We start from the raw sequence: 72,089 nt of genomic DNA, 5'->3' as shown, positions 1-72,089 counted from the left end.
TTCAAACCGTTCGTCATTTGCACACTCCTACAAGAAGTTATGATCAAATTACCAAAGGCTGGATCTGCGATCAATTTCGCGACAGCAAAACGGTTCCGCGGACCGCATACACATCGCAAAGTGGAGTAGAGACGGGCAAATTTTAAAAAAACTATTATGCTGTCGTATAATCATTATGCTGTGCTGCAATTCTGATGCCCACAAAACGATTATGCTATAGCATAATTGCACCACATAATTGACTTCGAGGGTCATTTTTGGAAATGTTCATATCCGATCCAATTTTGATATAAGGCCTTAGGGGTCATTTTTAAGGTAAAATGTGATTTTTTAGAGAGAGAAGAAAGCTATCTTAGAGAGAGAGAGAGAGAGAGAGAAAGAGAGAACACCTAGCTATTTTGTTCATCAATTCTTGCCCAAGGCATGAGGATTTCACAAGATCTTCATCCAATGGATTGGGATTGCTAGAATTTCCAGAATGTTGTAGTAATATAAGAAAAGCTCAAAGCAAGGTATGTTGGCTAAACTTTCTCTCTTGGAATCGAACTTCATAATGTTCCCGTGAGTTTCAAAGTATGGGTTGCGTATTAAAATGTTGTGGCTTTGAATCGTATTTCAAATGAAAGCTAGTATGCCAAATTATGTGAGAAAATTTCAATATTCTTAAGACTCTTAATTGCTCATATGTGTACCTAAAGTCTTGATTAGAAATGTCTTATTGTCGATAACCTATAAAGATGGTTGGAAGTGAAATAAGTGAATTGGGGATATAACGTGTGGCCAACGTGCCAATAGTGAAAGTTATACTTATGGCCAATGATGCCAATGAAATGAAATAATGTGAGAAAGATTATGAAATGGGCTTTGACTCAACTATTCCAAAATTGACTTCGATAATATAATTGGCTAAAAGCTTATGAACTCAAGTGATGCCCATATGTGGCTGGTTTAGCTAGTGCTATGCTTTGTAAGTATTTTCCAATGTGTTTTGCGTTCTTACATATTCGTGAGTGGAAATTGTGTATGATTTTAACTTGTGCTTCGATTGCCAATCATTTTACTCCATTTATTGGAAAGAAATCTATTGTGTTTAAAGCCTTCATTACTAATGAACTTAAAGTTATGATTTCCGGAATATTCTACTTGTTAATAATTATGATGATGATCTATGAAAGGGAATAAATGAAAGTGTGGAATATGAAATACAGTCATTGCGCCATGAATAAAGAATCATATGTATAGCCAAGAGAGCCAATGAAATAATAATGTTGTAAGTGGTTGAAAGTACGGATTAAGTGATATGTGATGTGAAAGGTTATGAGATGTACGTATTTATACTTTTGTTTCCAATATGTTATGAAACCCTATGGACGGTCTATGAAATACATAGGTATATTGTGTTATGAAATCCTGTGGACGGTCTATGAAACGCATAGGAATATTGTGTTATGAAATCCTGTGGACGGTCTATAAAACGCATAGGTATATTGTGATATGAAATCCTGTGGACGGTCTATGAAACACATAGGTATATTGTGTTATGAAATCCTGTGGACGGTCTATGAAACACATAGGTATATTGTGTTATGAAATCCTGTGGACGGTCTACGAAATGCATAGGTATATTGTGTTATGAAATCCTGTGGACGGTCTATAAAATGCATAGGAATATTGTGTTATGAAATTCTGTGGACGGTCTATGAAACGCGTAGGTATATTGTGTTTTGAAATCCTGTGGATGGTTTATAAAACGCATAGGAATATTGTGTTATGAAATTCTGTGGACGGTCTATGAAACGCATAGGTATATTGTGTTATGAAATTCTGTGGACGGTCTATGAAACGCATAGGTGTATTGTGATATGAAATCCTATGGATGGTCTATGAAACGCATAGGTATATTATGTTATGAAATCTTGTGGACGGTGTATGAAATGCATAGGTGCATTGTGCATGAGAAGTATTGGTGTACGGTATGAATAAACAACATGGACGGTCTATGAAACGCATAAGTGTATAATATGATATGTGAACACTAAGGACGGTCTAATGAGACACATTATTAATGCAGATAATAGGTGCCCCTTTCGTTGTCCTTGTTTGTATAGGTTGTTTCAATTACATTATGTTATGTGTTCCACGTATAGATCATATGGGCATTCTATTTTGAAAGAGGATTTCTAGCTATGCATACTAGTGTTATTCGACAGTACTAACGTCCCTTTTGCCGGGGGCGCTGCATCTTTAATTGATGCAGGTGGTTTTACAGTAGGTGGCATTGATCAGTACACTCTTTTCAGCTGAATTGGTGAGCCCCACTTCATTTCGGGGTCATGTATCTTTTGTTTCTCATGTACTTTGTGGTTGAGGTATAGCCGGGGCCTTATTGCCGGCATTTCCATATTACTATTCAGTTGTACTTAGAGGCTCCGTAGATAGGTTGTGGGTGGTATTTGATGTTGGGAATTGGATTAGAACTGTTGGTATTTGGCAACATATTTTTCATTAAATCTATAAACTCGTACTATTTTGGAAATATTGAATGATGTTGTTAATGGAATGAAATGAGAGTTGTTAATAAAATATTTTTAGTGTTTGATTAATGGAGTGTATCTCCTTTTTATTCATGGATGAGTTTGGGTCGAAGAAAATCTAATAGGCTTGCTCGGCCGGGTTCACTCAGTTGAGCGCCGGTCGCGCTCCCCCAGCGTGGGGCGTGACAAACATGGTATCAGAGCCTAAGGTTTTAAAGTGTCCTAGGATATCTCGTAGCCGTGTCTAATAAAGTCCTTCTTATCGGTGTGTTGTCGACCACATCTATAATGGGGAGGCTACTTGGACATTTAGGAATTTCTCACTTCTTTGATACTCCTGATCATACAATAGAGCTCAAGATAGGAAGCTAATTTCCTCGTTATGTCTCATTCTCATATGAGTAACCTACGGGTTCGAGGCAACGAGAAGGAAATGAAAGAACCAGTTGCTATGGAAAATGTCCATGTTCCTATTAATGTCACCACGCCACTAGATCATGTGGTGAGAGAACGCAAGAAACGAAAGAGGGTTTTTTGCACCAATAAGCCAGAATGTTTGATATGAAATAATAGCCACTCGGGTTTATGTTAGATGATTCTTGAAACATGTTATGGTTGTGTAAAGAGGGGGTACAAGAAGAATAAATTCTTTTAGGTTGGATACACCCATCCAGGCTTGCCCGATATGCTGGCGAAAACATTTTGCGTCATGTTGTGAGTATGCTCAGAAGCATGTTAGGGGTGGTAGATTGGGCAATTCCAAAAGTCCATATAACGAGATGTTGCAGAGGTTGTTACTCCCGCCATGAAGTCTTGGAGGGAGACTAAGGGGAATGCTTATGATGTATGCAAAAAGGGTAAATATCATGTAAGTGGGGCGAGTCAGTTCAGCGGACCCTATGCTCATTGTGTGAAGTGTATGAGATGTCATTCGGGGGTATGTCACAATGGTACTAATGTATGTTTTGGATGTAGAGTAGAGGGGCATCAATTAAGGTACTGCCCTATCAATCTAAAGTCATCAAGTAAGTCACTCCTTAATACATCATTATGAACACCGCATTATTTTCCTTGTTGTATATGTACATCTATATTGAAGAGGCCTACATAAATATGGTCTTAACCAAAACGTTGAATCACAAAACATTGCATGTATCTACTCTTTGAACGAGACACATTATTCGTGAATCCACTCTATTACAAATTCTCTTATTTACAACCTCTTGAGGAATTGAGCTCTATAATTATGTCCTTGAATTGAGTTATAACTCTAGGATTAATACTTCCCAGTTGTTTTCCTAAATTCTCAACAAGGGACTATACCTGATGAATTTCGTACATAACCTTTTTATTCAAATGGATAACATCTGGTCATTTGTGCCTTTGCACGCACCGCCATGATATTTACCTATGTGTATCAAATCTAATGTAAAACAACCTATTATTAAGATCCTTCTTGAGTCACTATTTTTCTCTCCGGTGTATGTGGCTCCTATGGTTTGAACAATCACTTTGTTCCCTTTTGTATATTATCATGAATCCTTTTCACCGTCTAGTAACATGAGAGCATATTGATTTGAAAGATAAATTTGTCGTATCTCCAGTCCTCTCATATAGGACCAACTATTGGCAAAGGTTAAGTTGTGAGAATGATAATAATCTCACAAGTGTTCAACTTCTTTTTCATCCCCATGGGCTTGTGATATAGATTCCTTGTGTCAGTTGATGTTAGGACCATAATGTAATTTCATGCATTTTGAAACCCATATCACATTCGGGGTGCCAAAATATTCTCATTTCGAGTTGAACTGATTTTCCCAAGAGACGACTGGTGTCATGTACTTGGCTATTTCTCTTTGAGGCCTACTATTTCCAAACAAGGCACATATGGAATGAAACAATTATTGTTATCCTTTTCATGAATAATAGTCTTCCAAGAATAACTGGTGCTAATGTCTTTATCCTTCCGATTATGCCTCCCATATGTCACATGTCAAATAAGAAGCATTATCTCATGATCAAATATATTGGATAAGAAGTTTTATGGTCATATTCAAGCTAGCACATCTTAGAGTAATTGTTGGAGTTCGCCAAAGGTTTAGTTTGGGTGTTCGGCATAGGGATTTAGAGTTGAAGAAAGTGAACGGGTTATTCTCAAGATTTTCTCTATGAATATATTGGGTGAATTGTTAAGGAAGGTAAAGTATGTGTAGTGACATTAGGCCTTATGAAATCTTGAAAGAAATAGGCCAAACTATGAGTATGATATTTCCCTATTATTGTCCTCTGTGTACCCGGTGTTTGATGTGCCTATGTCCAAGAAGGTAACTGAAAATCCTTTGTATATAGTTCCGGTGGAGGTTATTGAAGGTGAAGTTAATGGATATTTGGATTATGAGGAGCAACTATTTTCTATCCTTGTTAGATAAGTCCAGATGTTAAGGTTGCCTCCATCAAGTGCTATGGCTAAGTCTGTGAGTCGAGCAGATCACCTCGTAGGCCAAAAGTGTTGAGGAAAGGAAATATTCTCACTTGTTTGTAGAGCCAAATGGTTGTCGTTCAAAAACGTACCTTCTATGCATTATGGTTTAAATGTGTACATTTCATGTCAAGATACCACTTTTGTTAATGTAATGCCCTAATATTGAGATCGGTGTTGTTGATATATACTGTGATGCGTCGTTGAGTAATGGATATATTGTTAGGATTAATTTCTGGGATTCTCTGACAGGTGGATAGGCCCAGTTACAGGGGAAACTCTGTCGAAAGTTTTAAGAATTTGTAAAGATAGCCAAATCTTAAGGTCCATAAGTAAGTTGAATTTTTGGAAAGAATGTATAAGACTGAGGTAGTCATAAGTGCATGTGTATAATGGTTGGATGTAAAATGATGGTAAATCTATTCTTAGAAGGGACTTGTAAAACATTCGAGGACGAATGTTCTTAAGTGGGGGAGAATGTAACACCCCGAAAAATTTTGAAGTACTTGAGCGCTAGTAAGAAAGTTGATGTGCGCTAATTATATTATTTTGTGTGCAGACAACGACTATTATATGAATGATATCAATTTATCATAATAATATATGTATAATGTGCATTAAGAATTGTTTATGGTCTAAGAAGAGCCCCAAGGCTAAGTCAAGTTAAAAATTTTATGATGGGATAAAGTTTCAAGTGAGTTCGCACAAGACCTAACTGCAAACGAGCATACCTCTCTTGATATGAAGACTTATATGGTGTATTACCTATAAAATGAAAGGTCTATGTGTCTAGTTTTTAACTCTTTAAACCGTTCATCATTTGGATGCTCCTACAAGATGTTATGACCAAATTACCAAAGGCTGGATCTGCGATCAATTTCGCGACCGCAAAACGGTTCCGCGGACCGCATACTCATCGCAAATTGGAGCAGAGATGGGCAAATTTTAAAAATAAATATTATGTTGTCGCATAATTGATTATGCTATAGCATAATTAATTATGCTGCAATTCTGCTGCCCACAAAACGATTATGCTATAGCATAATTGCACCACATAATTGACTTCGGGGGTCATTTTTGGAAATTTTCATATCCGATCCAATTTTGATATAAGGCTTTAGGGGGTCATTTTTTAAGGTAAAATGTGATTTGTTTAGAGAGATAAGAGATCTATCTTAGAGAGAGAAAGAGAAGACCTAGCTATTTTGTTCATCAATTCTTGCCCAAGGCTTGAGGATTTCACAAGATCTTCATCCAATGGATTGGGATTGCTAGAATTTCCGGAATGTTGTAGTAATTTAAGGAAAGCTCAAAGCAAGGTATGTTGGCTAAACTTTCTCTCTTGGAATAGAACTCCACAATGTTCCCGTGAGTTTCAAAGTGTGGGTTGCGTATTAAAATGTTGTGGCTTTGAATCGTATTTCAAATGAAAGCTGGTATGCCAAATTATGTGAGAAAATCTCAATATTCTTAAGACTCTTAATTGCTCATATGTGTACCTAAAGTCTTGATTGGAAATGTCTTATTGTTGATAACCTATAAAGATGGTTGGAAGTGAAATAAGTGAATTGGGGATATAACGTGTGGCCAACGTGCCAATAGTGAAAGTTATACTTGTGGCCAATGGTGCCAATGAAATGAAATAATGTGAGAAAGATTATGAAATGGGATTTGACTCAACTATTCCAAAATTGACTTCGATAATATAATTGGCTAAAAGCTTATGAACTCAAGTGATGCCTATATGTGACTGGTTTAGCTACGGTTATGCTTTGTAAGTATTTTTCCAATGTGTTTTGCGTTCTTACATATTCGTGAGTGGAAATTGTGTATGATTTTAACTTGTGCTTCGATTGCTAATCATTTTACTCCATTTATTGAAAACTAATCTATTGTGTTTAAAGCCTTCATTACTAATAAACTTAAAGTTATGATTTCCGAAATATTTTACTTGTTGATAATTATGATGATGATCTATGAATGGGAATAAATGAAAGTGTGGAATATGAAATACGGTCATTGCACCATGAATAAAGAATCATATGTATAGCCAAGAGATCCAATGAAATAATAATGTTGTAAGTGGTTGAAAGTACGGATTAAGTGATATGTGGTGTGAAAGGTTATGAGATGTACGTATTTGTACTTTTGTTTCCAATGTGTTATGAAACCCTATGGATGGTCTATGAAATGCATAGGTAGATTGTGTTATGAAATCCTGTGGACGGTCTATGAAACACATAGGAATATTGTGTTATGAAATCCTGTGGACGGTCTATGAAACTCATAGGTATATTGTGATATGAAATCCTGTGGACGGTCTATGAAACACATAGGTATATTGTGTTATGAAATCCTGTGGACTCTGTACAAAACGCATAGGTATATTGTGTTATGAAATCCTGTGGACGGTCTATGAAACACATAGGAATATTGTGTTATGAAATCCTGTGGACGGTCTATGAAACGCATAGGTATATTGTGTTATGAAATCCTGTGGGTGGTCTATGAAATGCATAGGTATATTATGATATGAGATCCTGTGAACGGTCTATGAAACGCATAGGTATATTATGTTATGAAATCCAGTGGACGGTCTATAAAACGCATAAGTGTATTGTGATATGAAATCCTATGGATGGTCTATGAAACACATAGGTATATTGTGTTATGAAATCTTACGGACGGTCTATGAAACGCATAGGTGCATTGTGCATGAGAAGTATAGGTGCACGGTATGAATAAACAACATGGACGGTCTATGAAATGCATAAGTGTATAATATGATATGTGAACACTAAGGACGGTCTAATGAGACACATTATTAATGCAGACAATAGGTGCCCCTTTCGTTGTCCTTGTTTGTACATGTTGTTTCAATTACATTATGTTATGTGTTCCACGTATAGATCATATGGGCATTCTATTTTGAAAGAGAATTTCTAGCTATACATACTAGTGCTATTCGACAGTACTAACGTCCCTTTTGACGGGGGTGCTGCATCTTTAATGGATGCAGGTGGTTTTACAGTAGGTGGCATTGATCAGTACACTCTTTTCAGCTGAATTGGTGAGCCCCACTTCATTTCAGGGTCATGTATCTTTTTTTCTCATGTACTTTGTGGTTGAGGTATAGCCGGGGCCTTGTTGCCGGCATTTCCATATTACTCTTCAGTTGTACTTAGAGGCTCCGTAGACAGGTTGTGGGTGGTATTTGATGTTGGGAATTGGATTAGAACTGTTGGTATTTGGCAACATGTTTTTCATTAAATCTATAAACTCGTACTATTTTAGAAATATTGAATGATGTTGTTAATGGAATGAAATGGTAGTTGTTAATAAAATATTTTCAGTGTTTGATTAATGGAGTGTATCTCCTTTTTATTCATGGATGAGCTTGGGTAGAAGGAAATCTAATAGGCTTTCTCGGCCGAGTTCACTCGGTTGAGCACCGGTCGTGCTCCCCGAGCTTGGGGTGTGACATTCGCATCAACCCAGCCGCGCTCGCGAAGGCCTAACGCCTGCCAGCCCATTCGTCCTCTTCCTTCTTCGCGTTCACGATGGGATCTCCATGTTCGCGAAGAGGAGCTAGGTCCTCCATTGTGCTCACGGGTCCTCCTTCGCATTCACGAAGAGCAAAACACTGGCACTCCAAAAATACTTCTTCGCGATAGCGAAGCTCACTAGCACCAGCAAAATCTGCCAACTTCTACATTGCTTCGGGTGGTCCGAAATCACCTGAGCCACCCAGGACCCAGTGCAATTATACCAACAAGTCCATAAACATAATTCGGACCTACTTGAAGTCTCGAAACACATAAAATAACATCAAAACCAAGAATCGCACCTCAAAACCAAATTAATCAACTTTTAAATTTCAAACTTCTTCCAACCAACTCAGAATGCGATGAATCATACTTAGACAACTCGGAATGACACCAAATTTCACACACAAGACAGAAATGACCAAATGAAACTACTCCCAAGTTCGTAATCCAAAACAGGATCTAATAACCCCAAAATCTACTTCAAGTCAAGCCTAAAAACTCTAAAAACTTCAAAATACCAACTTCTGACAATAATCGCTGAAACGTTCTTGGACCACCCGAAACATGATCTGAACACACACCCAAGTCCAAAATCACCATACGAACCTCAAATCACGATTCCAAGGTCATTTACTCAAAGTGTTGAATTAAGTCAAACTTGGCCACCTTAGGCCACTAGTACAGAACTAAGTGTTCTGAATTCAACCCAAACCCTTCAAAAAAAACCAACCGTCCCCGTAAGTCATAAAACATGAAAAGCGCATATGAGAAATCTTAAATAAGGGAACGGGTATCTAGAAAGCAAAATGACCAGTCGGGTCGTTAAATTCTCCATCTCTTAAATAAACGTTCGTCCTCGAACGGGTTCAGCATCATACCTGAAGTGCCGAATATGTGTGCATATCTGCTCTGTATGTCCTCCTCGGCCTCCTAAGTCGCCTCCTCGACTGGGAGCCTTTCTGAACCTTCACAACTAAAATCTCCTTAAACCTCAACTTATGAACCTGCCCGTCAACAATGGCAACTGGCTCCTCCTCATAACCCAAGATCTCATCCATATGAATGGTGTTGTAATCAAACACATGGGACCTGTCGGCATGGTACCTCTGAAGATAGATACGTGAAATACCGGATGAACTCTCGATAGGCTAGGAGGAAAAGCAAGCCTATATACAAGCTCACCAACTCACTCCAAAACCTCGAATGGACCGATGAACCTGTGACTAAACTTGACCCTCGTTCTGAACCTCATGATACAAAAGCATCTTCTCGCGCACCATACATGACAAATCACGTGCCTTATGATCCACGTAACTCTTCTGCCTAGACTGTGCTATGAGAAGCTTCTCCTGAGTAAACTTTACCTTATCCAAGGCATCCTTTACCAAATCAGTACCATATAACCTAGCCTCTCTAGCTCAAACCAATCGATGTGGGAACGACATCGTCAACCATACAAGGCCTCAAGTGGAGCCATCTCGATGCCGGACTGATAGTTGTTGTTATAAGAAAACTCGTCCAACAGTAAGAATCAATCATATTTCCCTCCGAAGTCAATCACACATGCTCTGAGCATATCCCCAGAATCTGAACTGTCCGCTCCAACTGGCCATCATTCTGCGGATGAAAGGCCATGTTGAGCTCTACTCAGGTACCCAACTCACTCTGTACTGCTCTCCAGAAATGCAAAGTGAAATGAGTACCTCGATTTGAAATAATAAAAATAGGCACGCCATGCAACCAGACGATCTCCTGGATATAAATCAGGCCAACCTCTCTAAAGTATATGTAGTCATCACCGGAATAAATTATGCAGACTTGGTCAGTCTGTCGACAATGACCCGCATGATATCAAATTTCCTCAACATATGCAGCAAACCAACCACGAAATCCATAGTGATGCTCTCCTATTTCCACTCTGGTATAACCATCTGCTGAAGTAATCCACCAGGACTCTGGTGCTCGTACTTAACCTACTGGCAATTCAAACATCTCATCACATACTCAACTATGCCCTTCTCCATCCGCCGCCACTAGTAATGGTGCCTCAGGTCACGATACTTGTTGTGGCACCTGGATGAATTGAATAACGCAAATTATGTGCCTCTTCTAGTATCGACTCCCTTAAGCCATCAATAATAGGAACACATATGCGACGCTAGAGTCGCAGAAAACCATCATATCTTATAGTAACCTCCTTGGCATCACCTCACATTACCGTCTCTAAGAACCATCAAGTGCAGATCATCAAATTATCGAGCCTTAATCCGCTCGAATAAAGAAGACTGAGGCACAAAACATGTAAGAACTCGACTGGGGTCTAAAATATCTAACCTCACAAGTCAGTTAGCTAAGGACTGAATGTCCAAAGCCAATGGCCTCTCCTCTGCTGGAATGAATGCCAAACTACCCATACTCTCGGCCTTTCCGCTCAAGGCGCCTGCGACCATATTACCCTTTCCCGGATGATAAAGAATGGTAATATTACAGTCCTTTAATAACTCAAGCCACCTGCACTGCCTTATATTAAGATCCTCTGCTTAAACAAATGCTGCAAACTGCAGTGATCGGTGTAAACCTCACACGAAACTCCATAAAGTTAATGCCTCCAAATCTTGAGAGCATGAACTATCGCAGCCAACTCTAAATCATACACAAGGCAATTCTTCTCATGGGGCTTCAACTGACGTGAAGCATATGCAATAACTCACCCCTCCTGCATCAATACACAACCCACCCCAACGTGTGGAGCGTCGCAATACACACTGTACATCCCTGAACCGAAAGGCAAAACCAACACTGGTGTTGTAGTCAATGTAGTCTTGAGCTTTTGAAAACTTGCCTCGCAATCATTAGACCATTTGAACTGAGCACCCTTCTGGGTCAATCTAGTCAAAGGAGTTGCAATAGATGAGAAGCCCTCCACAAACCAACGATAATAACCTGCTAGCCCCAAGAAACTCTTGATCTCGGTCGCTATGGTAGGCCGAGTCCAACTTTGGACTGCCTCGATATTCCTGGGATCCACTTTAATATCCTCACCTGACATAACATGCCCCAAAAAAGCCACAGAATCTAACCAAAACTCGCACTTGGAGAACTTAGCATATAACTTTTGTTCCTTCAAATTCTGAAGCACTATCTTCAAATGTTGCTCGTGCTCCTCCATGCTACACGAGTAGATCAATATGTCATCAATGAAGATAATAACAAATGAGTCAAGATACAGCTTGAACACCTGATTCATCAAATCCATAAATCTTGCTGAAGCATTAGTCAAGTCGAAGGAGATCACTAGAAACTCGTAGTGCACATATCTAGTCCAGAAAGCCGTCTTCAAAATATCTGAAGTACAAATCCTCAGCTGATGATACCTGGATCTCAAGTCGATCTTCGAGAACACTCTAGCACCCTGAAACCAGTTGAATAAATCATCAATGCACGGCAACAAATACTTATTCTTGATGGTGACCTTATTCAGCTGGCGATAATCAATGCACATCCGCACACTCCCATCCTTATTCTTCACAAATAATATCGGTGCGTCCCAAGATGACACACTCGACCATGAATCCCTTCTCGAGCAACTCTTGAAGTTGCTCCTTCAACTCTCTTAACTCCGCTAGAGCTATACGATAAGGCAGAATATGAGATAAGTTGGGGGCATGGTGCCGAGTCAATGCCAAAATCGATATCACGATCCGGTGGTATGCCTGGTAAATCAGCAGGAAATACATCAAAAAATTCCTGCACCACAAACACTAAATCTATCATGGGAGTCTCCACAGCAGTATCTCAAACAAAGTCCAGATAGGCTAAACAACCTTACTCGACCATATGTCGAGCCGTTAAGAAAGAAACAACTCGACTAGATGTACTAATAGATGAACCTCTCTACTCTAGACTAGGTAACTCTAGCATCTCCAAGGTAACAGTATTGGCATGGAAATCGAGAATGGCATGGTACGGAGACAACCAATCCATGCCCAGAATAACCTCAAAGTCAACTATATCGAGCAATAGAAGATCTGATCTAGTCTTATACCCAAATAAAGTTGCTACACAGGACTGGTAAACCCAATCCATAACAAAAAAATCACCCACTGGCATGGACACATATACAGGAATACCCAAAGACTCACGAGATACATGTAGATAAGGAGCAAAGAGAAAAAAGACATAGGAATAGGTAGACCCTAGATCAAATAGTACCGAAACATCTCTACGGCAGACAAAAATAATACATATGATCACGGCGTCTGAGGCTACCGCCATTAGTCTAGCTAAAAAGGCATAGAATCTAGCTAGAGCACCACCTGACTGGCCTCAAACTCTAGGACGACCACTACCCACCTGCCCTCCGCCTCTGGCTGGCCGAATGGGTAGTACGGCAGCTGGTTCTGTAATCGAGTTGATGGTCATGCTGCAGTGCCTTTCCCTGAAGTCTGGGAAAAACCTCTTCATGTGACCAAACTCCCCGCACTCGAAATAACCTCTCAGAGTGGAAAACTACTAACTCTGGGTCTGACCTTAATAACCTGAATACTCACTAGAGGAACCCTGAATAGCTGGAGGATGGTAAGTTCTTTCTCTGGAATGGTGCTGAAGTAGGGCCGTGTTGGAGCACCCCGAATAGGCTGTGGTACTGAATGCATGGGCCTGCTAGGATGGCCCCTCATGAACTGACCTATACCCCTAAACTGAACACCACTGAACCCACTAAAATGTCGAGGCCGTTTATCCCTCGACATGAACTCTCTGCTCTGGTTGTAGATACGTTCGATCCTTCGAGCTATCTCCATAACCTGGAAGTAAGGAGTCCCCATTTTTGCCTCTCGAGCCATAGAAATTTGAATCCCGTGGTGCAAGCCTGTAATAAACCTCCACACTCTCTTTGTATCTGTGGGGAGTATGATAGCTGCATGAAGAGACGACTCAGTGAATCTCGCCTCATCGTCAGTCACAGATATTTGACCCTGCTAGAGCCGCTCGAACTGATCGTAAATCCTCTCTCTGAGAAGCTGGAATATACTTCTCCAAGAAGAGGTGTGTGAACTGATCCCAAGTCAAGGGAGGTGAACTTGCAAACCTACTCAGGAGATAAGACTGCCACCATCTACGGGCCTTCCCCTCTAGTTGAAATTGGAAAGTCCACCTCGTTGGACGCCACTAGTCCTAAATTATGCAGTGTCACGACCCCAAAACCAACCGTCGTGATAGCGCCTATCGTGGAACTAGGCAAACCAACTACTCAACCATGATCACTTAGTAAAAACTTTGAAAATAAAACGGAAGCAGTAAATATTTAAGAAACCATTTAAAACCCAAAATAAAACCGCAGCACAATACAAATCCCTCCCAAAAATCGGGGTGTCACCGAGTACATGAGCATCTATGTCAGAATACAGTCTACTACAATGTCTAAGGAGTAAAAATTGAAGTACAGATAAAGATAATGAGGGAGAGTCAAGGCGTATGAACGCCATGCAGCTACCTCGATAGTCTCCGAGATCCTGTCTCCCCAATCAGCAGCCGCTGAAACCGGAAGTACCTGGATCTGCACACGAGGTACAGGGTGTAGCTTGAGTACAACCAACTCAGTAAGTAACAAGCCCTAACTGTGGGCTGAAAGTAGTGACGAACTCAACCGGCACAATTCAATACAGAAAATAAAAGTGCAGAAATGTAGACATGCTTTCAAGTTCGATAGATATCTTAAAACAGTAAAATGGATCAATCTGAATGATATGAAAAATATAACTCCTCTACTTATACTATGCCAATGCACATGCTGTATATGATGTACCATGCTGACAACCTCATGTGCTCACACTCTCAAATGCTCAATCACTCGGTACTGTATATGGCCCAAAACGGCCCAGGGAAGATCCTATAATGACCCAACCGGTCATTTTAAATTTTAGAATCTCGTTCCCCTAAATAAAACTCCTCGTATGTTCTTTTATTAAATTATGACTTGCGGAGATGGTCGTTTCGGGATTTGGAAGTGTTCGGGTTGAAATCGAAACACTTAGTTCTCTAATTTGGCTTAAAAAGCCCAAGTTGGACTTTGGTCAACATTTTTGAGAAAACGACCCCAGAATTGGGATTTGACGATTCCAATAGGTTCGTATGAAGATTTTGGACTTGGGCATATGTTCGAATCGGGTTTTGGACAACCCGGGAGCGTTTCGGAGCTTAATAGTAAAAATCAACTATTTGAAGGTTTAATGTTCTTTAAATTTGGTTTGGAGTAGGTTTTGGAGTAATTGAAGTCTGTTTGGAATTCCGAGCCTCAGAATAGATCCGTATGGTGATTTAAGACTTGCACACAAAATTTGGTGTCATTCCGAGTAGTTAAAGTATGTTTCGGCGCGTTCGGAGTAAGTTTGAAGAATTTGAAATTTCTAAGTTGAATCAATTTGGTTTGAGGTATGATTCTTAGTTTTGGTATTGTTTTACACATTCCGAGGGTTTGAGCGAGTCTGTTTTATAATTTCAAACTTTTTGGTATGTTCGGGCGTGACCCCGGGGGCCTCGGGGGTTAATCGGACGAGGCTCGGATCAATTTTGGAAATTGGAGCAACTGCTGAAGCTTCCAGCTTCTGCTGCAATCGCACCTGCAGTTAGGAAGTCGCAGGTGCGAGTAACGCAGGTGCGAAGGAGCAGGCGCAGAAGCGAAAATGGCACAGGTGCGAGGGCATTGGTCGCACCTGCGGACGCGCAGAAGCGGCCCACTTCACCGCAGGTGCGAAGCCAGGCCAAATGGAGAAATGCGCACCTGCGAGGCTTTCTCCGCAGGTGCGGAGCTGCAAGTGCGGCTAAGCGTCCGCAGGTGCAGAAATGACTGTTGGACAGAATGATAAAAAGGGGGCGAGGCTCAATCATTTTAGTCCGTTTTTCCTCCATTTTTGGGCGATTTTGGAGCTTTTTGAGAGGGGATTTCAACTAGCAACTTGAAGATAAATTAATTCTACACACTTTGAGTTAAATATATAGATTATGGGTAGATTATAACCTGTAAATCATGGAAATTAAGGGTTAGAGAAAAAACCTAGATTTTTATAAAAATGAGATTTTAACCACGAAAATGGTTATGGAATTGGATGGAAATTGTATATTTGAGTTCTTGAGATTATGGGTAACGATTTTCTCTGAAAATTTCCTGAATCCGGGCACATGGGCCCGGGGTGAATTTTAATAATTTATCATTTTTGGATAGGGTAATTTATTTAATAGTCTAATTTCGAATTTTTGAGCATGTATTAATTATTTTATATAACTTTTGGATAGTTTCAAATTTTTCGGCACCGAATTGATATTTTTCGCGACATTTTGATCGGGAAGTGGGCTTTGAGACAAGGTAAGTCTCTTGCCTAACCTTGTAAGAGAAAATTTACCCCATAGGTGACTCATATTAATAATTGCTGCTAATTGTGGGGGCTACGTACACACGAGGTGACGAGAGTCCGTGCGTAGCTACTATTTATGTTAATGTCTAGATAGTTTAGGACTCAAATCATGAATTACTTGTGATAATTGCTCCTTTTATTTAATTAAATTACTGGAATTATATTGCAAATTGTTTGAGGAAATAGTAAAAGATCGAAACTTCATATACTTGAAATTTTGTGTAAATTATTGAATTGTTAATAGAGATTGAACATCCTACGTGTTAATATTATAATAACTTTTCATTTCGGAGGTTCATAAGAAAATGTCCTCCTTTCTTGTGGAGCGGGCCGAACGCCTCGGCAGTATAGATGCATCTATGGATCGCGCCGCACGTCCCTCGGCAGTGTACACGACACTCCGGATCGGGTCGTACGACCTCGGCAGAAATCGTGCCTAATAATAATAATTACACGATACTTTGATATTTTAATTGCAGCTTGTGAAGCTAATTTATAAATTGGAAATTGTTGAATTTTAATGAATTAATTGTTTCTTCTCGTTAATAAAATTATTGTTGTTCACCTTAAAATCATGTTTAATTAATTATATTCTATTATGATATTATTGACCCTTAGTGAGTGTCAAAGTCGACATCTCGTCACTACTTCTTCGAGATTAGGCTTGATACTTACTGGGTACACGTTGTTTACGTACTCATACTACGCTTGCTGCACTTTTTGTGCAGGACCTGAGACAGGTACTATCGAACGACCTATTGGAGCACACCCACGTTATCCAGAGGATTAGTGGTGAGCTGCCTTTCTGAGCCGTTCTGCAGCAACTAGTGCCTCTTCTTGTATTTGTATTCTGTCTATTTTATTTATGACAGTATTTAGAATTTTGTATAATATACGAGATACTCATACACTTGTGATACCAGGTCTTGGCACACACTAGTAGAATTTTTGGATTTAATTATTTTACTTGAGTTTTAATTTATCTTATTTCTCACATTGTGTTTATTTTTGCAAGTACTCCGAGTTTTATTACTTGGATAATTTTTAAAGAAATGAATATATGTTTAAATCATTAGTTGGCTTGCTTATCTGGGATGTTGGGCGGCATCACGACCTATAGATGAATTTGGGTCGTGACAGATCCATCCCGGAATATATACATCACTGACCATCAGTCACCCAGTACCGAGTAGGGAAAATCCAGCCCGTGGAGAAGATCCATCTCCAGGGATAAAATGCTTCGGACAAGATCCATGTCTAGAGAAGATCCATCCCTCAATAATATCAACCGCGCTCACTGGGGGTGTGTGCAGACTCCGGAGGGGCTCCTTCAGCCCAAGCGCTATCATAAATCAGTATAACTGTTGCGGCGTGCAGCCCGATCCCATAAATGTCACTCATAATCAGGCCCTCGGCCTCACACAGTCATCAATCTCTCCAGTCTCTCTCTCACGAGCTCACAATGTCATGATACTAGCCCGAAAACAATGATAGGGTGTATCAATAATTAATAGCAGAGACTGAGATATGATATGAAATGAATGAATATGACTGAGTACGGAATATCAATGAAATCAGTAAGACAACAGCAAGAAACGACCACTATGGGTCCCAACGGTATCGGCATAAAGCCTAAACATGATATCTAGCATGAGTGACAGCTCAATTACTTTATCACATGCTGAAAACACGGATATCAACAAGATAAAACCATTATACGGTGACATGGAGTCAACCAGGTCACAATTCTCATGGTGCATGCCCGCACGCCCGTCACTTGGCATGTGCGTCACCTCAATACCAATCACATAACACATAATTCGAGGTTTCGAACCCTCAGAACCAAGTTTGAAAGTGTTACTTACCTCAATCCAGGCTAAACTCTACTCCAAAATGCCTTTGTCCCTCAAATCGGTCTCCAAACGTCCCGAATCTAGCCACAAGCAGTACAATACAATCAATATAGGCCAAAGGAATCAATTCCACAAGAAAAATACGAAATTATAGCAAAAATCCGAAATCATCCCAAACCCGCCCCCCCGAGGCCACGTATCGAAATCCAACAAAAATCATAAAATCCGAAATCTCATTCACTCACGAGTCTAACCATACCAGATTCATCAAAATCCGACACCAATTGCTCATTCAAATCCTCAAAACCAACTCTCCAAATCCATAGCCACAAACCCCCAATTTACACCTAAACAAACACACCATCTAGGTGGGAAATCAGTGGGGGGACATAATTATTGAAGAAAAATGAACACAAGGAACTTACCTCAAGAATCCCCTTGAAAATCCTCTCAAAAACCTCCAAAATCCGAGCTCAAAATGATGAAATGAAGCCAAAATCGCGAAGTCTCGCATTTATAGACTCTGCCCAGGCCTTCCGCACCTGCGGCAACTTGGCCGCTTCTACAGTCTCGCAGGTGCGCCTCCATAGCCCGCTTATGCGCCAAAATCCGCACATGCGCCCTATTTTTCCGCACCAGCGCACTCGCTTCTGCGAGACAAACCTCCGCTTCTACGTAGTCAAGATTCAAGGCCAAATCCGCTTCTGCAGCCCTTCTGCCGCATCTGCGGTCGCGCAGATGCGGGCACACCATCGCACCTGTGACCTTCTGCTGCTTCACTCCCTTGGCCGTTTCTGCGGTCACGCACCTGCGATGAGACTTCCGCAAGTGCGATTACACCAGCTGAGTCCAAAGTTCAGCAGCCTTACAACTTTAAATCTTGACCCGTTAATCACCCGAAATCAACCTGAGGCCCTCGGGACCTCAATCAAACATACCAACAAGTCTTATATCCCAATACGAACTTAGTCAAATTCTCAAACCACCTCAAACAACATCAAAAACATGAATTACAAACATATTCAAGCCTAATGAACTTCGAAATATCCAAATTCTACAAACGATGCCGAAACCTATCAAATCACGTCCGATTGGCCTTAAATTTTGCACACAAGTCACAAATAACCCCACAAACCTACTACAATTTTCGGAATCGGAATCCGACCCCGATATCAAAAAGTCCACTACAGGTCAAACTTTCCAAAATTTCAACTTTCGCAATTTCAAGCCTAATTCTACTCCCAACCTCCAAATCACAATCTGGACACGCTCCTAAGTCCAGATTCACCCAACGGAGCTAACGGAACCATCAAAATTCCAATCCGAGGTCATTTACATATAAGTCGACATCCGATCGACTTTTCCAACTTAAGATTTCAATTAAGAGACTAAGTGTCTCAATTCACTCTGAATTCACTTCGGACCCGGACCAACTAACCCGACGACTATAAAGAACAAATGTAGCAGTAAATGGGGGAACGAGGCCACAACTCTTAAAATGATCGGCCGGGTCGTTACATCCTTCCCCTCTTAACAAACGTTCATCCTCTAACAGGTCTAGAAACATACCTAGAGTCTCAAATAGGTGTGGATATCTTCTCCGCATCTCCCGCTCGGTATCCCAAGTAGCCTCCTCCACGGGCTGACCTTTCCACTACACCTTCACTGAAGCTATGTCCTTTGACCTCAATTTTTGAACCTGCCTATCCAAAATGGACATCAGCTCCACATTATAAGTCAAATCACCATCCACCCGAACCGTGCTGAAATCCAAAACATGAGACGGATCACCGATATACTTCCAGAGCATAGAAATATGAAATACTGGATGCACACTCGACAAGCTAGGTGGTAAGGCAAGCTTGTAAGCCACCTCCCCAATCCTCTGAAGTACCTCAAAAGGCCCAATGAACCGAGGGCTCAACTTTCCCTTCTTCCCGAACCTCATAACACCCTTCATGGGTGAAACCTTCAACAGAACCTTCTCCCCCACCATGTAAGACACATCACGTACCTTCCTGTCGACATAGCTCTTCTGTCTGGACTGCACTGTGCGAAGCCGCTCCTGAATCAATTTAACCTTGTCCAAGGCATCCTGAACCAAGTCAGTGCCCAGTAGTCTAGCCTCCCCCGATTCAAACCAACCCACTAGAGATCTACACTGTCTCCCATACAAAGCTTCATACGGAGCCATCTGAATGCTCGATTGGTAGCTATTATTCTAGGCAAACTCCGCGAGTGGTAGAAACTGATCCCAAGAACCCCCAAAATCAATGACACAAGCGCGTAGCATGTCCTCCAATATCTGAATAGTGCGCTCGGACTGTCCGTCCGTCTGAGGGTGAAATGTTGTGCTCAACTCAACCTGGGTGCCCAACTCTCGCTATACTTCTCTCCAGAACAGTAATGTAAACTGCGTGCCTCGATCTGAAATGATGGACGCTGGCACACCGTGAAGGCAGATGATCTCTCGGATGTAAATCTCAGCCATCCGCTCCTAAGAATAGGTAGAACCAACTGGAATGAAGTGCGCGGACTTGGTCAGCCGATCCACAATCACCCAAATAGCATCGAACTTCCTCGAAGTCCGTGGGAGTCCAACTACAAAATCTATGGTAATCCGCTCCCACTTCCACTCTGTAATCTCTAACCTCTGAAGCAATCCACACGGTCTTTGATGCTCATACTTCACCTGCTGACAGTTAAGGCACCGAGCTACAAACCCCACTACATCCTTCTTCATTCTCCTCCACTAATAGTGTTGCCTCAAGTCCTAATACATCTTTGCGGCACCCGGATGAATGGAATACCGCGAACTGTGGGCCTCCTCAAAAATCAACTCGTGTAACCCATCCACATTGGGCACACAAATGAGACCTTGCATCCTCAATACCCCATCATCCCCAATAGTCACATCTCTGGCATCACTGTGCTGAACCGTGTCCTTAAGGACAAGCAATTGGGAATCATCATACTGGCACTCTCTGATGTGATCATATAAGGATGACTAAGAAACCACACAAGCTAGAACCTGATTGGGCTCCGAAATATCCAATCTCACGAACTAGTTGGCCAAAGCCTGAACATCAACTGCAAGAGGTCTCTCACCAACGGGAATGAATGCAAGACTACTCATACTCACTGCCTTTCTACTCAAGGCATCGACCACCAAATTGGCCTTCCCGGGATGATACAGAATGGTGATATCATAGTCTTTTAGCAGCTCCAACCATCTCCGCTGCCTCAAATTTAGATTTTTTTGTTTGAACAAGTGCTGGAGACTCCGATAATCCGTAAACACCTCACAAGACACATCGTAGAGATAATGCCTCCAAATTTTCAATGTATAAACGATGGAAGCTAACTCCAAATCATGAACATGGTAGTTCTTCTCATGAGGCTTCAAGTGGCGCGAAGCATATGCAATCGCTCTACCCTCCTGCATCAACACACACCCATTGTCGATCCGAGAAGCATCATAATACACTGTATAAGAGCTTAAAGCTGATGGCAAAACTAGAATTGGAGTTGTGGTCAAGGCAGTCTTGAGCTTCTGAATACTCTCCTCACACTCATCCGACCACCTGAAAGAAGCACCTTTTTGGGTCAGTTTAGTCAAGGGCGATGGAATAGACGAGAAACCCTCCACAAAGTGACGATAATAACCAGCCAAGCCGAGCAAGCTCCGAATCTCCGTAGCTGAGGATGGTCTGGGCCAACTCTGAAACGCCTCTATATTCTTCGGATCCATTTGAATACCCTCACTGGACACCACGTGCCCCAAGAATGCCACTGAACTGAGCCAAAACTCACACTTGGAGAGCTTGGCATAAAGCTTCTCCTCCCTTAACCGTTGCAACACAATCCTCAAATGTTGGGCATGCTCCTCCTGGCTACGAGAGTACACCAGGATGTCATTAATGAACACTATAACAAACGAGTCAAGATAAGGCTGAAACACATTGTTCATCAGATGCATAAACGTTGTTGGGGCGTTGGTCAGCCCAAAAGACATCACAAGAAACTCATAATGACCATAACGGGTCCTGGATGTTGTCTTAAGAATATCCGAGTCCCGAATCTTCAACTGGTGATACCCAGACCTCAAATCAATCTTGGAGAACACCCTCGCTCCCTGAAGCTAGTCAAACAGATCATCAATACGCGGTAAAGGATACTTGTTCTTGATTGTAACTTTGTTCAACTGCCTATAATCAATGCACATTCTCATAGTACCATACTTCTTCTTCGCAAACAATACTGGTGCACCCCAAGGTGACACACTAGGCCTAATAAACCCCTTATCAAGGAGTTCCTGAAACTTCTCCTTCAATTACTTTAACTCAGCTGGTGCCATGCGATATGGTGGAATAGAAATGGGCTGAGTGCCCGGTGCCAAGTCAATATCAAAGTCAACATCCCTGTCGGGCGGCATGCTCGGCAAGTCTGCAGGAAACAAATCCAAAAATTCCCGCACCACCGAAACCGAATCAATAGTAGGAGCATCAGCACTAACATCCCTCACAAAGCCTTAATAAGAAAAACAACCCTTCCCAACCATCCGTTGGGCCTTCAAATACGAAATCACCCTACTAGGAACATAGTTTAGAGAACCTCTCCGCTCAATCCTCGACAATCCCGGCATAGCCAACATCACAGTCTTAGCGTGACAATCTAGAACAGCATGACATGGAGACAACCAATCCATACCCAAGATCACGTCAAAATCAAACATGCTAAGCAATAAGAGATCAACTCTAGTATCCAGACTCCCAATGGTCACTACACACAACCGATATACACGATCCACAATGATAGTATCACCCACTGGCGTAGAGACATGAACATATGAAACTAAGAACTCACGGGGCATATCCAAATGATGAGCAAAATATGATGATACATATGAATAAGTGGAACCAGGGTCAAATAATACAGAGGTCTCCCTGTGGCAAACTGAGACAATACTTGTGATCACTGCGTCTGAAGAAACATCATCTGGTCTGGCAGGAATAACATAGAATCGGTCCAGACCGCCACCTAATTGGCCTCCCCCTCTAGGGCGACCCCTAACTGATTGAGCTCTACCCCGAGCTGGCTGAGCAGGTGGTGAAGTAACGGGAGCTAAAGTCGTAGGAAAACTCCTCTATTGAGTTGTACCTCCCGTAAGGCAGGGACAATACCTCTTGATGTGACCCATATCTCCACACTCGAAACAACCCCTCCCTGCGAATGGCGGTGGGAACCGGAGGGAGCCCCGAGCACCATAATACCCGCTAGAAGAACCCGGTACCGATGAGCCCTAAACTGAAGGTGCATGGGATGAACTCTGAGCTGGTAGGGCACTAAGAGATGACTACCCAGATGATAACTATATGAACCATGGCTAGATGATGCACCACATTGAACTGGACGACCCGTCTGAACGTGCCTATAAGGACGACCCCTACCGTGGTAAAACTGACCCCCTGAAGGAACACCGCTGAAATCACCTGGTCCACGAGGCCTCTTGGCCTCCCTCTCTCCACGTTCCTAGCTACGGGCCATCTCTATCTGCGGAGCGATGTCGACTACCTCATCAAAAGTAGCACCAGATACCCTCTCTCTAGTCATAAGCAACCGTAACTGGATATGTGAGGCCATCAATGAACCTCTTAATCCTCTCCTTATCGGTGGGAAATCACGTCAAAATCAACCATGCTAAGCAATAAGAGATCAACTCTAATATCCAGACCCTTAATGGTCACTACACATGACCGATATACACGGTCCACAATGATAGTATCGCCTACCGGCATAGATACATGAACAGATAAAACTAAGGACTCATGGGGCATATCCAAATAATGAGCAAAATATGATGATATATATGAATAAGTGGAACCAGGGTCAAATAATACAGAGGTCTCCCTGTGGCAAACTGAGACATTACTTGTGATCACTGCGTCTGAAGTAACAGCATCTGGTCTGGCAAGAATAGCATAGATTCGGTCCAGACCGCCACCTGATCGGCCTCCCCCTCTAGGGCGATCCCTAACTGACTGAGCTCTACCCCGAGCTGCCTGAGCGGGTGGTGAAGTAACGGGAGCTGAAGTCGTAGGAAAACTCCTCTGTTGAGTTGTACCTCCCATAAGGCGGGGACAATACCTCTTGATGTGACCTATATCTCCATACTCAAAACAACCCCTCCCTGCGAATGGCGGTGGGGACCGGAGGGAGCCCCGAGCACCATAATACCCGCTAGAAGAACCCGATGCCGATGAGCCCTGAAATGAAAGTGCATGGGATGAACTCTGAGCTGGTAGGGCACTAAGAGATGACTGGCCCTGATGATAACTATGTGAACCCTGGCTAGATGATGCACCATGGTGAACTGGATGACTCGTCTGAACGTGCCTGTAAGGACGACCCCTGCCGCAGTAAAACTGACCCCCTGAAGGAACACCACTGAAATCACCTGGTCCACGAGGCCTCTTGGCCTCCTTCTCTACATGTTCCTGGCTACGGGCCATCTCTATCTGCGGAGCGATGTCGACTACCTCATCAAAAGTAGCACTAGATACCCTCTCTCTGGTCATAAGCAATCGCAACTGGATATGCGAGGCCATCAATGAACCTCCTAATCCTCTCCCTATCGGTGGGAACCAACCAAACTGCGTGACGAGCCAACTCAGAAAACCTCATCTCGTACTGCATCACAGACATGCCATCCTGAAAAAGCTGCTCAAACTGTCTACGCAGCTCCTCTCTGCGAGACTATGGCACGAACTTCTCCAAGAAGAGAACGGAGAACTTCGGCCATGTAAGTGGTGCTTCACCGACTGGCCTGCGCCTCTCATAAGCCTCCCACCATCTGAAGGCGGCCCCAAAAAACTAAAAACTAGTGAACGAGACCCCACTGGTCTCCAAAATACCCGTTGTCTGAAGCATCCGCTCGAACCTATCCAGAAAGCCTTAAGCATCCTCTGACTCAGCACCACTAAATGATGGAGGTCGAAGCCTCCCAAACCTCTCAAGCCTCCTCTGCTCATCATCTTCCATAACAGGGACTATCGGGACCTGAGCAGCTGTAGCCTGCTGGGCTGGTAATGCCCCCAGTATCTGAAGTCCCTACACTACCTGATCTGGAGTACGAGCAACAGGGGTATCAGTACCTCCCCCGTCCTGAGAAGTGGCAGGTGCGGCATGAGCTGAAACCATCTGAGCAAGGCCAGTGCAAACTGTCAATATCTGAGCCAAAGCCTCCAGAAGGCCTGGAATCAAAATGGGCATAGTTGGTGCCTGAGCTGGTCCCACAGGCTCGTCCACAACTGGAATCTGCTCCTGAACTGGGGCAACCGGTGTATCTGCAGGTGCTGCCCTAGCTGATGTGCGAGCTGCACCTCTTCCCCTTCCGCGACCTCTACCGCGACCTTGGCCTCTCGCGACCCTAGCTAGTGGTACTGGTAGTTGTCCATCATGCTTAGTAGTACGTGTCCTCACCATCTGTGAGAAAATAGAATAACAAAAATTTAGTTTCCGGAATCAACAAATTCGCACGACAGAGTATAAGAAAGTGAAATTTTTCCTAAGGGTTCGGCAGCCTCTCGAAGATAAGTGCAAACGTCTCCGTACCAATCCGCAAGACTCTACTAAACCTGCTCATGACTCGTGAGACTTATGTAACCTAGGCTCTGATACCAACTTGTCACGACCCCAAAACCAACCGTCGTGATGACGCCTATCATAGAACTAGGCAAGCCAACTACTCAGCTATGATCACCTAGTAAAAACTTTAAAAATAAAACAGAAGCAGTAAATATTTAAGAAACCATTTAAAAACCAAAATAAAACCACAACGCAATACAAATCCCTCCCAAAAATCGGGGTGTCATCGAGTACATGAGCATCTATGTCAGAATACAGTCTACTACAATGTCTAAGGAGTAAAAACTGAAGTACAGATAAAGATAATGAGGGAGAGTCAAGGCCTGCGAACGCCATGCAGCTACCTCGATAGTCTCCGAGATCCTGTCTCCCCAATCAGCAGCCGCCGAAACTGGAAGTACCTGGATCTGCACACGAGGTGCAGGGTGTAGCGTGAGTACAACCAGCTCAGTAAGCAACAAGCCCAAACTGTGGGCTGAAAGTAGTGACGAACTCAACCAGCACAATTCAATACAGAAAATAATAGTCATAAATGTAGACATGCTTTTAAGTTTGATAGATATCTTAAAATAGTAAAATGGATCAATCTGAATGATATGAAAAATATAACTCCTCTACTTCTACTATGCCAATGCGCATGCTGTATGTGATGTACCATGCTGACAGCCTCATGTGCTAACACTCTCAAATGCCCAATCACTCGGTACTGTATATGGCCAAAAATGCCCCAGGTAAGATCCATCCCGGAATATATACATCACTGACCATCAGTCACCCAGTACCGAGTAGGGCAAATCCAGCCCGTGGAGAAGATCCATCTCCAGGTATCAAATGCTTCGGACAAGATCTATGTCCAGGGAAGATCCATCCCTCAATAATAACAATCGCGCTCACTGGGGGTGTGTGCAGACTCCGGAGGGGATCCTTCAGCCCAAGCGCTATCATAAATCAGTATAACCGTTGCGGCGTGCAGCCCGATCCCATAAATGTCACTCATAACCAGGCCCTCAGCCTCACTCAGTCATCAATCTCTCCAGTCTCTCTCTCACGGGCTCACAATGTCATGATACTAGCCCGAAAACAATGATATGATGTATCAATAATTAATAATAGAGACTAAGATATGGTATGAAATGAATGAATATGATTGAGTACGAAATATCAATGAAATCAGTAAGACAACAGTAAGAAACGACCATTATAGGTCCCAACAGTATCGGCATAAAGCCTAAACATGATATCGAGCATGAGTGACAGCACAATTACTTTATCACATGATGAAAACATGGATATCAACAATGTCGTGGAATCGACCAGGGCACAATTCTCATGGTGCACGCCCGCACGCCCGTCACTTGGCATGTGCGCCACCTCAATACCAATCACATAACACATAATTCGGGGTTTCGAACCCTCAGAACCAAGTTTGAAAGTGTTACTTACCTCAATCCAGGCTAAACTCTACTACAAAATGCCTTTGTCCCTCAAATCGGTCTCCAAACGTCCCGAATCTAGCCACAAGCAGTACAATACAATCAATATAGGCCAAAGGAATCAATTCCACAAGAAAAATACGAAATTATAGCCAAAATCCGAAATTGTCCCAAACCCGACCCCCCAAGCCCACGTCTTGAAATCCAACAAAAATCACAAAATCTGAAAGCCCATCTACTCATGAGTCTAACCATACGAAATTCATCAAAATCTGACACCAATTGCTCATTCAAATCCTCAAAACCAACACTCCAAATCCCTAGCCTAAAACCCCAAATTTACACCTCAAAAAACACACCATCTAGGTGGGAAATCAGTGGGGGGACATAATTATTGAAGAAAAATGAACACAAGGAACTTACCTCAAGAATCCCCTTGAAAATCCTCTCAAAAACCTCCAAAATCCGAGCTCAAAATGATGAAATGAAGCCAAAATCGCGAAGTCTCACATTTATAGACTCTGCCCAGGCCTTCCGCACCTGCGGCAACTTGGCCGCTTTTACAGTCTCGCAGGCGCTCCTCCATAGCCCGCTTATGCGCCAAACTCCGCACATGCGCCCCAGTTTTCCGCACCAGCGCACTCGCTTCTGCGAGACAAACCTCCGCTTCTGCGGAGTCAAGATTCAAGGCCAAATCCGCTTCTGCGACCCTACTGCCGCATCTGCGGTCGCGCAGATGCGGGCACACCATCGCAACTGTGACCTTCTGCTGCTTCACTCCCTTGGCCGCTTCTGCAGCTTACCTCCCACTTCTGCGGGCATGCACCTGCGATGAGACTTCCGCAGGTGCGATTACACTAGCTGACTCCAAACTTCAGCAGCCTTACAACTTCAAATCTTGACCCGTTAATCACCCGAAATCAACCCAAGGCCCCCGGGACCTCAACCAAACATACCAACAAGTCTTATATCCTAATACGAACTTAGTCGAATCCTCAAACCACCTCAAACAACATCAAAAACACGAGTTACACACGAATTCAAGCCTAATGAACTTCAAAATTTCCAGATTTTACAAACGATGCCGAAACCTATCAAATCATGTTCGATTGGCCTCAAATTTTGCTCACAAGTCACAAATGACCCCACGAACCTACTACAACTTCTGGAATTGGAATCCGACCCCGATATCAAAAAGTCCACTACCGGTCAAACTTTCCAAAATTCCAACTTTCGCTATTTCAAGCCTAATTCTACTCCCGACCTCCAAATCACAATCTGGACACGCTTCTACGTCCAGAATCACCCAACGGAGCTAAGGAACCATCAAAATTCTAATCCGAGGTCGTTTACACATAAGTCGACATCCGGTCGACTTTTCCAACTTGAGATTTTAATTAAGAGACTAAGTGTCTCAATTCACTCTGAATTTACTTTGGACCCTGAACAACTAACCTGATAAGTCATATAACAGCTATAAAGCACAAATGTAGCAGTAAATGGAGGAACGGGGCCACAACTCTCGAAACGACCGACCGGGTCATTACATGCAGCCTCCCCTGTAACAGTTAATGAAATCATGTGGATCCTCTGACTGCTCACCGCCTAAGGCAGGAGGATAAAGCCTAGTAAATCTGTCCAGTCGCTTCTACTCCTCAACGATCACGGCCGGTCTGGTCTTTGCTATAGCCACTGCAACCGGCTGAACCATGACCGTAGATAATGCACCTGGGGTCTGATAAATAGCAGCAGTGTGCCCCGGCACATGAATGATAGGGGTATATGCTCCCCCTCCCATATGAGATGTGGTCGGGTTCACTATAAATAGTCTGGCCTGAGTCATAAAGTCCATAAACCGCAACATATGTCCCATTACCTCTTGAAAGCCTAGTGCGGTCATAAAATCTGTTGGGGCCTGCTTGCCTACAAGTACCTCATCCTGCTCCTCAATAACAGTATCCTCTACCGGATCCACTAGTGGTACCACTGGGGAAACTCTAGGACTCCCTCGTCCTCAAATAGGAGCTTTGGCCCTCCCTCGGATTCTACCTCTACCTTTGACGACCGGGGGAGCAGCCTCTTTACTGTCGGGTAATGCCGTCGTGCGCGTTCTCTACATATGTGAGAGAATAAGAGAAAGCTACTTAAAGCAACATTGACTGCATGATAGGATACGAAGAAAGAGAAGTTTTCTATACCCTATAGCCTCTCGAAGATAAGTACGAATGTCTCTGCACCAATCAGAAAGACTCTACTAGGTCTGCTCATTACTTGGGTAAACTATATGAACCTAGAGCTCTAATACCAATCTCTCAAAACCCAATTCCTACCATAAGTCGTGATGACTCCCAACGCTGTCGTTAGGTATGCCAATGGTAAATCACCAACACAGTCATCCATTCATAACACTTTTACAATCAAGAATTTTATTAATTAAGCGGAATTTAGTTTAGAAACCATGGTAAGATACATTCATTTCTACTAAGTCACGAAGTATGAACAAAACATAATGCATTATGAAATAAGTATTAGGTACAACCATAAACATCTACTAAAAATCTCCAAAACCCGGTGTCACAAGTGCATGAGCATCTAGTAGAATATACAAATCATTATAACTATCGTCTAGAATAAAAATAGAGAGAATAAAATAAACATAGGGGGGGAGGAAACTCCAGGTATTGTGGGTCGAAGCATGAAAAGCATCTCACCACTAAGTCTCCAGCAAATGCGGCTACGCGCCCGACAGACCACATGAAGTACTTGTCTCCGTACCTACTCAATTAGTGCAAAAGTGTAGTATGAGTACGTAAATCAACATGTACCCAGTAAATATATATTCTAACCTCGAATAAGTAGTGACGAGGGGTTGACATCAACACTTACTAGTGGTCCAACAACAATGTAAATAAAGTAGGCAGGTATAAAACACATCAAGTAGCAACGAAACAGATAGATATAAATAATATGATTCTCAAGTAAGAAGAATTGCGAAATCATCAAATACCATAAACTACCACCAAGGAAACAAGGACAACCAATATCAAATACGATGTCAAACCACAAGTCAGGAAACCCATATGTACGTTGACTCACTATTGAATATCACGCACGAGTCTGCCGAGGCGAACGACCCGATCCCATAAGAATAGTATTGCACAATACCGTCGAGGTTAATGGCCCGATCCCATAATGCTATTTCATAACACTACCGAGGTGAACGGCCCGATCCCATAATGATATTTCATAATACTGCAGAGGCAAACGGTTCGATCCCGTAAGAATATTTCACAACACTGCCGAGGCGAACGGCCCCATCCCATAAAAATAGAGAAACTTTCTCCCCCGCGAAGATACGTGCGAGTCGAGAAGACACAGAACTACCGATCACATAAACACAACATGAGGATAGGAATGTAAGAGAAAAATATAATTGTTACAGATCATAACATATCCCACAAAATTCAAAGTAAAGAGGCTCGGTCAATACATAAATTCCAGTCTCAATCTCAATTATAAATTCAAGAAATCAAACAACAAGTTCAATTCAAGTAGTACAGTTAAGGCATGGTGTAGGTCAAAAATGTACCCGGACACAAACATAAATCTAGCTATGCACGAACTCTCATCACCTCGTACGAACGTGGCACTCATAACACATAGCACACAACAATTAAATATCTACGGTATAATTCCCTCTTCAAGATTAGGCAAGAGACGTACCTCGCTTCCAAGCCCACTACTCGGCTCCCACACCTCACCGGTCACCTCAAATCAATGCTGAGCAACCCGAAACTAGTCAAAGGACATACAAACCAATCAATATATTCTCAAAAGCTCATAATTTAACTATTATAGTCAATTTCCAACCCTACTCGGAAAGTCAACAAAAGTCAACACGGGCCCACGGGCCCAGATTCCAAAAATATTTGAAGAAAAATGTTACCCATGGCATTACGAACTCAAATATATATAATATACCCAATTGCATAACCAATTTCGTGGTCAAATCTCATTTTTACCAAATTCATGGTTTTCAATAAAACCCCAAAATTCTACAAATTCCCAAGTTAAAATCCACACCTAATCTATGTATTTAACTCACAATAGGTAGAAATAACTTACCTAGATGCATTTGATAAAAATCCCCCTTTAAAAAGCTCCTAGATCGCCCAAGACAAGAGAAAAAAATGGGTGAAGTGAGCCTAAGAGTCGTATTAAAAATCATATTCTGCCCAGGGGTTCTTCATCGCGATCGCGAAAGAAGCCCTGTGATCGCGATGGCCAAACTGCCCTTGCCTTAAGTTCCTTCATCGCATTCGTGATGCCCATGCCGCGTTCGTAATGCACACTGCCCACAACCCTATGCGTTCGCATTAACCCAGCCACGTTTGCAAAGGCCTAACACCTGCCAGCCCATCCGACCTATTCCTTCTTCACGTTCGCGATGGGACCTCCGTGTTTTCAAAGAGGAGCCAGGTCCTCCATAGAGTTTGAGGGGCCTCCTTCGCATTTGCAAAGAGAAAAACACTGCCTCTCCAAAATTCCTTCTTCGCGCTCGCGGAACACCCTTCACTATCGCGAAGCTCACCAGAAATAACAAAATCTGCCAACTTATACATTGCTCCGGGTGGTCCGAAACTCACCCGAGCCACCCGGGACCCCTTCCAATTATACCAATAAGTCAATAAATATAATCTAAACCTACTCGAAGTCTCAGAACACATAAAATAACATTGAAACCAAGAATCACACCTCAAAACCAAATTAATCAACTTTTAAACTTCAAACTTCTTCCAACCAACTCCGAATGTGACGAATCATAGTTAGACAACTCAAAATGACACCAAATTTCACACACAAGTCTGATATGAAAAACTAACCTACTCCCAGGCTCGGAATGACAAACAAGATACGATAACCCCAAAGTCTACTTCAAGTCAAACCTAGAAAACTCTAAAAAATTTAAATGCCAACTTCCGACAATAAGCGATGAACCGCTTCTGGTCTACCTGAAACTCAATCTGAACATACGCCCAAGTTCAAAATTACTATATGAACCTATTGGAACCTTCAAATCCCGATTCCAAGTTCGTTCAGTCAAAGTGGTGACTCAAGTCAAACTTGGCCACCTTAGGCCACTAGTATGGAACTAAGTATTCTGAATTCAACCCGAACCTTTCCAAAACCAAACCAAGCATCCCCTTAAGTCATAAATAGGAAAAATAATTGGGAAGTCTTAAATAGAGAAACGAGGATCTAAAAAGCAAAACGACAGATCGCATCGTTACAGCCAACTAGTCGAAACAACACTTTCAGATTGAGTCTTGAGGTGTATGAGTATAGGAAGAATAACCATCTATGTTATATAAGTTGAGAGAAATACACCCCTGGTCATTAGTGCAAATCAATGCAGTTGAACTACATGGTTGGAGAAATTGAGGAGATCACAGATGAGGACAATACTCCACTTGAAATCATCATTGAAGATGAGATTCAACAAGATATGCAAGAAGAAATTTGCTTGCGTGCACTCCCAGGCAGTAGCAAAGGAGTGCACTCCATATTGGTCAGAGGTATAGCAATAAACAGAAGCCTCAGGGGTCGTTTGGTAAGCGGACTAAGTTATCCCGATATTATAATCTCTGGACTATTTTATCCCACCTGGGAGGTGAGATAAAATAATCCTAAGTTTCATGGGATAATGGGGGATAAGGTGGGATATCCAGTATTAAGTCTGGGATTAAATTTATACCATGTTTGGTTGATGGTATAAATTTATCCCAGGATAAATTTATACCACCAACCAAACATGGTATAAATTTAATCTCTTACCTTATCCCACCTTATCCCGCGTACCAAATGACCTCTTAGGTATATAGTCATGGAGAAACTCACAGCTTCATTGATGAACAATCTATCAAAGAAATTGGTTATGTTTCAGCCTACTATGCTCCAATGAGAGTGACAGTTGATGATGGTAATTATGTCTTGTGTAGTTCTAGTTGTCTTAGGTTTTGTTAGAAATTTCAGGGTAAACCATTCCAGGAGGATATTAGGATCATTAAATTGGGGGTTTGTGATATTGTATTAGGAAATGACTGGATGAAAAAGTATAACCCGACCAAGTTTGATCATGAAAAGAGGTATGTGACCAATGGGAGAACGGGGAACAAAACTATGCTTCATGCTATTCCAGAAGAAGGTAGCCTCAACATGATTAGCAGTAGCTCCATGGGAAGACTACTGAAGAAAGGGCAGACACTCATGGCTCATCTATTTGTGATGAGTGTGGAAAAAACCAGAGGAATCCATCCAAAGAGTACTAAGAGAATATGATGATGTCTTTGCAGAACCTAAGACATTGCCTCATGTTAGATCACTCCATTCCCTTAAAACCTGGAGCCACACCAGTCAGCTTGAGACCCTATAGGTATAACCACTGTCAAAAAGAGGAGTTAGAAAAGCAAGTCGCTGAGATATTGATCAATGGAACCATTCAACAAAACCAATCTCCCTTCTCATCACCACCCTTATTAGTGAAGAAGAAGGATGGAACTTGGAGGTTTTGTGCGGACTTTAGGGGCCTGAATGATATCACAGTAAAAGAAAAGTATCCCATACCCATTGTTGATGATCTCTTAGATGAGCTATATGGATCAGTGATCTTTTCCAAGGTGGACTTAAGAGCCGGCTATCATCAGATAAGAATGTAGGCTAAGGGTGTGTTCAAATAGCTTTCAAAACTCACATGGGACATTATGAGTTCAGGTTTATGCCCTTTGGACAAACCAAAGCACATGTGACCTTCCAAGCATTGATAAATTAGGTATTCCAACCATATCTCAGGAAATTTGTACTGGTATTTTTTTATGACATCCTAATATACATCCAGTCCTTGAATGATCACGTGAAGCACTTGAAAGTAGTTTTCGATATCTTGAGGGAACATACACTCTTTGCTAAGAAAACAAAATGCTCATTTGGGCAATCCAAGGTAGAATACTTGGTTCATGTGATCACAGTAGGTGGGGTGTCTACTGATCCCAGTAAGATCTAAGCCATGGTCAAGTGGCCAAGACCAACCTCAGTTACAGCACTCAGAGGGTTCCTTGAACTGACTGGGTATTATAGAAAGTATGTGGCTAATTATGGGAGCATTTGCAGGCCATTGACTGAATTACTCAAGAAGAATGCTTTCGGATGGAATGAGGAAATAGAGAAAGCATTTGTAGCACTCAAGGATGATATGACCAATACACTTGTACTAGCATTACCAGATTACTCTCAAGAATTTGTGATAAAAGCTGATGCTAGCCACTCTGGACTAGGTGTTGTGCTCATGAAAAATGGAAGACCAATTGCCTACTTTAGCAAGGTCCTAGCTCAAAGACACATGGACAAATCTATATATGAGAAGGAGTACATGGCTTTGCTTAATGTTGTTGACAAGTGGAGGCATTACTTACAATATAAATATTTTGTTATAATAATAGACTACCACAGTTTGAAGTATTTGCTGGAGAAAAAGGTAACTTATGTCATTCGACAGAAAGGGCTTGCTAAACTACTTGGTCTGGACTATGAAGTTCAGTATAAAAACGGAGCAAAGAATAGAGTAGCAGATCCACTCTCTAGGCAATATGAGAGTTTTTCCCTCACCCCAAATTTATTGCACAGTGCTCACTTACAAGCTATTAGTATGGCAGTGCCAATATGGATACAAGAAGAAAGGGAAAGATTTATGTCGGAGAAACAGGAGGACTAAGACAACAACTTATTCAAATCTTTCATTACTCACCGGTGGGAAGTCATTTTGGTCAACTAGGGACTTTGAAGACTCTCTCAAGTGTTTTACTGGCCTAACATGAAGCAGATAGTAGTGCAATATGTGGTTGTGTGTGTTTTGTGTCAGAGAAATAAAGAGGAAAATATAGCCTATCCGGGGCTAATCTCTACCAATTCCTGATCAGGCATAGAGACATATTAACAATGGACTTTATTGAGGGGTTACCAAAATCCAAGGGCAAAGAAGTAATCTTTGTACTGGTGGATAGAATGACCAAATTTGCTCATTTTATAGCTTTAGCTCACCCTTTCACTGCAGCTAATGTGGCTGACAAATTATGGAAGAAGGTTTATACCTTGCATGGGACTCCTGAAACCATTGTCTCTGATAGAAACAAAACTTTTCTGAGCAATTTTTGGCAGACATTATTTAATCTATTAGGGACTTAACTACTTTATAGTTCAGCTTATCATCCTCAGACTAATGGGTAAACGGAGAGGGTGAACAAATGCATTGAGACCTACTTGAGGTGTATAACTGCTAGCAGGTCTAACCAGTGGAAGTAGTGGCTGCATTTAGCAAAATGGTGGTACAGTACAAACTTCCATTTCAGCTAGCAATGTACCCCAATTGAAGCTCTGTATGGTTTCTCATCTCCCCTATTATCTATGGGACCTCTGATGGACAATATAGTGCCTGCAGCTGAAGATGTGATCATGAAGAAGCAACAGATGCAGCAGTTGTTGCATGATAATTTACATTAAGGCACAGGAAATGATGAAATTGTATGCTGATCAAAGGAGGCCTGAGAGGAAATTCCAGGTGGTAGATATGGTATACCTGAAGTTACAACCATATAGACAGACATCACTTGCTTTAAGGGAGAATCTAAAGCTTAGCTCCAAATATTATGGTCCTTATCAAGTCATTCAAAGAATTGGCAAGGTTGCTTACCAGTCAGAATTACCTTCAAAATCCAAAATACACCATGTGTTTCATGTTTCCTTACTAAAGAAAAAGGTAGGTACTAGGGTGGGTGGTACAGACAACTTTGCCCAGTACCAATATAGAGGGCCAATTCTTGGTTAAGCTAATCGCAATTCTGTAACGACAAATGGTTCGCAAGGAAAATATAGCAGCTATGACAGTATTAGCTCAGTGGTCCAATTTTCCTCCTGAAGATGCAACCAGGGAAGACTATGATTTTATTAAAGCCAAGTTTCCAGATTTTGATCCTTGAGGACAAGGATGGTTTGAAGCGGGCTAGTATGTCATGAGTTGAAGCCTAAATTGTAGTTACTGAGACTCGAACCCCAGAAGGGTTAACAGAGGCATCATTATCATTAAATGGATGGGTAAGATTAAGTTAGAATAAATAAGCATGAAGGGTTCAGATTTCGCCAGGCGCCAGCTGGCACTTTCAATTCTGTTGCAAAACTAACCAACTGAGACAGAGGGATCATTCACAAAAATTTTGGTATCTTCTTCTTGACAATTGACAAGAGTGGTTGCTCTAGTGGTGAGCACCCTCCACTTCCAACCAAGAGGTTGTGAGTTCGAGCCCCAAGAGCAAGATGGGGAGTTCTTGGAGGGAGGGAGCCAAGGGTCTATCGGAAACAACCTCTCTACCCTAGGGTAGGGGTAAGGTCTGCGTACAAACTACCCTCCCCAGACCCTACTAGTGGAATTATACTGGGTTGTTGTTCTTCTTCTTCTTCTTCTTCTTCCCTCACTGTCACACATTCTCTCTTCTTTTTCTGAATTCATCTTTTCTTCTCACCTCTGATCCTTTCTACCTTTTGTTCCTCTGCATATTCTTAGCATACCAATGGAGTCTCAGCTGAAAATTATTTTTCATTTCTGTTACTTTGGTTTCATTTAGATTGTAATTCGAATTTACAATTTGTTTATAAAAAAAAATCCAAAAATCGTCTCAAAATATGTTATTCTCTTTAAATTTGTTTCAGAACGTGACACTTCCGTATTTAATTGTAGCGAAGAATAAAAAAATAAAAAAATAGTTATGAACAAAAAAATAAAAATAAAATATTAAGAAAACCTTAATTTTATAGTTATGAAATTTAATTCATTTTTAACTTGTTTTTCTGCCGTCACGCTCTTTCAAGAAAGTGTAGATACTCTCTCTGCCACACCACCTCTAAGGGGATAATTAATATACTTTGGTCAACAATAAGGAGGTAAAAAGACGCCCGCAAAATTCAAGTGTGTGACTAAATTTTTGGGACAAGTTTAAGGTGGAACTTATGTATTTTCCCTAAATGAAAAGCACAAATGAGTTATTTTTTTCACTTTTCCCATTAATTCTTGTAAGGACTAATTTGACATTCTTGTAGTTTTTCTTAACAAAAAGAATCAGATATTAGTATTATTAATTTAAAGTTGTTATGATGTATATAAAGGGCCATAATGCTTTAAAATATCAACTCGGATTGTCAGATATCTAACGTCTGTTCATGCAGGGTTAACGAGATGAGCATCAGGTTTTCATTTGTTCACAAAACTTTCCCTTAATTAGTTAGGATAACAGATGCAAAAATTACAGCAGGATCAACTGTAAATAAACATGTTACATCTTTCCAAAGTCGGGTGGGAGGGGGGGGGGAGTAGGAAATGGTTAAAGAGTGTATGTCTATAATATGCAAAAGAGTTTTATATTATTAAATCACCTAAAAAATAATTGCATGTGACTGTCTATAATAAGTGAGAATAGTAACATCCCAAAAAAAAAAGGTAGATTACATGTTAATCCTCATCATCCGTATGTATAAGATAAATCCTTCACTAAAACTACGATATAATGAGTAAGTCAGCAAATATAGACAGGTCATACCGTCTAACTATTCCATGAATAAAATTTCCACTTTATTCTTCTCTTTTGACAAGACCCTTTCCAAGAATTGCTTGAGAACCTTTGTCCATTTACATCTCTGACCTTGTCATGCTCTACTTGTACAACAAGCTTTTGTGTCCTTCAGACTCAGTCATTTGCCTCTGAACCTAATCTTCAAAAAGCTTCACCTGAAAGTTTGCAAGTTCTATAGTTGCTATAAAAGTCTCTTCTCTGGCAAACTACCTTAAGCAATTCAAACATATTACCCCCTTTTCGTCCTTTTGCCTAAAACTCTATAAATCTGCTTAATCCTAAACATTCAATATTGTAATCATGTTTTCTCTTTCAAAAATGCCTTCAACAACATCAGTGCTATCAGCATATACTACTTTGACTGCTTCAGCAGTTCTAGTTAGAACTTTAGTCTCTGAAGTTCAGAACATGACAAACCAACTCTTACCCAAAAATCTCCAAGAGAAAATCTTGTCAAAAGTTGGAATCTTAATGGGAAATCTCTCTTCCCAAATGACACTCATCATTGAGGAAAACACTGGTTTCACTCCAAATGAAGTCTTTGAAGCTTCTAACATATACTTAGGCACTATAGTGTACCCTTCAGTTCAAAGGGTCAAAATTTCCAAGGCAGAGAAAGAAAAGAAGTTCTCAGTCACCATAAGCAAAGATGAGAAAATCATTGACACATTTGAAGGAGTGGAACTCATTTGGGAGCTAAAAATTGTGGAAACTCACAAGGCTAATTGTGATGATGGCTACTTCTCTTCAGAAAAAGTGGAACAAAAATGGTTTGAACTTAGTTTCCTCAAGAATCACAAGGAAATGGTGTTGGACACTTATTTGCCATTTGTTCTTGAAAAATCAAAAGCCATAAAAGAAGAAAACAAGGTGATAACACTCTCCCCACTTGGAAGTTATGGTGAAAGTGTCAATCTTCATCATCCATCAACTTTTGATACACTAGCAATGGATCCTGAACTCAAGCAAAAACTGATGGATGATTTAAACAGATTTGTTATGAGAAAAGATTATTATAGAAGAGTTGGCAAGGCCTGGAAAAGAGGATATTTGTTGTATGGACCTCCAGGGACAGGCAAATCTAGCTTGATTGCAGCCATTGCTAATTATCTGAAATTTGATATATATGATATGGAACTCTCTAGCTTGCAAGCCAACTCCGATTTCAGAAGACTGCTAGTCTCTGCCAAGAATAGATCCATTCTTGTCATTGAGGACATTGATTGCACCATTGAGTTAGAGAACAGAGATGGTGGCGCGCACCAAAGTGAAAGTCAGGTGCCTAAATAGTCATATTATTCAATCCGTTCCATTTTATATGACACTTTAATCTGAATTAATTTTAGGGGTTAACAGACTTTTTGTTTTGATGGACAGGTTACACTTTCAGGGTTGCTGAACTTCATTGATGGGCTATGGTCAAGTTGTGGAGATGAAAGAATAATTGTGTTCACAACTAACTATAAAGAAAGACTAGACCCTGCATTATTAAGGCCAGGAAGAATGGACATGCACATTGAAATGTCCTATTGCACTCCTAGCGGATTCAAGATTCTAGCTTCCAACTACCTTGGCCTAAAAAATCACTGCAAGTTTCGCGAAATCGAAGAGCTTATAACTGAACTGAATGTGACCGCAGCAGAGATTGCACAAGAGCTAATGATAAGTGATGAAGCAGACATTGCACTTGATGGACTAATTAAATTCCTTAACAAGAAAAAAGAGGAGAAAATTGTGGTACAAAATGCACTTGATGAGAAAGAAGATGAAATTGAGGAAATAAACAAGCAAGTAGAAACCAAAGAGATTAAGAAACGTAAGGGGAATTCAAGGAGGGGAGGAAGAACCAGGCGCAAAATTTTCTAGTTTGTGTGTACAATTAACTAGAAAATTTCTTATGCCTTGTATTTTTGCATTCTCATACTCTTTCCTGATATGTTCAATAAACTTTTCGACATGTAACTAGTGTTGAATATTATAGTAATTTAGGTACTGAAAAAGTTAAAATGAAAGGAAAAGGTATAACGAAACTGCAACTTAGTGTTATATCAAAGTTGCCAACAGCTAGTTCGAATAATTGTGATGGACAGAAATTTCAGATATTACTATGACGTTCAAACATGATTGTGTAGTTTCCTATAATGACCTTTTACTTCCTAGTACGTAATAGATTATATATCCATATTAAGATAGAAACGCGTCTAATTCGAAAAATGATGTACCTCCGGAATTTGCAGAGCTTCTTGTGTATTGATATCACCATCTTTCTCCATATCATTAACTAAAATGTTGATCTCATTATTGCCTAATCTAGTGCAACCACCCATCAAAGTCTTCGTTAATCACCGGAAGTGTGCAAATCAACTTGTACACACCTCAACTATTTTCACCGGATGCCTCTAACCAGTTTTCACCTAACCAGTTTTCACCGGATACCTGCTACCTCTAACCAGCATAGGTATGAGATAACTCTCTATATAATTTGGTATCCCAGTCTCCTCCATTTTGGACTGTATAAAGATGAACTACATTCATCCAAGAAAGAAAAGCTAGTACTGCTACATATATCTCAAGAAATAACAGCTTATATTCACATCCAATGGCTGCTTTTTCACTGTGAAGGATGGAGCTAAAGCATTAATTTATGGACCCCTATTGGCTATGGATGCTAATCCTAGAGTGCCAGACCTGTACATCTCTTCCACCAAAAAAGTAAATTTGCCCTTTGGGACAGGACAGAAAATGAGAAAGGGAGAGATTAGAAATTTACATACTGGTGAAATGAGAAGTACTTAACACTGGTACACAGAAAAACTCTTGTTCTTCCACAAAAAACTCCAAGCCTTCCCCAATTTTTTCCGCGAGGTTGACTTGCATAATGGCTTTGAATCTTCAGGAGGCACTGCCAACATCTCGCTCTTTTCAATCCGCGGCTGAGTTTGAACCAGTGAGGGTTCCCTCTGTCTCTGCTCGCGAAACAACATCAAAAGCTTTTGAGCTTTCTGCTTTCCTCTCATAGTCCCATTTACAGATATTGACACCAACGAAGGTATCACTCCTTCTTGAAGGACCATTTGGCTACATTTCTCATTTCCATTGCATAATATCAGCAGACAAGCTGCAGCTTGCTCCTGTTCTAAAGGCTCCCCAATGTCTAAAACAGTTGCTAGCCTACTGATAAGGCCCGGAGATGACATGATTTCTTCCTTTGCAGATTTACTTAAGCTTAGGTTTATAAGAACAGCTATGCATTTTTCTGTCGTATGGTCATCCGTATACGACATAAGGGTTTTCAGGCCATCCAGAATGCCAGCTGCCAGGAGGTGGGGTATATTTGTTTGATTAGTCGAGAGATTAAAAAGTGCATGGAGGGCATCCAGCTTACAATGAGTATCAGTCTCATGCTGAAGGACTCCGATCAAGAATGGAATGGCTTCACAAGAACCAATAACGGGCTTGGCTTCCTCGAGACAGGAAAGATTCAGGTAAAGGGCAGTTGCTGCAATTGTTGCACTACAAGTAGCAACCATTCTTCCCAGCAATGGAAGTACTCCTGCCGCCAGCATCAATTCCTTGTTCCTGAAGAGCAAGTTGGAAAAATGTCAGAAATGTTGGTTACTTGTTATAAGTGCATGGCAAATTTTTGAGCACCATTCTAATAAAAGCACAAAGATTCTTTTGGAACTAAAAAAGGTAAAGAAGCACTTCACTTAGGAAAAACATGCTGTGGTAATTATTGAAATGGAATATAAATCGCATAGTTAGATGCTTAATGAGGCAGCGGCAAAAGGACATGAAAAGAAGTCATGCTAAGCAGATCCAATTTAAGATATCAAGAAATACATATAATCATGTGCTTGTTAACCTGTTCTTTTATTTACTTTCGGATAAGTTCAAGTACCTGTTAACCTAATTCTGACTACTTTACATGATTTTCATTCGACAAAATCAAGATTGTAGCTGTCTGAAATCAACCTGTGCTACACATGAGCAAAATGAAATTGGAAATGAATGACTGTGAAATTTTCTCCAGGAAGATGCAGTAATTTGTGGACCAATGAAAGATATCAAGAAATTCAAAGCTATTTGACTTATGGGATGCCAATGCAAGCAGTTCATCAGAAAGGCATATATTATTTGACAGCTGGACAGAATCAGTACTATCTATCTTCCTTAGTTAGAGGTCCTTAGGAAAAACTGATCTGCGATTCTACTACCATAATATAATAACCCACAAGAGAACACACCTGTTATTATTCACACCAAGGTTGAAGAGGGCCATGGTTCCGATTTCTTGAGCAATCTCATTCCTGGTTTGTACAGCACACTCCAAAAATCCTAGTAATGCTTCGATAAAGCCATTTGCTCCCATATAAATCCTGATTTCTTCATCATCCTTCAGCAGATGCCTGATCTGTTCTACCACTCTGCATTTTTTCCTGAAATCTTCCCCTTTATTTAAGATCGCTAAGAAGTCGTCATATCTTTCGAAAGAATTGACTTGAAGCTCATCTTCCTGCATGGGTTCATCTACTTCATTTCCTTCGGCCTCTTCAATAATACTGCTATCTTCCAAAGGAACCACCTTGACGCCTTTGAATTTGCAAGATGCAATACTACCCGTAGATTTGGAATTCGTGGACTCACTTTCAGATAAAGCCAGTCTCCAGTAGTTGAGATCAAGGGACTCTGGTGGGCCATCTGGAATAGGAAGCCCGTTCTGTTCGCACCAACTAGCAACCAGACCCTTCACACAATAATTAGGAGTTAAACCAAGATGAGGGAGCTCCTGCTGAGTCTTTGGGCAAGTGTTATGCCCATCACTGAACCACTTCTCAATGCAAATCCTTTCATATGTTTGCCCAGAAGCAATTATCACAGGGTCATACATTAACTGTAACGATATTGGACACCTCAACTCTTCAGGAGGAAGAGGCATCTGATCTGACCTCCTAAAGTTTGGTTTAAAATTAAAAGAACTAAGCTTAGAGAATTGTCGGTCAAAGGCATGAATAATATTGCCTCCGGGTCCAATACCATCCTCGAAGGATCCCTGAACTGTGGGTGAACAAGGTGTTGAACCCTGTGAATCATTGTCATCTGATAATTCAGATCTAAACAGCTTTGAATATTTTCGTATCAGATGCAAAAGATAAGCAACAATTGACTCTTTCCTTTTATCCTCTTCTGCCCTGGCTCGTTCAACGAGCTTTTTCAGTGCCCTTCTTTCTCTAAGTGCAGCTCTTGAAGAAGTTATACCAAGTCTTGAGGCAGCTTGGTGAAATGACTCGAGTTCATTGTTGTCATTACCATTGAATTTTCTTCCTTGCTGAAGCAATGTAATTATGTCATCACCCACTTGCTTCTCCAACGGATTAAGTGAGAACTCAATCCCCTCAAGTTCATTTAGAACTTCAGATATCTGAGGTTACCATCAGAATCAAACTGTGAGTAAATGATTTATGAGTACATATTCATTTTGTCAAATTAACCAATGGCACTAACACAAACTCATATCCTCCTCCTAACAAAACAAAAGAAAAAAGAATCCACCATTGTATTTGCACAAGAGCCTAAATTTTAATTGAAACAACAACGAATTTACTTGATATACTAAAGAAATAAGAGAACATTACCTGACCGCCAATACTTTGTGGTACTATATCTTCAACACGCTTTAGACTATCTTCAAGAGCACATCTTGCTCTCTCAAACTTTAGAACTATAGAGTCCCCTGTTATAGCCTGAAAACATAAATATAAATTGTGAAAAAGAAAAGGTTAGGGGTAGGGGGAAGGGACCCGTGAAGAAGAATGTAGTCATTAAGCAAGAATTGGGAGCAGCTCTTTTTACTACTTCTGCTTGGTAAAAAACGTACTGCATGAGCAAATAAATTATAGTTATATCTTAGAACTAGCAATTTTCATTTGTACACATTTACAGCAATGATTACCAGGTAAAGTTTACTGCATTCAGCACAATGCTGAAGAATATTCTTTGTCTTCTCAAGGGCTATGTGCAAAGCACATAATGCTTGAATACCAGATGTGCTTCTAGGTCGGGCAGCTTCTAGTTCAGGAAATATTCCCAGCACTTTGGCGTATATAGCCGATAAGCTCTTGCACATTCCTCCATGTAACTACAATTCACACAAGCAACTTTATTGAGAAAACCATAGAATCATCCAACTTAGAATGAAATCAAAGCTAATCACCACTCACTCTGCAAAGTGTTTTCATTTCAAAAACCAAATTGAAGAATTTGCCTAGTTGTAGCTCTACATAGATCCAATAAACAACAATAAACCTGCCCACTTGCATACCTTAGGCTCTCCAATAGATAACAAGTTTTCCTCAACCTCAGCATTCTCCATCATCAACATCGAATATCGAATAGAATATAAACTCTCTCAATCACCTGTATGTAACAACAATTTCACCAACAATGAGATTATCACAAGAACAATAATAAATAAGACGATCAGCAAATATGTTTATTTCATCAAAAAAGAAAAAGTGCAAACACCAGATTTGCAATAAGAGAGATGAAAGCCAGGTCAACAAAATGTCAAAGTAGAACCAGGGAAACAAGAATGACTTGTGGTTCAAACAATTTGTAAAACCATCAATTAAATTAATATTCCTAATCAAATTAAAGAAGAAAAAAAGTTTTAAAAAGGAAACATATAGATAGAATTTAAATTTGCAAATGAAGAAACAAAGCTTTCAATAAATAGCAAGCTAATCTTCAATCTCTAATAAACCTAACAACACAATGAAGCTGGATTCAATTCCTTTCAGAACTTCATCAATAATAACTATCAATATGTATGATTGGAAATACAACAGAAAATGAAATCTTTTTCTTATATGCATTAAAGTATACTTTTAAAAGAAAAGAAAACAAAAACTCAAAAGAGTTTATATAAGAAAAATTTGATGCAACTTACAAGATTAGGAAAAGAAATAAAAGAAGAGCAACCAAGGAGGCTTCATCAAATGCTCTGCCGAATCAAGAATTCAACAATACATTTGACGATTTTGATCACAAAACTTTAACAAAATTTTTGTTGAGAAAGAAAGCAATCTTGAGATAGAGATGGAGAAAAAGAGAGAGAGAGAGGAAACAGCTTTTTATTAATAATGAGAAAAAATAAAACAGCGGAGGTGAGAATGAGTAGAAATGAATGAATGCATGTGACCAAGTACTACTTTACTTTATTTTACTTTTATATTTATATATATGATATGATTACTCTTATTTCTTTTTATTTAAAATTTGAAGAGACCGAACTCCTCACACAAAATTAGATAGATTGATGTTTATGCACAAGGGTAGATCTATAGAGGCAGAAAGGGTTTTTCTTATTATTCTTTTTGGTAAAAATTCTGATTCCATGACCACGTAATTCGTTTAAGGACATAAAATACAAGTTTAAGTAAAAAAAAAAAGGAATGGTTAGGAATATTTGAAATAGTATTAAATTCTAAGGTGCGTAATTTATACTATTTACCTACTTGCAAAGTGGATCTTAATAAGAGAAATTATTTAATGAGTTATTTATGGAACAAAAAAATAGCAAAATAGAAAAAAGAAATTAAAAATTGAAGGGGAAAATAAATTACACGAGGATGTTGTCTCCCCGACTCACCGGGTGGACATTGCCGACCTCCGAGTATGTCGGTAAGCACACCTGTCAATAGTTGTTCTCCTGATTTACCATTTTACCCCCGCTTCATTATTTAAATTATGATCGGAATTTTACAAGTCATGAATTTTATATTTCTTCCTTCGTTTTCTATGTTAGGTATATGGGTGTTTAACGGGAGGGCTAGGACGGATTGTACGCAAAAAAAAACCAGCCCGTCCGTTTAACGTTCCGGACTGGTTAGCGGGCTGAATTAGCGGGTTGTTAGCGGATTGTATATTTTCGAGTTTTTTTGGGCCCGTCCGGGTTCGGGCTTAACGGGTCCGGACCGGGCCTACTATTTTTCTTTTTTTAAAGTAAATTTTATTTTTCTTATTCAATGTTATTGATACTTAAGTATTTGCAAACTTTTAAGGCTTAGAATTAAACTTTGAAGTTTAAAGTTTTAAATTTGAAATTTGAATTTTAAAATTTTAAAATTGAAATTTGAAAGTAAGTGGCTAAAAAAAATTATTTAATAAGACCAATAGGCAATATGTAAAGATCAAGTTCCGAAGGCTTTCATTTGATATTTTTATTGAATAATATATAATACTTCAAATTAATTTGCAAGTTCTTTTTCGATTTTTTTTATTTTTGAACTTGGAAATTAAAAGTTTACAACAATTATAAAAAATAAGAAATAGTACATCACATGTTTTGCATCATTTTTGTAAGTTCATCCATGTCAAATGAGGTTCTTGATTTCCGCCATTAGTTGAATCGGAACCATAAACCATTATATCTCCAATTTCTTGGTCATCCGCTTCATCTACCTCGTCACGCCCTTGATTTCGCCGTTCTGATCTTATCCAATCTCTGAAGCACACTAGAATTTCCAAAGCGTTGCTGCCCAATGAATGACGGGTATTTTCTAGTTGTTGCCTTACTTGGCTAAATGCGCTCTCTGATGCGACTGTTGAAATCAGCACATTTAGCACATCTCGAGCCATTGCCGAAAGAACAGGAAATTGATTTCGTTGCTCCTCCACCAACCCAGCAATAGAAATTCCTTTGTGCGGAGCTCTGCTGACTTTTGCAAGTAGAATTGGACTTCATCAATATTCCTGCTACTGGTTTGTTGATGCTCTCCTAGTGTAGACCAAATCAAATAATCTTCAATACCATCATTATCATCCAAAGCACCGGTCCCAGATGTTGAAACTGAACTTGAAGGAATATTTGCATCTACAACAAATGAAGCATCAACAATGTTAGCATAATAATTATATAAAGTTTGTAAATGTTTGTGTAGATCATAAATACAAGTGTCAATATCAAGAGTTTCAGTTGGTCAAATATCCATATAAGAATATAAAGCACTGATTAATTGGCGGCAAGTGGCCATTTTGATAGAAGGGTTTAAAATAGCACCAATTAGGTAGATAGGGGGAATTGGGTAGAAATATTTTTTAAGCTTATCTAGCATAAATTCAACAACATAAGTATATCATTCCTTCTTCTTCAAATTATGTAGTAAAAGAGAAATTTCAGCAATATGAACTAAACCATTTGCAATAGTAGGATAATAAGCTCCAGAAAACTCAAGTGTAGCCACATAAAATTTTTGTAAATTTTTTACAACATGTTCAATGACATCCCAAGTTCTAGATGTTAATAAACGGTTAGGATCGGTACAATGAGAATTAGCAACTTCAGTTATAGGCATTCTATATTTATAACAATATTTTAAGAATAAATAAGTATAATTCCACCTAGTAACTATTTCTTTAGGTATGAGTCTTGGTTTTAGTCCATAGTGTACACATTTTTCCTTAAATGCATTTAATCTAGCACTTCTATTATTTTCTTGAATTATACCAACAGCTCTTCTAACTAAAGTGATATCATCTCTAAATAATTCAAGGCCACTTTTCACAATCAAGTTATAAATATGATATGCACATCCAACATGAAATATTTCATGAAGTGGTGGGTGTAGATGCAATTTTAATATTGTAATAACATCATTGTTGTTAGAAGCATTATCAAATGACATACACAAAAATTTTTCTGCAAGATTATAAAATATAGCAACTTCATGGATAGTATTACTTATAAATGCCACCAGTATGACTTTGATCTTCATCATATTTAAAAGCAATAATATGTGTAAAGCTACTAGAAGAACCAACACCACCTCTTGATCTTTTGGAAGTTTTCTTACTACCACCTCTACTAGTGCACGCTTTTTTGGCTGCTCTAAATATATTCATTATGTAAATTAAATTAATAATTCTAAATAATAAAATAAGTGTACACCAAAGAAGACAAAGAGATGGAACGAGTGTACCGGGATTCCGGATGCCGCACTAAATTTGATATAAAAAATCAAACTTCAATTGATAGACCGATACTTGATAGTTGATACTTGATACCACACTTCACTTGAATACTTGATATTTGATAATAATAATTTTGTAATGGCTAAACTAAATATTTGATGAAACTTGAAATAATAAGTAATTGAGAATTTAAGAACAATAATCAATATTATCAAGAGAGAATTGAGAGAGAATTAGAGTAGTAAGAGAGTGAATTGTGAGGAAAAATGAAGAAGAAGGGAGGCTATTTATAGTTTTTAAAAGGTTAAAATTATAATTTATCAAATATTAGGGGTGAATGAGCTATTTTCTTAAGGGGTAGGCCGAAATAGCCATTTCTGCAAAAAAGGGTCGTTGGCCAACGGTCATTTTTGAATTTGCCCGCTGGCAACGGTCCAGAAAATTTTTAAAAAAAAATATTTGTAACGAAAATCGGGCTGGACCGGGCTGTGGCCCGTTAAAAATCCGTTAACGGGTTACCGGGCTAAGCGGGTTCCGGTGCACCGGTATTCAAAAACTTTTCGTCTAAAACTCGCTCCCCACCCAACCCGTCCCAGTCCGCCCCAAACGCTACAGTACCGGGCTGAACCGAGTTGTAAACGGGCCAACCCGGCCCGATTAACAGGTATAGTTAGGTACCGTTCTAATTGGGTTAAATCTATTAATGGAAACTCTTTCCTTATTTCCATTTATAGAAAATTTCCCAGTTGGTAATATCAGCTCCATATTTGAAAAACTCGAAAAATCAAACCAAATCGAAAATCGATCAAAAAATGATACTTTTTTGGTTTGATTTGCTTTTAGTTTTGAATTTTAAAAACCAATCAAATTTGGTTTGGCTTTTTAGTTTTAATCAAAAAATAACCGGAAAAAAATCACACCAACCCGACTATAGAAGTAGTTACTTAAAATTCATTATTATTATTATTATTATTATTATTATTATTATTATTATTATTGTTATATATATATATATATATATATATATATATATATATATATATATATATATATATATTATACATTTCTAAAACTTTATAGTACATGTTAATCGTTTGCACTTTTAGTCTAGTTATTTGCAATTATAATAATCGAGTTCTTTACTTTTATATTCTAATTTGATTGGTAGTTTTCTTTTGCTAAGTACAAGAATCAATTTCATGTTATAAATAATCTATTTCTAATTGAATCCTTAAATTATTCATTACTATTTGATTCAATTATCATTAATATATCTTGGTAAATGATAGATTTCTCGAAGAGTAGTTGATTTGATAGTGTTAAGTTGAAAATTTAATCGTTGAAATATGTGCTTGGTAGTGTATGTCTCTTAAAAAACCCCGATAAATAACCGAAAAAATTAAAAAATTGATAAATACTGACATGAACCGAATCGATAAAAAATCAACTTAATTAGTTTAGTTTAGTTCCAATATTTAAAACTTATTTGGTTTGGTTTCTTTTTTGAAAAAAAACTTATCCAAACCGAACCTCGAACATCCCTGTATATGGTGAAATATGATCTGACACGTGGACGTCTAAAGAGAGGACACGTGGAACCCAAGACAGGAATGACCGAAGACTGAACGCAGCCATTTCGCTTGTCACCGAAAAGGATAACGTTCATAAAGGTGTGTTTAATACTCTGCGCCCGGTAGCATTTAATAGGGAATATTCTGCAGCATTAAGAGCGACGGTCCATTACAGAGAATTTGACATTTATATTCACCGCTACGTCTTCAACAATGACCTTCATAATTGATATTAAAAGAGGACATGATCCTAGGACTTCCTTCCCTAGACATAGCTATAAATAGTGAGCTCAGTTATCATTGTAAATAAGACGAATTTTCTGGCTAAACCTACATTCTATTCTATGCAAAGCTTTATACAATTTTACTTTCTTGATTTTTGATCTCATCATCGCTGTGCCCGGAAACACTGTTCCAGAAATTGTCGTCTCTGTTGTTTTTATCTATAATTCAAGGCTAAGTATTATATATTTCTTCAATTATTATATTATTTCAAGATCAAATTAATTCACTTTTTTACAAATCACGTATAAATTCGACTGTACCGTTTTACGAATAAACAATTCCTAATTGGGATAGATGAATGAGCAATTAGACGTTCTAGAGAAAGCAAAATAGGAAGGGAAAAAGGGCTTTCACTATTCTAATACTTCATTCTTTTTTAATTGTATACCCTTTTTATGCTTCATTTTACACTTAAAGAACTATGCTTTGAATAGATTTGCTCACTAAATAAACTTTGTGTTCAAGATTGTAATTTCTTTTTGTCAAACCGGTATTAGTAGTACTCACTTTGCACACGCTAGTAAAGACATTTATCCTATTAAAATGACAAAGGTAATTAATTTTGCACATTCAAATGGCAAACATAGTAGAGATGCACAAAATATAAATTTGGATGGTCTTCTTATAATTAACCGTAAAATGCTACTATCTTTTTTATCTAAACAGTTAAATGCTATGATCTCATAAATTCTGATAAGATTACAAACATTATTTTCTTTTATGATGCATAAATATGAAGTTTAACAGCGAATGTTAAAAAAATGTTACAATACAATGACTAAAATTTGATTGTATCACTTTTCACTTACTATTCTATATGACAGAAATGATAATACAAAAAGTTACTAGTGAAATTAAACAAAATTAGAGAAATATTTTTCTTAGATTGGATAGTTTGAAAATAATGTTCAATGTTATCTGATGTTTTCATTTATATTATTGTTTAAAGTAATATTTAAGAATGCCACATTTCCCTTACTTGAAACTCGACCCTCTCCCGACTTTATCATTCCTCAAGAAGACAAAAATATATACGTACTCAGGTTCCACAATATATACTCCAATTTTATACGTCAAGTTGTCAAAGTGCGTTGCCTTTTTTGTACTTATATTTCAAAGATTCAAACAAAGACTACGTATTATTTTTCTTTTTAATGGATAAAAGTATGTGGACGACGAGTCAAATTTCAACAAGCAAAAGAGACAAACAAGTGTGCTATATAGTACTCACTCTATTTTAATTTAGTTGACACATTTTTTTTATTAGTCCATTTCAAAATAACTGACACATTTCTACAATTGAAAATAATTGAACTTTAAATTCTTTATTTTATCTATTTTTCCTTTAATGAGAATTTTTTTTTATAATCACACAAATGTAATGGCCCCACAAAGCCTCCCAAATTAGGAGAATCTATAATGTTTTCACACTTTCTCTCCAGCGTGACTCGAACCCAAAGCCTAACGGTTGTGGTGGAGATGATTTTACCAACTGAGCAAGCCTCGCTTGCAAGGTGGTTGGTGTGGGGGGGGGGGGGAAGCAATATTGTCATTACAGCGTCTAATTCGGAGCTGCAACAGCGGTTTGTCTCCATACGAGGAGTACGGAAGAACCTAACAAGTTTAAATTGTCAGATCACAGCTAGTCCACGTGGTCATGTTTTTAACCATTCGATTTAAATTTAACAAAATTTCATTTGATCCGCAATTCACGGGGTCTTCTGTATTTTTCCTACGAGCCAAGTGAAAATGTTCTCAAAGTTTAGTAGGAGTAACTAGTAAGTATTCAATAAGTTCGATCCTAGTTACTGTGTTTGAGTTTGAATTTAAATAATTTCGCAATCACTAATTTATGCACAATAGAGTTACTTCTTACCTTTGTAATCTATTTGAATAAATTATGAAAAAATTAAATAGATGTAGTAAGATGTGTGCGCACCCATGTGAAGATGTGCAATCACTAATTTATGCACAATAGAGTTACTTCTTACCTTTGTAATCTATTTGAATAAATTATGAAAAAATTAAATAGATGTAGTAAGATGTGTGCGCACCCATGTGAAGATGTCTCGTAGGAAAACCTAGCTATATGTCAATAGGTAATTGGTTTAGCAGCTTAGAACATGGCACATTTCAAATTAATTACTTGCACGTACCATTTATATTTTGTAGAATTACGATACTCGAAAGTTAATTACAAATAAAATATTAAAAAAATTGAATATGCAATGGACTGGACTCATCAGGTGCACCTTCTAACATCTCGAATTCAGTATTGTATGTTAACCTCTATACATCTCACATCCACCCCAATCAGCAATTCAATATAGGATCCCATCTATATGTCTCTCTACTTTGCCATCAATTTGAAATATTTAGGCCATAGCACACGAATCTATAATCGAATCCTTTCTGCTTGGTATTAATTTGTACTCGTATGCATCTAAAGCGCCTTTGCTAAAATGATATAGTTACTAATACCAACATGTAAAGTTTTTTTGAGAAATAAATTGAATCTATGCAGGGAAGTGGAACAACAAAAGAGTTCAAAAGAAAAATCTAAGGGAGATCAGGAGAAGGAAAAGGGAAAAGAGATCAAAAAAGAAATTGAAGGAAGATCCGAAATCAAGGATAAATAAAAGGAGTATCAATCAGAAAACTCAGCACGCATTTGTTTAGCATGAAAGACTAGAAGCCTAGAGGAAAGACTCAGCAATGGATTCGCAATCCAAGACTTGTCAATGATTCATCTTGGAGGATCTGAAAATATCATAAGCATATTAAGAAGAAGAAGGAAGCACAAGGAAGGAGATCTTGTTTAATATATCAATCATGAATCCAATCCTCATATATTGACTAGACTTAAAGGCATCCTTAGGGTCATTCTCTTAGAATAAATCTGCCTAAAAAAGAAAATAATAAATCTCGTCCTTCAAATTAGCTGAAGATATTTTGACCGAAAGATCTCAAGCCAACGGTCAAGAACCACTGCCTATATTGTGATGACCCGATAGGTCATCTTATGTTTTAGAACCTAATTCTGTGCCTTGAAGCCTTAAATACCTCATTTTAGCCTTTCTCAATTTGCGTACGCAGTCCGAGTATTTTTTCGGAAAGCTTTTATGTTAAAATTGAGAAAATATGAATTTTTTGCCTTAAAATCTATTTGAGTTGACTTCGGTCAACGTTTTGAGCAAACGAGCTCGGATTTGTATTTTGACGATCCCGACTGGTCCGTATCGTGATTTGGAACTTGGGCGTATGTCCGGAATCGAATTCGGAAGTCCCTAACTCGAGTTATCGCACTTTGTTGAAATTGAAAGTTAAAGGCTTAATGACTTTGAAATGTTTGACCAATGTTTGACTTTTTGGATACCGGATCCATATTTTAGTTCTGGAACCCAGTATAGGTCCAATACTATATTGATGACTTATTTGTCAAATTTGGTGAGAAACGGAGTTGGTTTGACGTGATTCGGACGTTCGGTTGTTAATATAGCAATTCTAAAGTTTCTTGAAATTTCATTTGATTTTGGTACCCGATTCATAGTTCTAGGTGTTATTTTAGCGATTTGATCGCGTAAGCAAGTTCGTATGATGTTTTTAGACTTATGTGCATGTTTGGTTTCGAGCCCCGAGGACTCGGGTGAGTTTTAGATAGGCTAAGGAGTGGTTTGGACTTAGAAAACTCAGCTGGTTCTGCAATTTCTGGTAACTGGTATCTCATCTAGCAATTGCGAGATCAGTATTCGCATTTGCGAACATTCCCCAATCCTGACAGGCTCGCATTTGCGAGCAAATTCTTCGCATTTGCGAAGAGTACCTGGGTTAACATGAGTTCACAATTGCGATCAAGAGGTCGCAATTGCGGGGAGGCCAGAGTTTGCAATTGCGAACAATACTTCGCATTTGCGAAGTGGGGCTGGGGCAGGCTTGGTCGCAAATGCGGAAGATCAATGTTCGCATTTGCGAACAAGTCATCAAAAATGCGATGAAAGTAGAGATGGGAGGACTTTGCTTTTGCGATTGTTTCTTCGCATTTGCGGGCTCGCATTTGCGATTCCTAGGTCGCAAATGCGATATCTGCAACTGATCAAAAGGGGACTTAGACGGGATTTTGGTTCATTCTCTCAAATTTTCAAAACAAGAAACCCTAGAGGCGATTTTTCAAAGAACCTTTCTTCCCCAAATCATTGGTAAGTGATTCTAAACTAGTTTCTTTCAATCTTTCACTACATTTCCTAAGATTTTAACCAAAAATCTTGTGTTTTCATGGTGGAAATTGGGGGTTTTGGGTAGAATTATGCTTTTTTGTAAAATGGGGATTTAGACCTCAAATTGAGGTCGGATTTCAAAACAAATTACATAACCGGGCTCGTGAGTGAATGGGTGTTCATATTTTGTAATTTTTAATCGATTTCGAGACGTGGGCCCGATGAGGCTTTTTGGGGCGATTTTCTAATTTCTTGCTTTAGCTTTGATTTCATTAATTAGATTAGTTTCTTATAGTTGTATTTATGGTATGTAATTGATTTTGGCTAGATTTTGGCCATTCGGAGTCGGATATTCGTGAAAAAGGCATTGTTACCGATTGATTGAGCTTGGTTCGAGGTAAGTGGCTTGCCTAACCTTGTGTGGGGGAAATCCTCTAGGATTTGGTACTATTGTGATATGTGAGCTATTTGTTGTAAAACCCGATTTATTTTACTGAGTAGCAACTCATTTTTCCTTTAATTTGAGTTATACCGTTTAAATGAGTATTAGTCTATTTTCATTCTTAATTGAGCTATTCCAATATGTGTAGTTATCCTGTTTAGTCTAATATCGCATGTCTACGTGCTTTAACTGTTTATTTGAACTCTGTGAAGCATGCCTAGTGATTTTCTACTTTTCCTTGTCCTTTATCAATATAACTGTAGAAATCTTGCTGTTAACTGTTGTATTTATTGGTTTGAGCTATGTGTTTACTTTTGAGACTACGAGGCAGTTCCTAGGGAGTTCTTCCCGCACATTTACTTTTGAGACTACGAGGCAGTTCCTCGAGAGTTCTCCCTACACATTTACTTTTGAGACTACGAGGCGTTTCCTTGGGAGTTCTCCCTGCACATTTACTTTTGAAACTACGAGGCGGTTCCTCAGGAGTTCTCCCTGCACATTTACTTTTGAGAATACGAGGCGGTACCTCGGGAGTTCTCCCTGCATATTTTATTTTGAGACTACGAGGCGGTACCTCGGAAGTTCTCCCTGTATATTTAGTTTTGAGATTACGAGGCGGTACCTCGGGAGTTCTCCTTGTATATTTATTTTGGGACTACGAGACGGTATCTCGGGAGATCCCCTGCTGCTTACCCCTGTGTGTTGTACTGTTGCCTTGCTGTGTTTCCTTTTGTTAAATTCTAGTCTCTTATTATACTGTATATTCTCCTGTCTTATTTATTATTTACCAGTGGGCCTGACTTGACCTCGTCACTACTCGACCGAGGTTAGGCTTGGCACTTACTGGGTACCATTGTGGTGTGCTCATGCTACTCTTCTGCACATGTTTTCGTGTGCAGATCCAGGTTCATCATACCAACCTCGCTATTAGTTGTGCATTTGCTGTTGTTCCGAAGACTTCAAGGTACATCTGCTCGCGTACGCAGACCTAGGAGTTCCCCTCTATTCTCCCCTACGTCAAACATTTCCTGTATTCCTTTTATTAGACTCTGGTGTATAGAGATGCTATTTTCCTTATGTAGCTTGTGACTTATGATGTTCCGGGTTTTGGGAAGACTGTGTATTTATAGAGTATTGGTTATTGTACATGTCAGGCGGCATTGTTACTAGTTATTCAGTTATCTACTGCTGTTAGTTGCCAAGTTTTACTTTCATTTTGTTATTTTCCGCAATTTATTAGGCTTACCTAGTCGTAGAGACTAGGTGCCGTCACGACGTTATACGAAGGGAGTTTGGATCGTGATAAGTTGGTATCAGAGCTCTAGGTTCAAAGGTGTCGTGAATCACAAGCCAGTTTATTAGAGTCTCGCGGATCGGTACAGAGACGTCTGTACTTATCTTCAGGAGGCTATGGAACTGTTAGGAAAATAAATTATACTTCTTTGATTCCTTGGCGTGCGAAATTTGTTGACATAAAAAATTCTAAACTTCTGTAAAAAAAAGTCTAAACTTCTGTATTCTATTCTTTCTCACCGATGGTGAGGATCTGGTGACCAGGCACCCGCTCCCCCTGCTAGAGCCGCAAGAGGCCGGGGCCGGGACCAGGGTAGAGGCCAAGGACGTCCACGCGGTGCAGCCAGAGCACCCGCGTGAGCTGCGACAGAGGAGCCCCCAGTAGCTCCAGCTGGAGGGCAGGCACCTGAGGTACCTGTTGTTGCACCAGCCCTCCAGGAGACTCTAGCCCAGTTCACGAGCATGTTTAGCACCTTAGCTCAGGCTGGATTGATTCCACTTGCACCTGCCACATCTCAGGTCGGGGGAGGAGCACAGACTCCCGTCGCCGGTACTCTAGAGCAGCGGGTTCAGGTCCACTAGGTTTCGAAGATTTTACCGATGCAGCCAGTAGCTCCAGCTCAGCCCGAGATTAGGGTAGCAGTTTCTGAGGCGGAGCAACTCAAACTTGAGAGGTACAAGAAGTACTACCCTCCTACCTTCAGTGGATTGGCGTCAGAGGATGCCTAGGGTTTTCTGGAGGAGTGTCACCGTATTCTCCGTACTATAGGTGTAGCGGAGTCGAGTGAGGTTTCTTTTACTGCATTCCAGCTTAGAGGAGTAGCCTATCAGTGGTGGCATGCTTATCCATTGATTAGTCCGGCTGAGGCAGTTTACTTACATGGACTCAGTTCTCGGACATGTTCTTGAGAGAGTATGTTCCCCAGAGTCTCAGAGACGCATGGCGCACAGAGTTTGAGCAGTTGCGCTAGGGCGCTATGACTGCATCAGAGTATGCAGTTCACTTCCATGATTTGGCCCGACATGCACCAGCCTTGGTTGCCACAGTTCGAGAGAGGGTTCGTCGGTTTATCAAGGGATTCCACCCCAGTATTAGGCTTAGCATGGCCCGAGAGTTGGAGATGGATATTTCTTACCAGCAGGTTGTGAGTATTGCTAGGAGATTGGAGGGTATGCTTGCTCGGGATAGAAAGGAGAGGGAGGCCAAGAGGTCTCGAGAGTCTAGCACTTACAGTGGTACTCGTGCCCTAGCTGCAGTTTGCCATGGTAGGGGTTATGTGAGTCACCCTGTTCATTCAGCTCTTCCAGCTGCCAGTGGTATTCTGGCCCCATCTAGGCCCTAGGAGCCTTATTATGCACCTCTAGTGTCTAGTGTGCCTCCTGAATGGGGTGCTTTTAGCGGTCAGTCCAGCAGACCTGGCCTGAGCCAGTCACAGCAGCCACGCTCTCTGAGAGCTTGTTTTTAGTGTGGCGACACCCGCCATATGGTGAGGGATTGCCCCACACTTAGGAGGGGTGCACCTCCGCAGACTACTCAGTCACCGCGTGCTCCACCGAGTCCTCAGGCTATGATTCCAGCACCAGCTACCGCCCCACCTGCTCAGCCAGCTTGAGGTGGAGGTCAGGGAGGTCGAGGTCGCCCTAGAGGGGGAGACCAGGCCAAATATTATGCTCTTCCGGCTCGTACAAAAGCAATTGCTTTCGACTTTGTCATTACAGGTATTGTTCCGATCTGTCATAGGGATGCATCAATTTTATTTGATCTAGGCTCCACTTATTACTATGTGTCCTCTTAGTTTGCCTCGTATTTGGGCGTATCTCGTGATTCCTTAAGTTCCCCTGTTTATGTGTCTACTCCTGTGGGAGATTCTCTTGTTGTGGACCGCGTGTATCGGTCGTGTTTGATTGGTCTTAGTGGTTTTGAGATCAGAGTCAATTTATTATTGCTCAGTATGGTAGACTTTGATGTTATCTTAGGCATGGACTGGTTGTCACCCCATTATGCTATTCTTGATTGTCACGCTAAGATCGTGACGCTGGCTATGCCAGGATTACCGCGATTAGAGTGGAGAGGTAACTTAGAGTATACTCCCAGCAGAGTTATTTCATTTCTTAAAGCTCGATGAATGGTTGAGAAGGGGTATGACGCGTATCTAGCTTATGTGAGAGATGTTAGTATTGATACCCCTACAGTTGAGTCAGTCCCAATAGTGAGGGACTTTTCAGATATGTTTCCAGCTTATCTTTCGGGCATGCCACCCGACAAAGATATTGATTTTGGCATTGATTTATTGCCGGGAACTCAGCCCATCTCTATTCCTCTATATCGTATGGCTCCTCCTGAGTTGAAGGAGCAATTATAGGAGTTGCTTGATAAGGGCTTCATTCGGCCCAGTGTGTCACCTTGGGGTGCTCATGTCTTGTTTGTGAAGAAAAAGGATGGTTCTATGGGTATATGCATTGATTATCGCCAGCTGAACAATGTTACAGTGAAGAACAAGTATCCATTGCCTCGTATTGATGATTTATTTGATCCACTACAGGGTGCCAGAGTGTTTTCCAAGATTGACTTATGTTCAGGCTATCATCAGTTGAAGATTCGGTAGCCAGATATCTCGAAGACTGCTTTTAGGACTCCGTATGGTCACTACGAGTTCCTTGTGATGTCATTTGGACTGACCAATGCCCCAGCAGCTTTTATGCACTTGATGCACAGTGTGTTCCAGCCTATCTTGACTCATTCATCATTGTGTTTATTACGTAGAGGGGTTCTCCACCCTTGCCTCTCCATTGACTAAATTGACGTAGAAGGTGGTTAAGTTCCAATGGCCAGATGCTTGTGAAAGGAGCTTCCAAGAGTTGAAATCAAGATTAACTACGGCACCGGTGTTGACTCTACCATAGGGTACAGATGGATTTGTGGTATATTGCGATTCTTCAAGGATTGGTCTTGGGTGTGTATTAATGCAACATGGCAAGGTGTTATCTTATGCTTCTAGGCAACTCAAGAATCATGAAAAGAACTATCCAACACATGACTTAGAGCTTGCGGCGGTGGTATTTGCATTGAAGATCTGACATTATTATCTGTATGGGGTCCATTTAGATATATTCACGGACCATAAAAGCCTACAATACATTTTCAAACAGAAGGAATTGAATCTGAGGTAGAGGAGATGGCTTGAGTTACTCAAGGATTACGACATCGATATTCTGTATCATCCGGGGAAGGCTAATGTTGTGGCGGATGCTCTTAGCCAGAAATCTATGGGTAGTTTGGCTCACTTGGAGGCATATCAAAGGTTGTTGGCCAAGGAGGTTCATCAGTTGGCTAGTTTGGGAGTTCGTCTTGCGGACTTTAGTAAAGGAGGGGTGATTGTGCAAAATAGGGCCGAATCGTCGCTTGTGGTGGAAGTCATGGAGAAGCAATTCAACGATCCATTATTGGTACAACCGAAGGAGGGGATTCATAAACATAAGACCATGGCCTTTTCTCTTGGTAGGGATGATGGTACCCTAAGGTATCAAGGGCATCTATGTGTTCCAAATGTGGATGGTCTTCGGGAAAAAATCATGACCGAGGCTCATACTTCTAGGTATTCCATGCATCCGGGCTCTACAAAGATGTATCATGATCTTAGGGAAGTCTATTGGTGGAATGACATGAAGTGGAATGTAGCGGACTTTGTGGCAAGATGTTCAAATTGTCAGCAAGTAAAGGCCGAACACCAAAGGCCCGGTAGGTTGGCAGGTTCCGATGTGGAAGTGGGAGATGATCAATATGGACTTTGTGATAGGTCTACCTCGCACTCCTCGCAAATTAGACTCAATTTTGGTGATTGTGGATTGACTCACGAAATCAGCTCACTTTTTACATGTTAAGGCTACCGACATAGCAGAACAACATGCTCAGTTGTATATCAAGGAAATAGTCAGGTTACATAGCACTCTAGTTTCTATTATCTCGGATTGAGGGGCACAATTCACGGCTAATTCTTGGAAGAAATTTCAGCAAGGTTTGGGTACCCAGGTGAATCTTAGTACAACCTTTCACCCACAGACTAATGGGCAGGCAGAGCGGACTATTCAGACGCTTGAGGATATGTTTTTCGTTTGTGTTCTTGACTTCAAAGGTAGCTGGGATGATCATTTGCAGCTCATAGAGTTTGCCTACAACAACAGTTATCATGCCAGTATTCAAATGGCACCGTTCGAGGCTTTATATGGTAGGAGATGTAGATCTCCCATTGGGTGGTTCGAGATTTGGGAAGCGGAGTTGATAGGGCCAGACCTCATGCATTAGGCTATGGAAAAGGTTAAGATCATTAAGAAGCGGTTAGAAACTGCTCAGAGTCGTCAGAAGTCCTATTCCGATGTTTGTCGTAGGGATTTGGAGTTCAAAGAAGACGATTGGGTATTCTTGAAGGTTTCCCCTATAAAGGGTATAATGCGATTCGGTAAGAAAGGGAAATTTAGTGTGAGGTATGTCAAACCGTACAAATCTTTTTAGAGGATTGGTCAGGTGGCTTACAGGCTAGAACTACCTCCAGAAATGTCTTTAGTGCACCCGATGTTCCATGTGTCCGTGTTGAAGAAGATAGTTGGAGATTCGTCACTTATTGTTCCGGTTGAGACCATTGAGGTTAATGAAGAATTGACTTATGAAGAAATTCCAATTTCCATCCTTGATCGGAAAGTCCGAAAGTTGAGGAACAAAGAGATTGCCTTCGTGAAAGTACTATGGCAGAACCAGCAAGTTGAAGAGGCCACATGGGAGGCCGAGGAAGAAATGAAGAAGAAGTACCCTCATTTGTTTGAATAGCCTTGTATTTAGAAAGTTTTTCTATGAAAATGCTAAGATTTACCTTCTATGAATTATGCATCATTTGTACAGTTGAGGTTAAAGGTGTTCCTTTTTGGTAGTATACTACTCGTGAGGCCATAATTGGCATTATTTAAATGTTATGTTGCGTCGTTGGTTCCTGTATATGTTGTTAGGATTGGTTTTGGGATTCTCTGGCAGGTGGATAGGCCCAATTACAGGGGAGACCCGGGCGAAATATTTTGAAATTTAGGGAGTTAGTCAAAAATTGAAACTGCTGGTGTGTGTTGTAGAAACTAAGTCACATTGGGCGCTAATGGTGAATTTTGACCCTCATTCGAGAACGAATGATCCTAAGTTGGGGAGGATGCAAGGCCCCGCAAATATTTCACCTAAAACCCGAGGTTTCATAATGCCGGGGTAGACTTACGCGTTGTTGACTGTTCGTACTTTTTGGATTGAACAGTGCGTTGGGGAGTTCAAGAATTTTTTTAGTAATATAGGGCATTTCTGCGGCCCATTCCGCGGTCGCAAACACCAATCTTAGTATAATTAACAGTGAAACAGAGAGAAGGCAGTCATAATAATCAATAAGTACTTCATAGAAATACAAAGAAAACACCAAGAAAGGATCACATAGTTTCCAATTTAATCTTTCCATCATTTTTAGATTAATAATCTTTAGTGCCAAAGCCACAACTCACAATGCCACCGTGTTTTTACACGGAGTCCGGTCTCGGCCCGACCGGCTAAGCCATCTCAAGTGAGACATATCCATATCCACAATGTAAATCAATAATTCTAACACAAATGCCACCATGTGTACGATATGGCGTCCGATTTAGGCCCGATCGGCTAAGCCATCTCACTTGAGACATAACCTCTTTCAATTATTCACTCAATTCACATCTCTTTCCCATCTTTCATTACATGGCACAAACAACCTCATTTATTAAATAGTTCTTGGCACTTTGGCACATTTTACATTTCAAGTCTTTCCCCTTTTATTCGTTCAAATAACATCATCATTCATGTCGATAAGTACCATCACATAAGGCATTTCACACATAAGGGAAGAAGCTTGGAAAATCATAATTACGTTCTCAAATAGTATGATGGTATGGTAACCATCTAAAACAATTAGGGAACATGAATCTTTCAATCAAACACACTAAGGCAAACAATTCTAGTATAATCAAGTTGGAACTTACACCAATTATTCGGACACCAGGAGTTCGATTCTAAGAAGAAGAGAGTTAGCCATACATACCTCAATTGTGCTTCTTTAGACTCTACAATTATTCGGAACCCTTAGCAACCTCAATCTATTTTTGCAATATACAAATTGAACCCAAAATTAGGAAAATGTTCATAGTTCTAGTTCACTTTTTATTTTTCCTACACTCTTTATCACATCCATGCAAGATGAACCACTCTCATACCCATGAAGTATTACCCTAGTACCCCATTATAGCTATGTTTGAAATTAAGAGCTGGGGGTGATGAAATCTTACCTTTTTGGATGAAGAAATTGGGTGCTCTACTTGAGTATTTCTAAGCTTTGAGTGATGGTTGAAGATTGATTGATGAAAATTAGGCCCTCCCTCTAGAACCCTCTCTCTCTCTCTCTCACTAGAAATATGAGAAATGAGCTTCAAAATGGACTAAATGGGTGTTTTAACGGAATGGGGGTCGGGTTTTAAATTAGAAAAAATGGTGCCCCGATATAGGTCTGCGGTCGCATATGCGACCGCATAATGGTTATACGGTCCCCAAAGTGACCGCAAAAATGGCCCTAAGGGGCCTAAACTTACGGCCCAGGTATGCAACCAGTATGCGGTCCGCATACTCGTTCTGTGGTCGCATAATGCACCGCAGAACTCCCTCCGCAAAAACCCAAGAGGAATTATGCGATCGATATGCGGTCCTCATATCGATTATGCGGTCGCATAATCGACCGCAAAACTGACCTCAAGTAGGCCAAACTTACTGCCTCACTCTGTGGCCATTATGCTGTCAGCAGAGTGATTATGCGGCCGAATAATGGGCCGTATAAATGCGTTCTTTTGCGAAACATTTTCCTCTAAGTCCGTGGGGTACTGTTCAATCCAAAACATAGGAATCTAACTTGGCACCACGAAATCTCGAGTTTTTGGTTAAAATTTTTACGGGTCCTTACATCCTCCCCCACTTAAGATCATTCGTCCTCGAATGAGGATCAAGGTTCACTTAACACAGTTTCAGTCATGCCACATACCATCAGCTCCAAAATTGCCTAACTTCCTAACTTTCTGAAAATTTCGCCAGAGTTTCCTTTGTAATTAGGCCTATCCACCTGCCAGAGAGCCCCCGAAACACACCTTAGCAACATATATAGAATTAAATGACACAACAAAATGCAAAATAACACCAACCGAAACCTCATGGGGGACATATAACTAGAAAGGAGTGTCTTTATATTAGCCGAACAAGCGATACAAACTTTAGGGGAAACAACTTCATAAAACTATTGCATGGCTATTCAAACAAATGAGGGTACTTTTCTTTCATTTCATTCTCGGCTTCCCAAGTAGCTTCTTCGACTTGTTGATTTCGCCATAACACCTTCACGGATGCAATTTCTTTGTTTCTCAACTTCCGGACCTGCCTATCAAGAATAGCAACGGACACAATAGCGGACGGATCTCCAACTACCTTCTTCAATATGGACACATGGAATACCGGGTGTACTAATGACATCTCAGGTGGTAGTTCAAGCTTGTACGCCACCTGACCTATCCTTTGAATGATTTTATACGTCCCGACATACCTCAGACTTAATTTCCTTTTCTTTCCAAACCGCATGATCCCCTTCATGGGAGATATCTTCAAGAACACCCAATTATCTTCTTTGAACTCTAAGTCTCTGCGACGAACATCCGAGTAGGATTTTTGACGACTCTGAGCAGTTTTCAACCGCTCTTTTATGATCTTAACCTTTCCCACAGCTTGATGCACAAGGTCTGGTCCTATTAGTTCAGCTTCTCCAACCTCGAACCACCCAATCGGTGATCTACATCTTCTACCATACAATGCCTCAAATGGCGCCATCTGAATACTAGCATGGAAGCTGTTGTTATAAGCAAATTCTATGAGCGGCAATTGATCATCCCAGCTACCCTTGAAGTCAAGCACACCCGCACGCAACATGTCCTCAAGCGTCTGAATAGTCTGCTCTGCTTGCCCGTCAGTCTGTGGATGGAAGCCGTGCTAAGATTTACCTGCGTACCCAAACCTTGCTGAAACTTCTTCCAGAAATTAGCTATGAATTGCGCCCCTCGATCGGAAATGATGGAAACTGGAGTGCCATCAAGCCTGACTATTTCCTTGATATGCAACTGAGCATATTGTTCCACAGTGTCGGTGGATTTAACAGGTAAAAAGTGTGCTGATTTTGTGAGTCGGACCACGATCACCCAAATTGAGTCAAACTTATGCGGAGTGCGCGGTAACCCTACCACAAAATCCATGTTGATCATTTCCCATTTCCACATTGGAATTTCTATACTCTGAGCTAACCCACCGGGCCTTTGATGCTCGACCTTCACTTGTTGATAGTTTGAACATTTTTCCACAAAGTCCGCCACACCCCTCTTCATGTTATTCCACCAGTAAACTTCCTTGAGGTCATGATACATTTTTGTAGAACCTGGGTGCACGGAATATCTAGAAGTGTGAGCTTATGCCATGATTCTTTCCCAAAGACCATCTATATTTGGAAGACATAGTCGCCCTTGGTACCGTAATGTACCGTCATCCACGCCAAGAGAAAAGGCCGTAGTCTTGTGTTTATGAATCCCCTCCTTCAGCTGCACCAACACTGGATCATTGTATTGCTTCTCCTTGACCTCCGTCACAAGCGATGATTCCTCCCTATTCCGCACAATCACTCCCCCTTCATTAAAGTCCGCAAGAAGAACTCCCAAACTGGCCAACTGGTGAACCTCCCGGGCCAAGGGCCTTTGACATGCCTCCAAGTGAGCCAAACTACCCATAGACTTCCGACTAAGAGAATCCGCCACCATATTAGCTTTCCCCGGATGATACAAAATGTTGATGTCATAATCTTTGAGCAATTCAAGCCACCTTCTCTGCCTTAAGTTCAATTATTTTTGCTTAAAAATGTACTGGAGACTCTTGTGGTCTGTGAATACATCTACAAGGACTCCATACAAATAATGACGCCAAAGTTTTAATTCAAAAACCACCGCCGCAAGCTCTAAGTCATGAGTTGGATAGTTCTTTTTATGATTCTTAAGTTGCCTCGAAGCATATGCAATAACCTTACCACGTTGCATTAATACACACCCAAGACCGATCCTTGAAGCATCGCAATACACCACAAACCCCTCGGTACCCTCTGGCAGGGTCAATACCGGCACCGAAGTCAATCTTGATTTCAATTTCTGGAAGCTCCTTTCATAAGCATTGGACCACTGGAACTTAACCGTCTTCTGCATCAATTTAGTCAATGGGGAGGCAAGAGTTGAGAACCCCTCCACGAACCTCCTATAATACCCGGCCAAACCCAAGAAACTACGAATCTCTGTTGGAGTAGTAGGTCTAGGCCAATCTTTCACCGCTGCAATCTTTTGAGGATCAACCTTAATTCCTTCTCCGGAGATGACATGACCCAGGAATGTAACAGATTCAAGCCAAAATTCACATTTCGAGAAATTTGCATACAATTGGTGTTGATGAAGAGTTTGCAGAACTACCCCGAGGTGATCGGCGTGATCCTCTCGACTTCGTGAATACACAAGGATGTCGTCAATGAATACTATCACAAAGGAGTTGAGGAACGGCTTGAAGTCTCGATTCATAAAATCCATGAAAGCTGTCGGGGCATTTGTTAGCCCGAAAGACATTACCAAAAATTCAAAGTGCCCATACCGAGTTCTGAAAGTTGTTTTCAGAATATCCTGCTCCCTTACCTTCAATTGATGGTACCCGGACCGCAAATCAATTTTGAAGAAAAACTTAGCACCTTGTAATTGATCAAACAAATCATCTATTCTAGGCAATGGGTATTTGTTTTTGATTGTGACTTTGTTGAGTTGCCGGTAATCAATACACATCCGCAATGATCCATCTTTCTTCCTGACAAAGAGAACTGGTGCGCCCCAAGGTGACACACTCGGTCGGACGAAACCTTTCTCTAGCAAATCCCTTAGTTGTTCCTTTAGCTCTTTTAATTCTGCCGGTGCCATTCTATAAGGTGGAATGGATATAGGCTGCGTGCCCGGCATCACATCAATCCCAAAATCAATCTCCCTATCTGGAGGAATTCCAGGGAGCTCATCCAGAAATACATCGCGGAATTCATTCACAATTGGTATAGATTCAAGGGTAGGCACCTCAGCAGTGGTGTCCGTAACTCGGACCAAATGGTAAATATACCCCTTCCTGATCATCTTTGTGGCCTTACGGTAAGAAATAAACCTACCTTTTAGCATAACATTATTCCCCTCCCACTCAATAGCTGGTTTGTTAGGAAACTCAAGCCTCATGATTCTGGCTCGGCAATCGAGTTTGGCAAAACATGATTAAAGCCAATCCATTCCCATTATTACATCAAAATCAATCATTCCTAGTTCAATAAGATCGGCCATGGTATCCCGACCACGCACCGTGACAACACAATCCCTATAAACCCGTGCGGCCATAGTAGACTCGCCAACCGGAGTAGATACAGAGAATGGCTCATGAAGCTGTTCCGGTTCTATGCCGAAGCTCGTAGCAACATAAGGAGTAACATAGGACAAAGAAGATCCGGGATCAATAAGGTCATACACATCATGAGATTGAATAGTCAATATACCTGTGACGACATCCGGGGAAGCCTCCGTACTCTGTCGACCACTCATAGCATAGAATCGGCTGGGTCCTCCCGAACTCTGTGCACCACCCCTAGCTGTACCACGCCCTGCGGGTGCTGAAGAGCCTCGAGCTGGAGGGTGTGCTGAAGATGTGGCAGCTGTAGGACTGGATGACTGAGCTGTGCCCCTGCCTGCACCCTGATGGGATGCACGACACTCTCTCTGAATATGGCCTCTCATTCCACATCCATAACATACTGGCATGTCCAGGTAGCAGACTCCCGAATGTATCCTCCCACACTTAGGGCATGGGGCCATCTGCTACTGCTGGAATCTCCCTCCTGATCGGCCCTGATGGTGGGACCCCCTACTGCCCTGATCGGGCCTAAAATGACTCCCCTACTGTTGATCGTGCCCTGATGGCGGGGCATTAGCTGAAGACTGAGCATAAGACTGGGATGGCCCTGATGATCCTCCCCGAAAAGCTGATCTCCCACCTCCGAATGAATCCCCAAGGTTGCCCGCTGATCGGGCCCTACTACTACTTTCCCGTTCCATCCTGAGCTTTAACTTTCGAGCCTCCGTTGCTTTGGTAAATGCCACCATCCTTCCATAGTTCATATCAGAATTTAGAGCAGCTGTGGTAGCCTTATTAATATCCAAAGAGCTAAGGCCCTGCATAAATCGACGCACTCTTGCCTCCATAGTCGGCATCATATGAACAACATACTTCGACAGGCACACGAACTCCATGTGATACTCCCACACATTCCTACTACCCTGTTTAAGGGTCTCAAACTCCACAGCACGGTCTGCCTTAGTCTCGGCAGGCAAGAAATGGTCTATGAAGGCATCAGTGAACTCACTCCATCTCGCCGGAGGGCTCTCCTCCTCACGGGAATCTTCCCACATTTCAAACCAGGAATATGCCACCCCTTTCAGACGATAAGAGGCCAACTCTACTCCTTCTACTTCAGTAGCACACATAACTCAGAGAGTCTTATGCATCTCATCAATGAAATCCTGAGGGTCTGCCCCGGGATCAGTACCTGTGAACACTGCAGGGTCTAACTGAAGGAACCTGTTTACCTTGGAACTAGAAGAATCCTCTTGCGAGCTAAATAAGGTGGGTGTAACATTTGACCTCTGGGCCTGAGAAGCTACTAACAGAGTTAGCATCTGAATAGCTCCCCTAAGATCCCCATCAGAAATACCACGACCTGGAGCTGGGGGCTGGAAGTGGAACAGGTATATCGGCGGGAGGGATTGTGGCACCCTCCGTGGGTGTAGGAACTGGGGTAGTCTGTTCTTGAATAGACGAATTAGGCAGTGTGATAGTAGGGGGATTATCCTCACCCGCATTATCAAGTAAGGGATCAACAACCACTCCTGGGGTGGTATTGGCTTCTTGGCCAATTCTCGCTCTCTTCTTAGATGCCATTTACTGAAAGTTAGAACAATGCACGAGTTAGGGGAAAACAACCTCACGTTCCACTCTATCGCACGATATAGAACAACAATGAAGGGTATCATTCTTAAATGTCCAAGTAGCCTCCTAATTATAGATGTGGTCGACAACACACAGATAAGAAGAGCTCTACTAGACACGGCTCCGAGACATCCTAGGACACTTTAAAACCTTAAGCTCTGATACCAAGTTTGTTATGCCCCAATCTCGGGGAGCGCGACCGGCGCTCAACCGAGTGAACCCGGTCGAGCAAGCCTATTAAAACTTTCCTACCCAACTCATTCATAATCCAAAAAGGGATTACATCACCATTTGTAAAAGCCGTGGAGAGATCAGTTATATAAACATATAAACGTTGCTAGTTCATTTTCCTTATATACATTATGCCATAGTTGAGTTTCCAAAATACAACTCGATCCAACGACCACCCCAACATACATACATGACTCACATAAATGTCTACGGAGCCTCTAAGAGTACAAAAGAATAACATGACAATGCCGGCAACAAGGCCCCGGCTATACCTCAAAATATGAAAACTTATACAAAAGAAGGACTACATGACCCCTAGGAGAATTGGGGCTCACCAAGACTACTGTGAGGAGAGAAAGAGAGCACCACTATCTGCGATCGGCACTATCTGGGATGGAAGCACCTACATCTATTCAAAGATGTAGTGCCCCCGGCAAAAGGGACGTTAGTACTGTCGAATAGTACAAGTATGTAAGGAAAGCACCAATCTTAGTAGAATGAACAGTGAAACAGAGAGAAGGCAGTCATAATAATCAATAGGTACTTCATAGAAATACAAAGAAAACACCAAGCAAGGATCACATAGCTTCCAATTCAATCTTTCCATAATTTTTAGATTAATAATCTTTAGTACCAAAGCCACAACTCACAATGCCACCGTGTTTTTACATAGAGTCCGGTCTCGGCCCGACCGGCTAAGCCATCTCAAGTGAGACATATCCATATCCACAGTGTAAATCAATAATTCCAACACAAATGCCAACATGTGTACGGCATGACGTCCGATCTCGGCCCGATCGGCTAAGCCATCTCACTTGAGACATAACCTCTTTCAATTATTCACTCAATTCACATCTCTTTCCCATCTTTCATTACATGGCACAAACAGCCTCATTTATTAAATAGTTCATGGCACTTTGGCACATTTTACATTTCAAGTCTTTCCCTTTTTATTCGTTCAAATAACATCATCATTCATGTCGATAAGTACCATCACATAAGGCATTTCACACATAACGGAAGAAGCTTGGAAAATCATAATTACGTTCTCAAATAGTATGATGGTATGGTAACCATCTAAAACAATTAGGGAACATGAATCTTTCAATCAAACACACTAAGGCAAACAATTCTAGTATAATCAAGTTGGAACTTACACCAATTACTCGGACACCAGGAGTTCGATTCTAAGAAGAAGAGAGTTACCCATACATACCTCAATTGCGCTTCTTTAAACTCTACAATTATTCGGAACCCTTAGCAACCTCAATCTATTTTTGCAATATACAAATTGAACCCAAAATTAGGAAAATGTTCATAGTTCTAGTTCACTTTTTATTTTTTCCACACTCTTTATCACATGCATGCAAGATGAACCACTCTCATACCCATGAAGTATTACCCTAGTACCCCATTATAGCTATGTTTGAAATTAAGAGCTGGGGTGATGAAATCTTACCTTTTTGGATGAAGAAATTGGGTGCTCTACTTGAGTATTTCCAAGCTTTGAGTGATGGTTGAAGATTGATTGATGAAAATTAGGCCCTCACTCTAGAACCCTCTCTCTCTCACACTAGAAATATGAGAAATGAGCTTCAAAATGGACTAAAGGGGTGTTTTAACGGAATGGGGGTCGGGTTTTAAATTAGGAAACATGGTGCCCCGACACAGGTCTGCGGTCGCATATGCGACCGCATAATGGTTATGCGGTCCGCAAAGTGTCCGCAGAAATGGTTCTCAGGGGCCTGAACTTACGGCCCAGGTATGCGACCAGTATGCGGTCCGCATACTCGTTCTGCAGTCGCATAATGCACCGCAGAACTCCCTCCGCAAAAACCCAAGAGGAATTATGCGACCGATAAGCGGTCCCATAATCGACCGCAAAACTGACCTCAAGTTGGCCAAATTTACTGCCTCACTCTGCAACTATTATGCGGTCCACATAGTGATTATGCGGCCGCATAATGGGCCACATAAATGCGTTCTTTTGCGAAACATTTTTCTCTAAGTCCGTGGGGTACTGTTCTGTTCATCATTCATTGCTACATCGCATGTTATCATTGTTTTTCCATATGTGAAGTTGTTGGGATGAGTGGTATGAGATTGTGAGCCCTTGAAACTTGAGAGATTGATGACTGAGGTGGGCCTGAGAGCCGAGTTGTGAGTGTTATTGTTAATTGGTTGTGACTGTTGAAATGATTTATTGGTGTTACTTCTATTTCTGTTATTATTATTATTATTATTATTATTATTATTATTATTATTATTATTATTATTATTATTATTATTATTATTATTATTATTATTATTATTATTATTATTATTATTATTATTGTTGTTGTTGTTGTTGTTGTTATTGTGATCAGGCTGCACGCCGCAACATGCCTTATTGGCTTTATTATTATTGTGGATTGGGCTGCACGCCGCAGTAAGCTTTATACACTTTTGATTAGCGCTTGGGCAGGATTCGCCCCTAACAGGCTTATAGGCTTCTGATTAACATTTGGGCAGGATCCGTCCCTCCGGAGTCTGACATACCAGCAGTGAGCGCATGCACATTGATATATATATATACATGTGCTTTGGTGAGGGGCTTATGATCCAAGAACCCGTACAGTGCTGAGTGATTATGTGTGTGTGTGATGAAGTGGGCATTTGAAACAGACAACTTGAGTATGTTGAGGGTGATAGTACCCGGGGATATCATCGTGAAATCATTCATTTGACATGCATACTTGGCATGTAGGCATAGAGGTTCATTTCCTTCATACTAGACGGTACTGTGACATTTATGATTTGACATGTAGGCAGAGATGTATATTCCTCATGCTAGACAGTATATAATAATTGATGACTTGGCACGTATACTGATATGTAGACATAAATGTGCATTTTCCTCATGCTACACGGTACTGTGACATTTGTGATTTGACATGTACATTTGACATGCAGGTATATAGATGTATATTCCTCATGCTAGACGGTATATGATAATTGATGACTTGGCATGTATATTGACATATAGGCATAGAGATGTATTTTCCTCATGCTAATTGGTAAACGGAAATTCTTTGTAAGGCCCCGTAAAATTTTGCAAAAGAAAAGAATAATAATAATGTTTCATGGTGCTGAATTGGTTTTACGTGTTGTGTATTATAGAAATTCTTTGCGGCGAGCTTGCTCGCATCGGTTAGGACTTTTCGGGTTGAGCAATGCATCGGAAAGAAAAGGAAAATGTTTGGCAGTGTTATGCATTTCTGCGGTCCATTATAAGACCGCAGAATCACTCTACGGACCGCATAATGGCCGCAGAGTGAGGAAGTTAATTGGGCCAGTCTGGATGAAATTTTGCGGTTGACTATGCGACCGCATATATGTTCTGCGGTTTATTATGCGACCGCAGAACAGGTCTGCGGGCCGCATAGTGACCGTAGACACGGACAATTATTTTTTGCTATTTGGTCACTGATTATTCGACCGATATGCGGTCCGCATATCGATTATGCCATCACAGACCTTGTTCCGGAGCTTCATTTTTGGGATTTTTAAACCCGACCCTACTCCGTTAAAACACACCCCATGGACCATTTTGAGCATATTTTCTGATATTGTTAGAGTGAGAGAGAGGGTCCTAGAGGGAGAAGTGATCTTCATCAAATTGTTCTTCAATTCTCACTTAAATCTTTAAGATTATCAAGAGAGGAACCTAGGTCTTCTTCCTAAGAGGTAAGATTCTATCACCCAAACTCTTAATTTCAAAGTGTAACTAGATTGGGCCATTAGTAAGGTAATTCATGGGGATGCGAGTGCTTACCTTGCATGCATGTATCTTTGTAGTATGTGGGAAGATTATGAGATAATAATGGTAGAGATTGGGTTGGAAAATGAAGGAATCTTCCACAAAAGAGCCCTAAAACATTGATGCACACCTAGTGTTTGATAGTATTCTCAAATGAGCTAAAACCATGTTCATCTTTCTAATTTTGGGTAAATTTTGTTATATTGCTAAAATAGATTGAAGTTGATAATAGTCCAGAACATCTTAGAGTTTTAAGAGGCTCAATTGAGGTATGTTGGCTAAACCCCCTTATTCTTAGAATCGAATCCCACGGTGTTCATGTAATTGGAGTAAGTTCTTGATCATTATCGAATTGGCTCTTCCTAATGTGGTTGTGTTGAAGGATGTTTATTCATTGTTTATGCTAAATGCTTCATCATGTCATCTTGCCATTTGAGAATATGTTCAAAATGTGGAATATGTGTTAGGAATATTAAGACTTCATGTCAAGATTGAAATAAAGGTTATTTTGCCAAATTGTATGAAAGGCCCCTA

General features: G+C 40.6%; 2 protein-coding genes across 2 annotated transcripts; one reads left to right on the top strand and one right to left on the bottom strand.

The window, feature by feature from the left end:
* Window positions 1–37,738: 37,738 nt before the first annotated feature.
* LOC107766870 (AAA-ATPase At3g50940) lies at window positions 37,739–39,534 on the top strand. The gene is made up of 2 exons (XM_016585753.2): window positions 37,739–38,857; window positions 38,957–39,534. The coding sequence occupies exons 1-2, from the start codon at window positions 37,880–37,882 to the stop codon at window positions 39,443–39,445; spliced, it is 1,467 nt and encodes a 488-aa protein (XP_016441239.1). The 5' UTR covers window positions 37,739–37,879; the 3' UTR covers window positions 39,446–39,534.
* A 548-nt stretch (window positions 39,535–40,082) lies between these two features.
* On the bottom strand, window positions 40,083–44,791 carry LOC107766868 (U-box domain-containing protein 6). The gene is made up of 6 exons (XM_016585752.2): window positions 44,529–44,791; window positions 43,902–43,996; window positions 43,533–43,718; window positions 43,216–43,323; window positions 41,827–43,001; window positions 40,083–41,158 (listed from the first exon to the last, which is right to left on the bottom strand). The coding sequence occupies exons 2-6, from the start codon at window positions 43,959–43,961 to the stop codon at window positions 40,372–40,374; spliced, it is 2,316 nt and encodes a 771-aa protein (XP_016441238.1). The 5' UTR covers window positions 43,962–43,996; window positions 44,529–44,791; the 3' UTR covers window positions 40,083–40,371.
* Window positions 44,792–72,089: the final 27,298 nt, after the last annotated feature.

The sequence above is a fragment of the Nicotiana tabacum genome, chromosome 15 (assembly GCF_000715075.1).
Source record: "Nicotiana tabacum cultivar K326 chromosome 15, ASM71507v2, whole genome shotgun sequence".
Classification (NCBI taxonomy): domain Eukaryota; kingdom Viridiplantae; phylum Streptophyta; class Magnoliopsida; order Solanales; family Solanaceae; genus Nicotiana; species Nicotiana tabacum.
The sequence above is the reverse complement of the archived record's forward strand: the minus strand, read 5'-3'. Positions and strand labels throughout refer to the sequence as shown.

What these genes read in the sequence shown, in the direction of transcription:
- LOC107766870 (XM_016585753.2), top strand. Translation starts at nt 37,880, where the DNA reads ATGTTTTCTCTTTCAAAAATGCCTTCAACAACATCAGTGCTATCAGCA. An exon ending in CGCACCAAAGTGAAAGTCAG is followed by an intron (nt 38,858 to 38,956) that starts GTGCCTAAATAG and finishes TTTGATGGACAG; the next exon opens with GTTACACTTTCAGGGTTGCT.
- LOC107766868 (XM_016585752.2), bottom strand. Translation starts at nt 43,961, where the DNA reads ATGTTGATGATGGAGAATGCTGAGGTTGAGGAAAACTTGTTATCTATT. An exon ending in AATGCAGTAAACTTTACCTG is followed by an intron (nt 43,324 to 43,532) that starts GTAATCATTGCT and finishes TTATGTTTTCAG; the next exon opens with GCTATAACAGGGGACTCTAT. An exon ending in CTTGGTGTGAATAATAACAG is followed by an intron (nt 41,159 to 41,826) that starts GTGTGTTCTCTT and finishes CTTGCTCTTCAG; the next exon opens with GAACAAGGAATTGATGCTGG.